We start from the raw sequence: 70,835 nt of genomic DNA, 5'->3' as shown, positions 1-70,835 counted from the left end.
AGAAATGATACCGAATGGCTATGTGTTTAGTGCGGCTGTGCTCAACGGGATTATCCGCCATGCGGATTGCACTCTCATTATCACATAGAAGAGGAACTTTGGTTAATTTGTAACCATAGTCCCTAAGGGTTTGCCTCATCCAAAGTAATTGCGGGCAACAATGACCTGCGGCAATATACTCGGCTTCGGCGGTAGAAAGAGCGACTGAATTTTGCTTCTTTGAAGCCCAAGACACCAGGGATCTTCCCAAGAACTGGCAAGTCCCCGATGTGCTCTTTCTATTAATCTTACACCCCGCCCAATTGGCATCCGAATAACCAATTAAATTAAATGTGGATCCCCGAGGGTACCAAAGCCCAAACTTAGGAGTATAAACTAAATATCTCAAGATTCGTTTTACGGCCGTAAGGTGAGCTTCCTTAGGGTCAGCTTGGAATCTTGCACACATGCATACGGAAAGCATAATATCCGGTCGAGATGCACATAAGTAAAGTAAAGAGCCTATCATCGACCGATATACCTTTTGATCTACGGATTTACCTCCCGTGTCGAGGTCGAAATGCCCATTGGTTCCCATGGGTGTCTTGATGGGCTTGGCATCCTTCATCCCAAACTTGTTTAGAATGTCTTGAATATACTTCGTTTGGCTAATGAAGGTGCCCTCTTGGAGTTGCTTCACTTGAAATCCTAAAAAATACTTCAACTCCCCCATCATAGATATCTCGAATTTTTGTGTCATGATCCTACTAAATTCTTCACATGTAGATTCGTTAGTAGACCCAAATATGATATCATCAACATAAATTTGGCATACAAACAAATCATTGTCAAGAGTTTTAGTGAATAGAGTAGGATCGGCTTTTCCGACTTTGAAACCATTAGTGATAAGGATATCTCTAAGGCATTCATACCATGCTCTTGGGGCTTGCTTGAGCCCATAAAGCGCCTTAGAGGGTTTATACACATGGTTAGGGTACTCACTATCTTCAAAGCCGGGAGGTTGCTCAACATAGACCTCTTCCTTGATTGGTCCATTGAGGAAGGCACTTTTCACGTCCATTTGATAAAGCTTAAAGCCATGGTAAGTAGCATAGGCAAGTAATATACGAATTGATTCAAGCCTAGCTACGGGTGCATAGGTTTCACCGAAATCCAAACCTTCGACTTGGGAGTATCCCTTGGCCACAAGTCGGGCTTTGTTCCTTGTCACCACACCATGCTCGTCTTGCTTGTTGCGGAAGACCCACTTGGTTCCTACAACATTTTGATTAGGACGTGGGACTAAATGCCATACCTCGTTCCTAGTGAAGTTGTTGAGCTCCTCTTGCATCGCCACCACCCAATCCGAATCTTGAAGTGCTTCCTCTACCCTGTGTGGCTCAATAGAGGAAACAAAAGAGTAATGCTCACAAAAATGTTCAACACGAGATCTAGTGGTTACCCCCTTATGAATTCGCCGAGGATGGTGTCGACGGGGTGATCTCGTTGGATTGCTTGGTGGACTCTTGGGTGTGGCGGTCTTGGTTCTTCATCCTCCTTGTCTTGATCATTTGCATCTCCCCCTTGATCATTGTCGTCATCTTGAGGTGGCTCATCTCTTTGATTTTCTCCTTCATCAACTTGAGCCTCATCCTCATTTTGAGTTGGTAGAGATGCTTGCGTGGAGGAGGATGGTTGATCTTGTGCATTAGGAGGCTCTTCGGTTTCCTTAGGACACACATCCCCAATGGACATGTTCCTTAGCGCGATGCACGAAGCCTCTTCATCACCTATCTCATCAAGATCAACTTGCTCTACTTGAGAGCCGTTAGTCTCATCAAACACAACGTCACAAGAAACTTCAACTTGTCCAGAAGACTTGTTAAAGACTCTATATGCCCTTGTGTTTGAGTCATATCCTAGTAAAAAGACTTCTACAGTCTTAGGAGCAAATTTAGATTTTCTACCTCTTTTAACAAGAATAAAGCATTTGCTACCAAAGACTCTAAAATATGAAATATTGGGCTTTTTACCGGTTAGGAGTTCGTATGATGTCTTCTTGAGGATTCGGTGTAGATACAACCGGCTGATGGCGTAGCAGGCGGTGTTGACCGTCTCGGCCCAAAACCGATCCGAAGTCTTGTACTCATCAAGCATGGTCCTTGCCATGTCCAAAAGAGTTCTATTCTTCCTCTCCACTACACCATTTTGTTGTGGGGTGTAGGGAGAAGAGAACTCATGCTTGATGCCCTCCTCCTCAAGGAAGCCTTCAATTTGAGAGTTCTTGAACTCCGTCCCGTTGTCGCTTCTAATTTTCTTGATCCTTAAGCCGAACTCATTTTGAGCTCGTCTCAAGAATCCCTTTAAGGTCTCTTGGGTATGAGATTTTTCCTGCAAAAAGAACACCCAAGTGAAGCGAGAATAATCATCTACAATAACTAGACAGTACTTACTCCCGTCGATGCTTATGTAAGCTATCAGGCCGAATAGGTCCATGTGTAGGAGCTCTAGTGGCCTGTCAGTCGTCATGATGTTCTTGTGTGGATGATGAGCACCAACTTGCTTTCCTGCCTGACATGCGCTACAAATCCTGTCTTTTTCAAAATGAACATTTGTTAGTCCCAAAATGTGTTCTCCCTTTAGAAGCTTATGAAGATTCTTCATTCCAACATGTGCTAGTCGGCGATGCCAGAGCCAGCCCATGTTAGTCTTAGCAATTAAGCAAGTGTCGAGTTCAGCTCTATCAAAGTCTACTAAGTATAGCTGACCCTCTAACACTCCCTTAAATGCTATTGAATCATCACTTCTTCTAAAGACAGTAACACCTACATCTGTGAAAAGACAGTTGTAGCCCATTTTGCATAATTGAGATTCGGAAAGCAAATTGTAATCTAAAGAATCTACAAGAAAAACATTGGAAATGGAATGGTCAGGTGATATAGCAATTTTACCCAATCCTTTGACCAAACCTTGGTTTCCATCCCCGAATGTGATAGCTCGTTGGGGATCTTGGTTTTTCTCGTAGGAGGAGAACATCTTCTTCTCCCCTGTCATGTGGTTTGTGCACCCGCTATCAATGATCCAACTTGAGCCCCCGGATGCATAAACCTACAAAACAATTTTAGTTCTTGACTTTAGGTACCCAAATGGTTTTGGGTCATTTGGCATTAGACACAAGAACTTTGGGTACCCAAACACAAGTCTTTGATCCCTTGTGTTTGCCCCCAACATACTTGGCAACTACCTTGCCGGATTTGTTAGTTAAAACATAAGATGCATCAAAAGTTTTAAATGAAATGTTATGATCATTTGATGCACTAGGAGTTTTCTTCTTAGGCAATTTAGCATGGGTTGATTGCCTAGAACTAGATGTCTCACCCTTATACATAAAAGCATAGTTAGGGCCAGAGTGAGACTTCTTAGAATGAATTCTCCTAATCTTGCTCTCGGGATAACCGGCAGGGTACAAAATGTAACCCTCGTTATCCTGAGGCATGGGAGCCTTACCCTTAACAAAATTAGTCAATCTTTTAGGAGGGGCATTGAGTTTGACATTGTCTCCCTTTTGGAAGCCAATGCCATCCTTTATGCTGGGGCGTCTCCCACTATAGAGCATGCTTCTAGCAAATTTAAACTTTTCATTTTCTAAGTCATGCTCATTAATCTTAGCATTAAGTTGAGCTATGTGATTATTTTGTTGTTTAATTAAAGCCATGTGATCATGAATAGCATCAACATTAATGTCTCTACATCTAGTACAAATGGAAGTATGTTCAACGGTAGATGTAGAGGGTTTGCAAGATTTTAATTCTACAACCTTAGCATGCAATATATCATTTTCACTTCTAAGGTTAGAAATAGTAACATTGCAAACATCAATATTTTTAGCCTTAGCAATCAATTGTTCATTTTCATTTCTAAGGCTAGCAAGAGAATCATTCAATTTTTCGATCTTAGCAAGCAAATCAACATTATCATTTCTAAGATTGGGAATTGAAACATCACAAGCATTTGAATCAACCTTAGCAATTAAACTAGCATTCTCATTTCTAAGGTTGTCAATAGTCTCATGGCAAGTGCTTAGCTCACTAGATAGTTTTTCACATTTTTCTACTTCTAGAGCGTAAGCATTTTTAACCTTAACATGCTTCTTATTTTCTTTAATAAGGAAGTCCTCTTGGGTGTCCAAAAGATCATCCTTCTCATGAATAGCACTAATCAATTCATTTAATTTTTCCTTTTGTTGCATGTTTAAGTTGGCAAAAAGAATGTGCAAGTTATCCTCCTCATTACTAGCATTATCCTCATCGCTAGAGGTTTCATATTTGGTGGAGGATCTTGATTTTACCTTCTTCCTTTTGCCGTCCTTTGCCATGAGGCACTTGTGGCCGACGTTGGGGAAGAGAAGACCCTTGGTGACGGCGATGTTTGCGGCGTCCTCGTCGGAGGAGGAGTCGGTGGAGCTCTCGTCGGAGTCCCACTCCCGGCAAACATGGGCATCGCCGCCCTTCTTCTTGTAGTACCTCTTCTTCTCCTTTCTTCTCCCTTTCTTGTCGTCGCCCCTGTCACTGTCACTAGAAATAGGACATTTTGCAATAAAATGACCGGGCTTACCACATTTGTAGCATACTTTCTTGGAGCGGGGTTTGTAATCCTTCCCCCTCCTTTGCTTGAGGATTTGATGGAAGCTCTTGATGATGAGCGTCATCTCCTCATTGTCGAGCTTTGAGGCGTCGATTGGTTGTCTACTTGATGTAGACTCCTCCTTCTTCTCCTTCGTCGCTTTGAATGCGACCGGTTGTGCTTCGGACGTGGAGGGGCCATCAAGCTCGTTGATCTTCTTTGAGCCTTTGATCATTAATTCAAAGCTCACAAAATTCCCGATTACTTCCTCTGGAGTCATTAGTGTATATCTAGGATTTACACGAATTAATTGAACTTGAGTAGGGTTAAGGAAAACAAGTGATCTTAGAATAGCCTTAACCATTTCGTGGTCATCCCATTTTTTGCTCCCGAGGTTGCACACTTGGTTTACCAAGGTTTTGAGCCGGTTGTACATGTCTTGTGGCTCCTCCCCTTGGCGAAGTCGGAAGCGACCGAGCTCCCCCTCGATCGTCTCCCGCTTGGTGATCTTGGTCACCTCATCTCCTTCGTGCGCGGTCTTTAGCGTGTCCCAAATTTCCTTAGCACTTTTCAACCCTTGCACCTTGTTATACTCCTCTCGACTTAGAGAGGCGAGGAGTATAGTTGTGGCTTGGGAGTTGAAGTGTTGGATTTGGGCCACTTCGTCCTCATCATAATCTTCATCCCCTATGGATGGTACCTGTACACCAAACTCAATAACATCCCATATAATTTTGTGGAGTGAGGTTAGGTGATATCGCATCAAATCACTCCACCTAGCATAATCTTCACCATCAAACGTTGGTGGTTTGCCTAATGGGACGAAAAGTAAAGGCGTATGTTTAGGAATGCGAGGATAGCGTAGGAGATCTTACTAAACTTCTTGCGCTCATGGCGCTTAGAAGTTACGGACGGCGTGTCGGAGTCGGAAGTAGATGGCGATGAGGTGTCGGTCTCGTAGTAGACCACCTTCCTCATCTTCTTCTTCTTATCACCGCTCCGACACGACTTGTGTGAAGGGGATTCCTTTTCCTTCCCCTTCCCTTTGTTGTAGGACTCTCCCGATGGAGCCTTCCCGTGGCTTGTAGCGGGCTTCTCGCCGGTCACCATCTCCTTCTTGGCGTGATCTCTTGACATCACTTCGAGCGGTTAGGCTCTAATGAAGCACCGGGCTTTGATGCCAATTGAAAGTCGCCTAGAGGGGGGTGAATAGAGCGAATCTGAAATTTAACAACTTAAGCACAACTACAAGTTGGGTTAGCATTAGAAATAGAAACGAGTCCGAGAGAGAGGGCGCAAAACAAATCGTGAGCGAATAAGAAGTGAGACACAAGGATTTGTTTTACCGATGTTCGGTTCTTGCAAACCTACTCCCCGTTGAGGTGGTCACAAAGACCGGGTCTCTTTCAACCCTTTCCCTCTCTCAAACGGTCCCTCGGACCGAGTGAGCTTCTCTTCTCAATCAATTAGGAACCAAACTTCCCGCAAGGACCACCACACAATTGGTGTCTCTTGCCTTGATTTACAATTGAGATGATCGCAAGAAAGAATGAGAAAAAGAAGCAATCCAAGCGCAAGAGCTCAAATGAACACAACAAATCTCTCTCACTAATCGCTAAAGCTTTGTGTGGAGTTGAGAGAGGATTTGATCTCTTTAGTGTGTCTTGTATTGAATGCTAGCTCTTGTAAGTAGTTGGAAGGTGGAAAACTTGGATGCCAATGAATGTGGGGTGGTTGGGGTATTTATAGCCCCAACCACCACAAAGTGACCGTTGGAAGGCTGCAGTCGCATGGCGCACCGGACAGTCCGGTGCGCCACCGGACACTGTCCGGTGCGCCAGCCACGTCAGCAGACCGTTGGGGTTCGACCATTGGAGCTCTGTCTTGTGGGCCCGCCTGGCTGTCCGGTGGTGCACCGGACAGGCCCTGTAGGCTATCCGGTGTGCCACCCGCGCGTGCTCTGCTCCTCTGCGCGTGCAGGCGCGCATTTAATGCGTTACAGTCGACCGTTGCGCGCGAAGTAGTCGTTGCTCCGCTGTCACACCGGACAGTCCGGTGTGCACCGGACACTGTCCGGTGACTCACCGGACAGTCTGGTGAATTATAGCGGAGCAGATTCCCGAAGCTGGCGAGTTCAGAGTCGCTCTCCCTTGGGGCACCGGACACTGTCCGGTGGTGCACCGGACAGTCCGGTGAATTATAGCGAAGCGCCTCTGAAAATTCCTGAAGGTGAAGAGTTTAGCTTGAAGTCCCCTGGTGCACCGGACAGTCCGGTGCGCCAGACCAGGGCACACTTCGGTTGTCCCTTGCTCTCTTTGTTTGAACCCTTTTCTTGGTCTTTTTATTGGCTTATTGTGAACCTTTGGCACCTATATAACTTATAGACTAGAGCAAACTAGTTAGTCCAATTATTTGTGTTGGACAATTCAACCACCAAAATCAATTAGGAAAAAGGTGTAAGTCTAATTCCCTTTCATTAACGTATCATACTTTCCACCTCTCATCTTATAGAATCTATAAGCCATGTGATCTCAAATAGTATCACCATGTTATTCTCAAAATTTCATGGATAAAAGTATGCATGCATAGAAAAGGCTTACAACTCTAAGATGCTGATGAATTTTGCATAGGTCAAAGGGTCGTAATCCAAGGAGTCGAGCACCAGCACCTTTCCAACCTTAGGATAAATAAGGAAGCATATCCAATGGTCCCTGTACGAATCAAATTTATGACTAATGTGTATTGAAATTATAAATTTTATTTATGCTAAATCAAACTTAGTTAAAAGTTGTACTGGGCCACTATGGTTTCCCAGTCTTCAAATTGAAGCATTGCATGTCCTTTGTAGGTGGCATATCGAGCTTCGAAATCTTTATTCATATCTTGTATATGATTCTCAACTTCTTCGCCAGTCTTTCCTTTTAATTCTTTATTATCGTTTCCGATTATGAAAGTGTGATTTTGCTCAGAATCTGTATTGGGTTGAGATACCTAAACCTTTTACCGGCACTAGCAACAGGATTGGTACCGTAAATGATCTCCTATTGATCATGTTGCATTCTGCAAGGCACACGTGTATGTTAGATATTGAAAATTTATACAGCTCACTAATAATAACGTATATATGTGGAAGTATGAGTGACACTTACAATGCAAACACTGTTATGAGTTGCACGTCAAGTCTTTGAAGGTTCATCATTAACCACATGTCATTGAATGCAATAAATGCTTATCGCTTAAACCATGAAAAACATTTTCTGGTACATGTACACTGATGGTGTTGATGCCAACTGAAGATGCCCATATGTACCGGCCATGTAACCTTTTAATACCAGCTGGGAGCTTCCTTAGTTTCTTAAAAGTGAGTAGAGGTCTGCCTGGCACATATTTTTAGGTACATCTTCATAATCTGCCTTAGTTGGCTTCTTTATCTTTATGATGGTTGCCTCAGCCTTTTTTGCTAACTCCTCGTGCTCCGTGCAATCTCTGACAAAAATCTCGTTGGGACATCAATAGTAGATTTACTCTTCTTGTTTTCTCATGTGGGGACACCAATTTTGGTATAGAAAATTTAGATTTCTTTGATGGTCGTGGATCCATTGATGGCTGTGGAGAAGGTGGATCCCTTGCTAGTGGTGTAGATAGTGGGTCACCAAGAGGATGAGGAGGAGAAGGTAGTGGAGCCCTAAATGGCGATGCTTGTGGTGGAGACAATGGGTCAGAAAGAGGATGAAGAGCAGCATGTGAAGTTTGAGGAGGTGATGATGGATGTACAATAGGAACGGCAAGTGATGACTCTTGCGTTAGGAGTTAGGTAGGGGACAACGACGATGGTGGAGGATCAACCAAATTGACATCCCTTCTAGGCCAAAGGATACAATTCTTAATTAGTAGCTTATCCAAGTGTCTCAATACCTTTGGGCCTAGTGATGTCTAGCATGTCGCCCTCGGATCCTTGGACGACCATCGTCACTTCTACCCTACAATACTCTTCTGGAATGTTGCTTCCATAGAACTTGCGTCTTGGGATCACAAGGCATGTGGCTACTTTATTTGTACGATGATTGTTAATATCATATCTTATAACTAGTGTGCATGTCATAGGCCTTGTGATATCATCAACTGGATAGCGGACCTTATTTCCCATTGACGTGAGAGAGCTAGGGACAGTCATACAATCGGTTGAAGATGACGATTGTTCTGCTAGAATTATTTGCATCTATGGAGTGGTTATCTGTTGAATAGAGATCGACTCGCCAATTGCTGCATCAATTCTGGAAGAGGATTCGATAGCATTTGAGACATCATATCTTTGAACTCTTTCTTAGCCTCCTCCTTAAAATAGTTTGCCATCTCTTCCTGGCATCGATCATGTTTCTTGTACAGACCTTCCCACTGAGGTCCAAATCCTTCGTTTCATCCTTCCTTAGACGAGATTCCTTGTACATGACCAGGATGCTCAGGGTTACCGACACCAGCCGTTAGGATGTATCTATCCCCTTGTGGCTTAAATGTTCCTTAGCTATGCTTAGCTGCCATTGCATATATGTTTTTTGCTGCTTCTTTGATAGTGCAAGTATCAAAGATTTCTACATAGAAATTGAACCTGAGACTTCACTTATAGAAGATTTCTACATAGAAATTGGTTGAGCTTCCTAAAGGTTAAAAACCTTTAAAGTGCAAGTGGATTTATAAGAAGAATGAAGGTATATCTGGAATTGAATCTGCAAGGTTTAAAGCTCGATTAGTTGTGAAAGGTTTTGAACAAAGGGAAGGTATTGCTTTCAATGAGGTGTCCTCTCTTGTTGTTTGTCACACTTATATTCGAGTTATGTTTTCTATTGTTTCTTTATTTGATTTGAAGTTAGAATAACTTGATGTTAAAACTGCATTTCTCCATGGAGATTTATATGACACAACCTCAGGGTTTTTATGCTCCTAGTAAAGAGCATTTAATTTGTCATTTGCAAAAATCTCTTTATGGTTTGAAACAAGCTCCTAGGCAGTGGTATAAGAGGTTTGACTCGTTCATGCTTGCACATGGTTATTCTCAAAGCAATTATAATCATTGTATTTATTTGAAACAGTTCCCTAATGGAACTTTTGTGTATCTATTGCTTTATGTTGATGATACATTGATTGCTTCTCATGACAAGTCACTGATTGTTGAATTGAAGGCTCAACTTAGTCATGAATTTGATATGAAAGATCTTGGACCAGTAAAGAAAATTCTTGTGATGGAAATTCAACGTGATCGTCGTGCTGGTACCCTTTTTCTATCTCAGAAAAGTTATATTGAGAAAGTTCCTGAAAAGTATAATCTCAGTAATTGCAAAATTGTTGCTACACCATTTGCTTCACATTTTAAATTGTCATCGATGCAATATCCTATTACTGAAAATGAGAAAGAACACATGTCTCACGTACTGTATTCTAATGTTGTCGGGAATCTCATGTATGCTATGATCTATACAAGACCCGATTTGGCTCATGCTGTTAGTGTGGTTAGCAGATTTATGCATAATCCTGGTAAAGAACATTGGGATGCAGTACAGTGGATTCTTCGCTACTTGAAAGGTACTTCTCATTTTGGATTATTGTTTGACAAGAATTCAATGAAGGAAATTGGTGTTATGTGATTTGTTGATTCTGACTTTGTTGGTGATCTTGATAAAAGACACCCTATATTTGGCTATGTATTTTCATTATGCAGTTCTACAGTGAGTTGGAGGGCTTCACTTCAGTCTGTCATTGCTCTTTCCACTACTGAAGCAGAATATGTCTCACCTAAGGAAGGGGTTAAGAAGCTATTTGGATGCAAGGTCTTATTTCTGAACTTGGTGTTCCTCAAGATATCATTAAGGTTTATTGTGATGGTCATAATGCTATTTGTCTGACTAAGAATGACATGTATCAATTCAAGACCAAGCACATTGATATCAAGTACCACTTCATTTGTGATATTGTTGCTGAAGGCAAGATTAAAGTGAACAAGATACATACAGATGAAAATCCTGCAGACATGTTTACAAAGTCATTATCTAATACCAAGTTTAAGCAATGTCTTGACTTGGTAGGTGTTCGTGGAGCTTAGCACCCTAGTGGTGTTTGGGGAAATAGTTTTATAGGTTTAGCATCAAGGGGAGATTTATTGGATAAGATAATATGACCCTATCTCTATCTCATTTGACTATATAAATAGGACCCCTTATACCTTGTACATCACACCACATAATATATCTGTTTTCCCGTGGTTTTTTCTCCTCCACATTGGGGGAGTTTTTTCCACGTTAAACTTTGTGTCTCCTTTTCCCCACCTACGATCCTAACACCTTGGTATGCTAAATCATGTCCTAAACGTCACTTAAAATGAAACCGAAGGGAGTACTCGTGTGAGAGCATGTATAACCCTTATGCTCTGTTTGGAAATAAAGTATTTGAAAACTAAAGTTTTGGAATACTACAGATTTGAAATACCAAAACATACCCATAGTTTTTTACCATAGTATTGAAAACTTTAGTATAGAGATAAGTTTGCAAACCTGTGAAAGTACTATAGCATAGCCAAAACTGCAGTTTTTAAAATAGAGTTTTTGAAGAGTCTACCAAACACTGTATTCTCCAAAAGCAGAGAAAAAAATAAGCAACATGGATAGTCCTTGGTAACCCTCGGTAGTGAGGTAACAAAGCAACAGGGATAGTCCCATAGCTTAGCAGAACCAAAAAAAATTGTATGTAGGTAGTCATCGTGTTGCTAAGAATGGATGGAAAACTAGTTAGGATGCAATCGATAGGATTGTCGGATCCATGCCGAGAACCCAACATGGATCTACCAGGAACATGTAGAAGCCAGACTTTTAGCGTTGGCCCACCACACAATAACACAACGTTGTATATGCTCGATAGGCCTTCAATGGAGCTTTGTTCCCTGACACGGATTCTAGATTTCGTATGGTCGTTTAGGTCATGGTGGTTCCCTTTTGGGAGGGGTTCTCCAGTTTAGTGCTTTTTTCATTTCACAATATTATTCGTTTTAGCTTTTTTGTGTGTCTATATTTAAATGGACTATATATATATATACTACATAAGACACTATTGTAGACGTCCACAAACTTTTTGGTGCACGGTTCTGCCGTCAAAGCGCCGCGGATCCCCCACCCTCCTCCCCCTCTGCTCCCCGCCATCAACGCGCACGCGCCCTCTGCTCTCCGCCATCAACGCGCACTGCATGCCTGCGCCGCAGATCCCCCACCCTCTCCTCGGCATCAACGCGCAAGCGGATGCCACGGATCCGCCTATCCGCCATAAACGCCGATCCATAGATCCACGCTCGCCCTGCCTCCTACGACACCAACCGATCCCTCAACCTCTCCTACGACACCTTCTCCAGCCCGCTCCCCGACGACATCGAGCGCCTGGCTTTCACAGCGGCGGGACATGGAGGATGAACGAGCACCGGGAGAGAGTCGGTTAGATCTAAATTTCCGTGGAGGTGAGCTTGGACGAGGTCAGGTATGTCGCCTCCTTCTCTTCCTCCACCGGCTTCTACACGCTCCAGGCTTGCGCTGGTGTTGCTAGCCATTCCTTGTGCTCGACCTCGCGTCTGCGTTGGACTCCGCCCCTCTGCCACCGTCTCCAGCGCCGACGTTGAAGAGACAACGAAGGCGTCCACACTAGCCCATGCCCCCGCCTGCCTCCGTCCCCGCGACACCCAGCCCCCGAACCTCGCCCGCTCCCCGCGTGATGGCCGCCCATCCCACCGTGCCCGCCCCCTACCCCCACCAACCGCCGGAGCCTACCTCGCCTAGCCGCTCAAGCGGGGAATCCACCCGTCGGCGCCGAGAGCGAGGAGCGTGGATCCAGGAGCGGGCAGGCCGAGTGGGCGGGAGGGGGCGAGGACCTGCACCTCTGCATCGACGACAGCCAGGCGAGGTGGCACGCGCCGCCCGAGCATGCTCACCCTGCAATTCCCGTGGGTCCCCGCTGCTCGCACGCCTGTCGGTGCGTGTGCTCAACCTCAGGGCCGTCAACAACGCCATGGTTGCCATGCTCGAGGTCATCCACCTCCACTCCGTCTTCCTCACCGACGCCTCGCTGCGCCGGATGGTTGCCGTCTGCCCCTGCCTCCGGAACCTTGACCTCCGCTACTGCTGTCGCCTGGCCGCGTCAACTTCACTAATGTCGGGGTGCGCAGCCTCACGAGCTTCACCGTCGTCGACTACATCCACACCACCGAGCTGTGGGTCCTGGTACCGGTCACGCCCTGCCTCTGCTCCTTCCGCTTCAGCGAGTGGCAGGCTATCACTTCACTCGATATCAATACGCTCGATCAGTAGATGTAGCGAACAATCTAATGAAGAAATAGTATACGATGATAAATCATGGGCTAGGGCGTGACCGGTACCAGAGGCATCTCTGTGAAATCGAGCGGAAGGTGGTGGTGCTGAATGACTCCTTGATGGCCAAATTTCGTGATAGTTTATGGGTAGTATGTGCACGGGCTTGAGCCTTTACTTTATCTGAGTGAAGTGCATGAGAAGGGAGTTCATGATCTGTGGAGAGCGCCGACGGATGAGATTTGCCTGCCACTAATGGTATCACTGTGCCAACTGAATTATTTGCGTTTGCCACGCCATGCTTGATGGCTTTGCCTGCTGATCTTAAGACTAAGGTATTGCATTTTTTACCTGGGGTTGATCTTGCAAAGGTTGAGTGCACGTGCAAGGAAATGAGGAATCTTGCATTAGATGATAGTATTTGGAAGAAGCTTGTATTCAAGTATGAAAATTATGGTAAGGGCTGTAGGGGGCGAGCAAGAGTGCGAAGGCCATATTTGGAGAAGCTTGGCAGGCCAATAAGAGATGGCAGAAGAGGCCTAATCCAACCTTTTGGTACAATGGCTGGGGAAACAATTCTTTTAGCCATCCACTTAGGCTGCCATTGATGGTGGGAACTTAGACAGACTTCCTTTTATTGGAAATCATGGTTCTGTAGGGCGTCACTTTAGAAATAAACGAAGGAATATCTTGCTAAATTGCATTCTTAATGGTCATCGGTCACCGCCACAACTTCCTTTGAAGCCATGCCAATGAGTTTGACTTGTATATTAAGAGTGGTCGGTAAGTAGTGCATAGACGGTTAGAGCGCCTTGTTCTTATCAAATATCAATTATCATCAACTCACACATTATGCATATGCCTTATCCTAATAAATCCCCCAGTACTCCTTTCTATTTACACAGAAGGCTTTTGTGACTGCTAGAGAGTGATAGACAAGGTCGATAATTGTATGGTTTAATTTCTTTCCATTTTTTATCCAAGATTTTTTACTTGGTAAATGATGGTGAACTTTCGGCTTAGTGCAATCGCAGGTTCAAACAGGCATATCTCTAAACACCTTGGGCTCTCTAGGCTATGAGATAGATCATGGATCGAGACGGAGAATAGCAGTGTGTCATTCTAAACTGGGTGATCAGCCGAAAAGATCCCATGGATAATCATTAACGATTATATGGTATGTAATTAGCAATTCAGCTTGTCTGCATTTATTTTTTTTTTCCAACGAAACTAATCACACTTTGGATTAGCTTGATCAAACGAGAGGTACTGTCATATCCAGCCAGGTTGTTTCTAATTTAACAGAGGGAGGGAACCAACAAAGGCACTCCATGTGGGAATGGTTGTGGCCAGGTTTGTTAATGGTGTTGCGGCTGCAAGCGTCGTGTGGCATCTGTCGCGACCAAGCATTACGAGACAGTCTCCTCCAGCGCTTTGCACTGCTCCTATCAAGGTCAGCATATACCCACGTCATAGTTATGTGCCCTTCGGTTTTACATTAACTAGCCCTGAAAGTGCTCCTTGTTACTACAGTATAGGCGTATAGTTTAGTCTCTACTGTGCTCTTTTTAGTCTCTCGGCTTGCTCTTGTATATAAACTATTTTGTGTCAGTTGCTCTCGAGGTACTTGTCATACAGCTAAAAAGCACCCACAAATCCACTCCTAGCACAATTGGTTTGGTTACATGAAATATCTGTTTCACAGATGTGTAGAGCATGGTGTAAATGATTCCTATGTTGGCTGCTACTTTCGTTTACACAAATTGATTATGTTGTTATCAATTTTGTGTAAATGATTATTTTGTGTAAATGATTATTAATGATTGTTTTGTGTAAATGATTCCTATGGTGTAAAACCATGGCTCAACCAGCTACTATCTGAAGCTACTGTTAGGTGGTAATGTGGTCAGCTACTATCTGAACCATGGTAAGCTGTAGGTTGGATGGTCTGACGATATCACTCACTAGCAAAACTGTGAGAAATAAATTAACTGGACTATATGTTCACTTGGAAATATAATCAGCTAATTGCAAAACAAAGTGAATATCAGTTAATTGCAAAACAAAGTGAACATATAATCGAGAGCATCCATCACTCTAGACTACTAATGTGTACTGAGTGGTGGCCATGCTTGTGCCCATGGCCAGGGATTCGAGTTCCCTGCTGTTCCTGCAACACCCTAACCATGTTCCCCACCTGGCCGATTCGAACATAGCACACACACATTCTTCGAAAGCACTCCCACATGTTTGCAGCGGTAGGACACAAGGAAAATCCAAGAGAATGAAACACATTTACAGTAGTCATGCTTCCATTTTAATGTTAGTATTACTTGGATATCCTTTTAATGTTTCTACATGGTTCTTTTTCATTGGATATATAAAAGGAATCATTTACATTCTCTTGGATTTGTGGGTTCTTTTTGTGGGTTTGTGGGTTCTTTTTACAAGAGAATGAAACACATTTACATAGGAATCATTTAGCGGGTATCAGATAGTTAGTATTACTTGGATATCCTTTTAATGTTTCTGCATGGTTCTTTTTTTGCATTTGTTTACTTGATCTCTTCTCTGGGATATAAGTAATGCCTTCTCGATTTCATTATATCAGTAACAATTTATCATACCATCTTGTTTGATAGGCCTTATCTAATGGTTGTTGATAGTACACATGGAACTTTCATCAATGTAAGGTTTCTAGCAATATGTGTGTTAATCTGTCAGATCTACTACTCATGTTTTGACTCTTCTGTTATGTGAATTTCATCGTTTTTGCAAGGAAATCGCATTGAGCCTCGACACTATTATGAGTTATTTTAAAAGGACACAATCCAGTTTGGCAACAGTAGGTATGATCTTAACCACCTGAAGTACTATACTGGTTAACTTTGCTACATCAAGTTTGTTATTAGAAAAGGAGCTCTTTAATTTTTGTGTATCTGTGTTGTCATTGTCTACAAATTCAAACAATCCACTCGCATTTATTGATTTTGGCTAGAAACAACATTCTAAAAGAAGATGAGCTTGCTGAAGGCATGTTTGGATCCAGGAGCTAAACAAACTAACTAAATTTTAGGTTCGCCTTAGGAGCTAAAAGTGACTAAAAGTATACCTTTTATAAAGGTAGAAGCTGTGTTTGTTCCTCACATAAAGTACATAGATAATAAAAAGTTGCCAGAATAAATAAATATTGTACCTTTCGGAGGTGGTGTGCTATTGCACTTCTCAATAAACTGAATAATTGATGTTGCCCTGCGCAACCGTTGAATATTTTGTATTTGTACGTCGTTGCAACGCACGGACACGTAACTATGACGACTTATGAAAGGGGCGTCCTATTATGTAAAATTGACACTCTTTTAGTTTGCAGGAAAAAGAGTAATCCATGCCTATTCTAGCATTTTGCTTCGACTGATTTTTGATTTGGTTAATAATTTACTTTATTCATGATGTGTATCAGGTTAGCGATGGATCAAGGTGCTCCACTTTAGATATGTGTGCACCAGCGCCTACGCTTCTCGCTTCTGACCATAGATCAGGTCTCCCTTAGTGTTCAGCCATCGCAACTTGTTCTATTCGGATTCACAGCTACTATTTATTCCATCTACTGAGGTTCTTGTCAAGTGCTTGTTTTTTATTGCACTTTGTGCATAGTCCGAGATCATATTCTCAAATTATTTTGTGCTCCCACCACCCTTGTCTTTCTAGCTCCTCAAGCACAGCTGGTCGTTCTAGAGTTTTACTTACTAATAATTTATCATTTTATTATGATGTATACTGATTAATAGTCTATCATTTTATTATGTTGCCTATCGACTAATATTTTATCATTTTATTATGATGTATACGGAGTAATAGTTGTATGTGCTAGAATTTTTGATCTTGATAACATTTAAATCTGATTACTCTTTATGACCATTGCTAATTTAGTAATTCTTTATGTCTGATAAAATGTCATTTGATGTCAAAACTTTGCTCATTTACAGTAGTCATGCTTCCATTTTTCGACTAAGAATAACATCGATCAACAATACTGCCAATTACTAATTGATTGTACTATTAGTAACACTGTTGTTCTATTCACATAAGCAGCTGAAACTCTAGAACGCTGTAATGTTTTATGCATCTTGCAAAAAAGGATATTAGTCATCTAGAGTTTTACTTACTAATATTTTATCATTTTATAATTTGGTGCAATTTCTGGTGTATTCCGAGAGACTAAATGCATTCTTGGGCAAAATTGAAAGAGGTTCTCCACCCAAAACTATTTTGATCCCTAAAGCCTCTTCATTTCAGTCATATGGTCTTATCCTCTCCTTTTGGTAAAAGCAAATTATTCTGGTAAGCATATCTCAACCTCAGGCAAACGAAATCCAACACCTGAGAATCCTGCCTGGCCAGGCAAGTTTGCCTGGGGACATAACCAGACATGCACTTTCTGTCTACACGACACACAATTATTTAATACATGTTGCATGTATTTTGAACCAGGTAAGGTGCTGTAACAGAAGATTCAAGGGGTAAGGTAAGGTGCTGTAACAGAAGATTCAAGGGGTAAGGTACTGTTATCTTACTATACTTTTCGTAACAATGTTTTGTGATAGTTTTTTATTTCCATGACAAAGCACGAGCATATACCTATATATATCTTTTAAGTTGATGACCCTCGTGATGCTGAAATTGATGAAGACCTCCGATGAAGAAAGAGACATGCTGCACATGCACGAGGTATGGGCGATTTATGTCAGTGTTCAACAATTTGGTTTTTTGTTTTCCTTATCTTTTTAGCACCTCCTAACACTGCAAAGCTAATGTTCTTCCGCGTCACAGGGTACTTGCAGATAGATGTCGGCTCTATGGATGAACACTCGACCAAGTCAGATGAGGAGTATGAGGGCCTAGCCATGCACGACGTGATGGCGACTGGTCCGATGATGAGCAGCAAGATGTGAGCAAAACCAAGAACTCACCTGCCCTGGAGAGCAACATTCATAGGAGTGAGGCAAAATGGCTGGTACCACCACAACATGGACCCGTTCCTAAAGATGTACAAGGAGGTGGTAGCCGGCACCATAATGTCTTGTGCGTCATTATGTCACCGGCCGGCAACATGCTGCGCTGGTACCAGCGGATGTTGTGTTTTTAGGCGTCTGCTTCTGTGCTTTGAGCTGTGCTATAGAGTGGTTGTGGATTTGTAGCGTGTACCTGTCCAAGCAACAAAATGCCCTGACCTGGTTGTAAAGAGAGTCCATGTTCATCTATATCATGTGGTAGTAGGAGTATTATCTTCCGCAATAATGTTCCCTACGGGAAAAAACAAAATCCATGTTGTAATTAAAGTCACCTCACGTGGCTAACATACATGTCCTTTGGTTGATCAATATAGTGACACGGACAAAAATTTGCACTAAGTTCTGAACGTGTCGTAAGGGCATCTCCCGCATAAACTTTTCTTGGTCCATGGTGCATCAACTATAAAGGTTAACTATAACATTCGATGATCCTTATGCCAATGTATCTTCTGTTGTACAGGTGTTATTCTGTAATCCTAACCGTGCCATCTCAATAGGAGGGTAGCGCGACATTCTAAAAGTTGATAAAAACACAAACAAAATGCAAGCGGTCAGTGACCAAAAGATCAAATCAAAAGGATAAATGGTTTTCAATATATAGCTTTAGGTCTTGGGATCTATTTACCTCATGTGGCAATAAGCTTGTCAACACGTGCCACAATATGCTTCCCATAGTTGTATCTTTTCAGTGCATTCAAGTAGACCTTGATACGAGAAAGAATCAATTCACGGTTTTGGTCATCACATATCTCCAAAACCTTCTGCACAACATAGTTTGCGAACTGGTTACATAGTATGCGAACTGGTCTTTCATCGTTGCCTAGAAGACATAAGTTTACATTACAAGTGTTGTTAGAATGCATCGAGTCTAATCTTGCAGCAGCATGCCATCATACTGCTGATTTTAAAAGAAAAAGGTGAGCTGAGAATCATTGTTGAAAACAAACATGTAACGGTTCGTTCTCATCAGTTGTGCCAACTACCAAGCATTTCATTGATAACATTGGATGCAAATTTTTGCTTGCTTATCTTCACTATCTTTTCTCGTATCAATATAACACACATTTATACATAATTTTTTATGGTATTATATGTTTCCGTTGCAACGCACGGGCACTCACCTAGTATATATATATAATGAATCCATTGACGACATAATAAAATAATATTTTAGGATAGAGTAAGTAGAAATTTTTAACTAAAGAGGTTGATTAAGCATGAAGTTTGAAATGGTGAGTGGCACCAATCTTTTCTATCTAATCACAAAATGCTATTGCTATACAAAAGTCAGATACAAACATGAGCATGCAGCTAAAATTTTGAATTAATGTTATATTTGAATGTGTTAGAGCTAACAGTTACTCGAACATGTAGTTAATTTTTTGAACTAAGCCCATTTTTGAATGCACTAGAGCTATAGTTAGCAATACATCCTAAATAGTCTAACTAATAATTCAATTATTAGCTATTTTTAGCAAATTAGCTAATAGTTAGCTAGATATTTGTTAGTTGGTTAATTTCACTAGTAATTTTTAGCCAATTAACTATTATCTATAGTGCATTTAAACACCCCACAAAGCAACATATAAAGACATTCTATCTCAAGTCTAAAAAAACACCTCTAGTTTGAGATACCACGGATAATTTCAGAGATTAACATAAGCATTACTGATGTTTTCAGACAAAATGGAACGCCGCGTATCGACAAAAAAACACGCTAGTTCTTCCATGTCATCTGTCGCCAGGCCTACCAACCACGACGTTGCTCGCTCCCACCACGTCCGCCTGCATCCCCAGCTGGGCGCCAAGCGGTCTGCTGCCTCTGGAACCCGCCACCATACGTCCCTCTTCCTGCATAAGAGTTTCCGTCATTCCTGCTGCCTCGACTTTGCGTTTGCGACGACTCAGCCCCATGGAAACTTCTCCCGTAGCCACGGCCGCCGCCGCCCAGCATCGTCTCGGCAGCGGTGGCTCTCCCTCTCCCACGTCCAAAGCTGCTGACCATCGGCTGCGGCTCCAGCACGCTTGGGTTGGTTTCAGGTAGTCGGCAACCCGGATAGGTGTGCCACAGCGGCCTCTTGGAAATCTCAGTTTCAGTTATAGTCTGCAGATCATGAAGGCATTGTTTCTTTTATATGGTGGCAAATAAATGCCTCTGAACGAACGAAATGTGCTGCCAAAGAGACGTCAGGATATACCTTTTCAGGTTTCTTGACATCATCAAGCAGTCTTGGAATGGTTTCCACCGCTTCCGGGTTCGAGAACAGGAATGATCTGAAACATATACAAAAGATTACATGAAATTGCAGTGGAAATCAACGGACGAGTTCTTTTCTGCCTGGTGGGCATGATAGGGTTGTGAGAAAACATACATTGTCTGGTCATTCCTAATGTCCGGTAGATCTCTCATCACCGATGAATGGAAGAAACCGGAGCTTGTATCTTTGTCGTCGACAGGTGACAACCACCCTCCAAGCTCACTATATATGTCGAACGAAATTTTGGATTCAGTCTTCTAAGTTGCTCAAAAATAAAAGAGATGCCTGCACTGCATCAACGTAGTGTCAAGGTTCAGACTTGGTCGTACCTGGTAGATGGATCTAACCAAAGCTTTTTCGATGAACAGTCAAATGCCTTCGAAAATGCTGAACCGTTTGGCACAGTAGTGTTTGAGTTCCTCATGAAGATCTTCTCTTGCCGAACTGCGTTCCTATTGATCTCATGCACCTATAAAACACAAAGGGTGTAAAATCACCCGCGCGTGCAACATATACTCTATAAAATAGAAAATTTGCAGAGAAGGTAGCTAGGCGATCTCTTTTACTGCAAGTTTGCCCTCCACCGTCTTGGTAGCCGAAACCAGCAGCTTTTCATCAATGAATGGCAACATTGCAATACCCTGAGAACAATTTATTTTGGAGATCACTTGCATGAGTGAAGAAGGCTTTCATTTTGTTTTTCTTTCAGAGCTAATAGGAGGAGCTTAAATGTAGCAACTGAAAGATGATGGCTTTGATGGCACAGCCCAGCTGCTAGACTTAAATTATGAATACATTATATATGCAATAATCACTTACTTGCCACAAGAAACGTTTCCCATGGGTATCAATCTGTAGATCTGAGAAAAATAAACGCTTGTTCAGTTCAGTAATATGTTATCCAGAATCGAGATTATGAGCCTTGAGTGACAAAAATACCTGACGGATAGAATTTTTGTACCAAAGACTCTTCATTTTCCATCAGTTCTCTGTAACACTTTGGCAGTGCACATGAGCTGCAAAAGAAAATACACTTAAAACATAAGTCCTATTAGTTGTGACGTGGTGTTCCCTGTGGATCGCGATCCAAATGTTTCTTCGTAATATGTTAGGCCCTAAAAATATTTTAGTTCAAAAAATAGACCTAGATTATAATATGGTGTAAAATTTAGAACGCATTGTCACCCCTACTTGTAGGCATGCTACGGGCGCTTGCGTCTTGCAATACTATTAGCATCACTCGAAGTCTTTGTGACTTGCCCGTTTGGATCCTTAGAATTGATTTCCATTCTAATAATAGTAATTTAGGCACAAAATAATTAAGTTAATATGGTTTCACGCGAAATATATTTGTATACTATGATTAGCAATATGTGGAAGATATTTATGTGCTACATTTTTACTATAGAGAAGTGAGTCGAAGAACATCTTATAAGTTGCAGAGTATAAACATAATTTGTTGAAACATAAAATCATTTTCTCATACTCTATCCCATGAATTTGAGATAGGATTATATCTAATCTTTGGAAAGTGGTGGAATGTCTATTTTATTAAGTAAATTCCAATTCCTTCAAAATAGATAGATCCAAACGGCCCGTAAATGAAATACTACCGGTCGAACCCACTTCCAAAAAAAAGATTGCAATGAAAAATGTGCATTATAAAAACAGAAAATATTTCACGTGCCTTTCTTTTGGAAGAACTGCCATGAGCTGATCGAATGGTTTTAGTGGCTTGTCGGTGGTGAAACATATCTTGAACTGAGATAGTCCTTTAAAATCAGATGCAAATGGAGCATGATAGTAGGGGTAGTACCTGCAGAAAACAAAATAAACTTACAGAATGAATTTTTTTTGCTAGTACATATATGTCCATAAGAATTAGCAGTCACATATAACTTATGCGGAATTATTATCAGGATTTTGAAGGGCAGTCCTAATGCTATGAGGAGAGCTGTCTCACTGAATCAACAGGTCACGGGTTAAAAGAAAGCACTCCACAATTATAGGGGAAAGCCTCTACAATGCAGGATAAAGGATTTTGTCGGTTTGTCCCTTCCTCAGACCCCATTGATGTGGAAGCCTCCAACACAACGTCCGTCCCTTTTGTTCATCATATATTTAAATTTCGTACCATAAAAGCATACAAATACAATGTATAAGAAGATACATGGACCAATGAAAGTTCAAATGCCAAATATGTATATCCTACCAACTCCATGATGGAACATCTGTAAAATAGTACTGCAACACCCAACAAAGTCCTTCCATATATCTTTGAACCTAAATTAATCCAATCATAAACAAAGTTAACACAATAACTGATAATGTTTGTTCAGAAGGTCCACTAGTACGACAATTTTATTTGCACAGAGAAACAGGAATCATAACCATATCATTCTTCAGTTTCCCAACTTCACTAAGTTTTTCCACGCCAAACTTTTCTCTGTAGTATCGAGATTTCCACCCCGCCAATCCCAATCTTATCTGCAAATGGCATGTCAAATTTGAAAAAATGTGAAATATTTACTCAAAAAGGTGCTACTGACCATGTCATGTTTGCAGGATCCACTTTTTATAAGGTCTTGCTTGTTACGAAGAGCATCCTTTAAGTTTCGCCTCAGCTCTAAGGTATTTGCTTTTACCTAAGCAAAAATTGAGTCAAAATCAAGGCAAGGAATAGTATAGATAGATTTTGCAAAAAAAAAAAAGTCCACGAGAAGTGATGAGGTATATCCAGATATCCAATGAAGGTAGAAATAAGTAAGCTTTTCCCTACATCTGACTCGTCTTGGCTGTAGGTGGAAATGCTACAGTTTGTAGAAAAAGACTTTGCTGTCAAGTTTAGACCATCAGTATTTTCTTCCTGAGTACAAGAAAGCTCGAGATTACAAAATGAATGTGGCGATATAATCAGAACAAAACTTTTAGTTGTATATATAGGCCTCACCATAGTGTCATAGTTTGTTTCTTTACATTCTTCTGCAGCTTGGCGCAAGAATTTGCGTTGTAAACTCTGCATGTAAACAACAAGATCCAATTGGCACTAGTGTACAATCTGACCAAAGGATCATAAGTTTTTATAACATACCTCTCGTAGGTCATATCTTTTAAGAAATATTTTCTCTTCACATAAGGACAGTTCATGAAAGAACTTCTCCAACCTTGAAACTTTGAGATATGCAGCGTGTTTGTCTTTTAACTGTTTTTTGGTAGCAACAGATGAAGATCACCAAAACATAACACAACAACTAATCCATGAAATTAACAGTTTGGTTCGGCATGTACCTTCTCAGTGCTCACAATATAGCCTCCCATCTTGTTAAATGTTTGTTTGTATGCTTCCAACAGCAGGTCTATTGCACCCTGCCACGTCCAAGATAAATCAAGGAGAAATATATATATGACATTTTTACGGGAAGAATGTGTAAAGGATGTGACAATAGCAATTCTAATCGTTTGCTGTTAATCTGTCAGAATCAGACGGCATATATGTGCACCTCATGTATCTCAACTGAAGGAATACGTGGAATGAAGTCATTTCCTGTCAGGAAGCAAATAAATATGAAATCGTCTATGAGCCTCTCAATATCTGTTTTGACAACAGGGTTTGGTATCTTCAAATCAAGCTCCAGGTACTCCCTCAGAACCCATATGTTCACAAACTGCAGGAATTGAAGGTGGTGTTACCAAAAAAGAAAAAGAAATGGAAAGATCCAGCTATATACTGTATCATCTAAGGAGCAAACCTGATAAGGTTTCTTGGGAGTTGTTTCTATTACTTGGGGGAACCATCCACGACATTTTCTTGAGGAATCTTCAGTTTTGAGCATTTCGTTGGATAGAGAGATGCATTTTTCTGGCTGACTTTGACGTGACCCATCCTGTTCAAGTTAACAAAAGTACTATTCTAAACTCAATATTTACAAATTTCTACAGCTATATTTAGCTTTGATACACCATTGCTTGCTAATTCCAATCAATTATATGGATGAAGCCAGGAGTTGACACCGAGGATGGATAATCAGACCTCACGCAGAATTGAAAAGTGAAGTTCGTGAGATGCCAAAGCGAGCATTATTAGGTCCGCATCCTGTAATGATACTCAGAGACATAAAAGGAGCTCAATAAAGAGAACAATTAGAAGATCATTGATGTAGAAAACATTCAAATATTCATTTTAATAGTCCACCGTACCAGTCCATACAAGCAGTGCATTGTGTTTGGATCATAGCTTGCCAGGCTCCGTTGTCCTCGGATGAAAGACATGACCTTATGTTCACCTTCTCCAGGTACATTTGAATCAGAGAGTATTACCTTGAGAAATCAAGGATCTTGAGGTTATCAAGTAATTGTCAAAACAAAGGGCGCATTTACACAACGAGGCAAACATCGTCTTAAAATTGTTAAGGGCTAAACAAGAGCTGTCAAAAGAACAAAATATTTACTCCAACCACTGCAAAAAAAAAAAGGGAAACTACATACAGAACAAGTAGTAAACCTTGATGCCTTTCCACCCGGGGTCGCTGTTGAGCCGGGAACGGACGTAGTACTCGAGGGCTTTGGAGAGCTTCTCCATGAACTCCGTCCCTGGCGTGATGATGTTGGGATCCGAAACCTCATGCGTCTCCCGTGGCCGCGCCCGCACCTCCCTCCCTTCAGCTCTGAACTTCTCCCTCAGAAGCTTCTCCTCCAGTTCCTGCAAATCATCGATCGTAACGTACATAAGGTTGCTGCGCTGCGAATCATCATCCGTAGCAGCAAACAGTGCATTTATTTACGGCGTCTTTAGCTTCCTTGGCGGCCTTGAAGCGTCGGGACCTCTGCTGGTTCATTTTGGCGCGGGGAGCTACACCATCTGCAGTTCAAACAAGGCGCGCGTGTTGCATTGCATTGTATACTCTGTCGATCAAACGCCGAAGAGAATGGGCCGGGAGGAAAAAGAACGGTTGAAATTAAACATGTGCTAGCTAGTATACAGTACCAACTGCCAAGTAGAGCAGCTTGGTAGGCCTGACGATGCGGAACAGGCGATCTATGTACTCGAACATGGCCGCGAACACCTCGTCGAACGTCGTCGGCGGGCACACCTGCATTGCGTATCCACGGCATTTACCAGTTCAGTTCGTCGAGGGATTCAGGTTGAGCAAGATGTGATGGGTGTGTGTAACATCTGCTGCGTTACAGAGAGTCAGAGACATATGCGTACCTCGTCCTCCGGGTGGAAGCAGGGGTGGATGATGGCGTTCATGTCCAGGTACAGGTTGTGGTAGACGCCATTAGGGCCGGCGGCTGGTTCGTCCCACGGTGACGACGGCGACGACGCGCCGGCGCCAGCGCCACCATCGTCTTCCTTGGCCGGGACGACGATGTTGGGGTACTTGCCCACGAGCCACTTGAAGAAGGAAGGCACCCCCATGGCATGCGACGGACAGGACTACAGGAGGCAAAACAACCACCAGCTGCAGCCTGCAGCGAGCTCTGGTCAGTGATCACTCGTTCTTGTTCCCACACTGCCACTGGTACTGGTACTAGTACTCTTTGGGCGCCGAGGGAGAGAAACTACTTATCACCAATCTTGACATTGGGAAGACGGAGGGGCGGACGGCTGGGTGCAGCGCATTGGGAGACGGAACGGCCGCGACGGCCATGACATGACATGATGCGTCGTCGACCTAGCTATGCGTCGTCGACCTAGCTATGCGTCGTCGTCTCGTCGACGTCTGCAAGCAGGCACGCCTAGGCAGGCTCCATGCGCGGCGCACGGCCAACGAGGCGGCTTGCAGGAGCTGCAGCTGCAGGCAGTGGAGATCGTGTCGTGTACTCGTGTGACGGCAAGCATAACACTTAGGCAGTGTTTGAAAATAAATTATTCCAAAACTACAGTTTTAAAATACCAAAACATACCTGCAGTTTTTTTCCCACGGTATTGAAAATTTTAATCTAGAGCTAAGTTTTCAAACTTGCGAAACTACTACAGCATATCCAAAACCGTTGTTTTGAAAACAGAGTTTTCGAAGAGTCTACCAAACCCTGTATTGAAAAAGATATCACAGTATGTCAAATACTACAGTATTCTTAAAAAAACAAAGAAAATACTCTACTTCTAAACATGCTCTTAATCTATGGATCGATTTTGCAAGTACAAAAGATAGCTAAAAACTATATAATACAATCATAATTCTTTGAACAATAAATACAGTTGAGAGTAGGTAGATAGAGAACCGTATAGAATGGATTCTTGGTGAAGAGTGTGTATCTTATATTTTCTTTTAAATAGCATCTTAAAGACATCTCGAGAGGCCCCATATTAGGTTTTATATGCCCTGAGACGCCGCAAGTGCAGTGACCTACAAAGCACGAGTAAAATTTATATATCTATGTAGGGCATGTTTGGATCTATAGGCTAAAACAAAAGGTTAGATTTTAGTCAGTTTAGAAGCTAAAGTATCAAACACTGGGTGTCTTTGAAAACAAAGTATTTCAAAACCATAATATTAGAATACTAAGGTTTTAAGATGTACTATCGGAACGGTCTACTTTACCGAGTGCCACAAGCACTCGGCAAAGCTCGAAAAACACTCGGCAAACTCTTTATCAGTGTGACTCTTCACAAAGAGGCCTCGATGAGCTATACATCGGCAACGGCTTCTTTGTCGAGTACTTTTTGTCGGACATTCAACAAAGTCTTTATCGAGTGTCATTTGGTGCTCGACAAAGAAAAGTTGTCGTGATGATGACAAGTGACAGAGACAGAGACTTTGTCGAGTGTAGTCACTGACACTCGACAAAAGCTCTCTCTTTGTCGAGTGCCTGCTGGCCTAGCACTCGGCAAAGAAGCTTTACCGATTCCTATGTGTGTCTTCTTTGTCGAGTGTTATGGTCATTGCACTCGGCAAGACACTCTTTGTCGAGTGCAATAGTCTGCAAAACTGAAAGTCGCCTAGAGGGGGGTGAATAGCCGGAATCTGAAATTTACAACTTTAAACACAACTACAAGCCGGGGTTAGCGTTAGAAATAAAACAGAGTCCGAAAGAGAGGGCAAAAACAAATCAACCAAGAAATAAAGCGAGTGACACGATGATTTGTTTTACCGAGGTTTGGTACTTGCAAACCTAGTCACCGTTGAGGTGGTCACAAAGACCGGGTCTCTTTCAACCCTTTCCCTCTCTCAAACGGTCACCTAGATCGAGTGAGCTTTCTCCTCAATCAAATGGGTCACTTAGACCCCTCACAAGGACCACCACAACTTGGTGTCTCTTGCTTTGATTACAAGTGTTTGAAGAACAAGAATGGGGAAGAAGAAAGCGATCCAAGAACTAGAGCTCAAAGAACACGAGCAAAAACTCTCTCTCTCTAGTCATTATTTGCTTGGAGTGGATTTGGGACTTGGAAAGGCTATGATTCTATTGAATTGTGTCTTGTATTGATTGCACTAGCTCTTGTATTGAATGTGAAGTCTAAAAAACATGGATGCTTGAAGTGGTGGTGGTTGGGGGTATTTATAGCCCCAACCACCAAACCAACCGCTGGGGTTGGGCTGCTGTCGATGGGCGCACCGGACAGTCCGGTGCGCCACCAGACACTGTTTGGTGCGCCAGCCACGTCACTCAATCGTTAGGGTTTTGACGGTTTCGAGCGTTGGAGCTCTGACAGCTTGGGCCACCGGACAGTCCGGTGCCGCACCGGACAGTCACTATTCACTGTCCGGTGCGCCTTCTGGCGCTGCTCTGACTCTACGCGAACTGTCCGTGCACTATTCACGTTGCAGGCGACCGTTGGAGTCGACCGTTGCGTTCTTAGCCGTTGCTCCGCTGGCACACCGGACAGTCCGGTGAATTATAGCGGAGCGGCTATCCAAAAACCCAAAGGTGAGGAGTTCAGCATGTACGGTCCCTAGGGCACCAGACAGTTCGGTGCGCCAGACCAGGGTTCTCTTCGGTTTCTTTTGCTCCTTTCTTTTGAACCCTAACTTAGATCTTTTTATTGGTTTGTGTTGAACCTTTGGCACCTGTAGAACATGTAATCTAGAGCAAACTAGTTAGTCCAATTATTTTTGTTGGGCATTTCAACCACCAAAATCATTTAGGAAAAGGTTTGACCCTATTTCCCTTTCAATCTCCCCCTTTTTGGTGATTGATGTCAACACAAACCAAAGCAAATATATAAGTGCAGAATTGAACTAGTTTGCATAAGGTAAGTGTAAAGGTTGCTTAGAATTAAACTAATTTTACTTATACTAGATATGCATGGATTTCTTTCTTTCTTTTTAATATTTTGGACCACGCTTGCACCACTTGTTTTGTTTTTGCAAAATCTTTTGGAAAATCTTTTCAAAGTACTTTTGCAAATAGTAAAAGGTATATGAATAATATTGCAAGAAGCATTTTCAAGATTTAAAATTTTCTCCCCCTGTTTCAAATACTTTTTCTTTGACTTAAACAAAACTCACCCTGAATGAAATTCTCCTCTTAGTGCTCAAGAGGGTTTTACCAATTGGAAGAAGATTAACTATTTTTAGATATCAATTTGAAAAATACTAACCAATTGAAAAAAATTCTTTTTAAAAACTTTGAATTTGGTGGTGGTACGATCCTTTTGCTTTGGGCTAATACTCTCTCCCCCTTTGGCATTAATCGCTAAAAACGGAGACATTTAAGAGCCATTTTTACTTTCTCCTCAATGGTATGAGTAATAAGAGTGAATATTATACCAAAGTGGAGAGCGGTGCGGAGTGACGACGAAGGGTAAATAATACCGATAGAGTGGAGTGGAAGCCTTGTCTTCGTCGACGACTCCATTTCCCTTTCAATCTACGACTTAGCATAGGAATATTCTTGAAAACACGTTAGTCGTAGACATAAAAGAGATACAATCAAATGTACATAAATGAGCTATGTGTGCAAAGTATCAATTAATCAAAGTTCCGAGAATCAAGAATGTTTAGCTCATTCCTAAGTTTGGTAAAGGTTTTCTCATTTAATGGTTTGGTAAAGATATCGGCTAATTGTTCTTTGGTGCTAATATAAGCAATCTCGATATCCCCCTTTGTTGGTGATCCCTCAAAAAGTGATACTGAATGGCTATGTGCTTAGTACGACTGTGTTCAACGGGATTATCCGCCATGCGGATTGCATTCTCATTATCACATAGGAGAGGGACTTTGCTCAATTTGTAGCCATAGTCCCTAAGGGTTTGCCTCATCGAAAGCAATTGCGCGGAACAATGGCCTGTGGCAATATACTCGGCTTCGGCGGTAGAAAGAGCTACTGAATTTTGTTTCTTTGAAGCCCAAGACACCAGGGATCTTCCCAAGAACTGACAAGTCTCTGATGTGCTCTTTCTATCAATTTTACACCCTGCCCAATCAACATCTGAATAACCTATTAAATCAAAGGTGGATCCCTTGGGGTACCAAAGACCGAACTTAGGTGTATGAACTAAATATCTCAAGATTCTTTTCATGGCCCTAAGGTGAACTTCCTTAGGATCGGCTTGGAATCTTGCACACATGCATACAGAAAGCATAATATTCGGTCGAGATGCACATAAATAGAGTAAAGATCCTATCATCGATCGATATACCTTTTGATCTACGGATTTACCTCCCGTGTCGAGGTCGAGATGCCCATTGGTTCCCATGGGTGTCTTGATGGGCTTGGCATCCTTCATTCCAAACTTGGTAAGTATATCTTGAATGTACTTGGTTTGGCTGATGAAGGTGCCCTCTTGGAGTTGCTTCGCTTGAAATCCTAGGAAATACTTCAACTCCCCCATCATAGACATCTCGAATTTTTGAATCATTATCCTACTAAACTTATCACAAGTAGATTTGTTAGTAGACCAAATATGATATCATCAACGTAAATTTGGCATACAAACAAATTATTTGCGATGGTTTTAGTAAAGAGTGTAGGATCGGCTTTGCCGACTTTGAAGCCATTAGTGATAAGAAAATCTTTTAGGCATTCATACCATGCTCTTGGGCTTGCTTGAGCCCATAAAGCGCCTTAGAGAGTTTGTAAACATGATTAGGGTACTCACTATCTTCAAAGCCGTGAGGTTGCTCAACATAGACCTCTTCCTTGATTGGTCCATTGAGGAAGGCACTCTTCACGTCCATTTGATAAAGCTTGAAGCCATGGTAAGTAGCATAGGCAAGTAATATGCGAATTGGTTCAAGCCTAGCTACGGGTGCATAGGTTTCACCGAAATCCAACCCTTCGACTTGTGAATATCCTTGGCTACAAGTCAGGCTTTGTTCCTTGTCATCACACCATGCTCATCTTGCTTGTTGCGAAAAACCCACTTGGTTCCTACAATATTTTGGTTAGGACGTGGAACAAGATGCCATACCTCATTTCTCGTGAAGTTGTTGAGTTCCTCTTGCATTGCCAACACCCAATTCGAGTCTCTTAGTGCATCCTCTACCCTGTACGGCTCAATAGAGAAAACAAAAGAGTAATGTTCACAAAAATGTGCGACACGAGATCGAGTGGTTACCCCCTTAAGAATATCGTCGAGGATGGAGTTCACTGGGTGATCTCTTTGTATCGCTTGGTGGACTCTTGGGTGTGGCGGTCTTTGACCCTGTATCTTCTTGATCATCTTCCTTGTCTTGATCAATTTCATCTCCCCCTTGACCATTGTCCTCCTCTTGAGGTGGTTCATCTTCTTGATCTACTTCTTCATTATCTTGAGCCCGATTCTCATCTTGGGTTGGCAGAGATGCTTGCATGGAAGATGACGGTTGATCTTGTGCTTGTGGAGGCTCTTTGGATTTCTTAGGAAACACATCCCCAATGGACATATTCCTTAGCGCGACGCACAGAGCCTCTTCATCATCTAGCTCATCAAGATCAACTTGTTCTACTTGAGAGCCATTATTCTCATCAAACACAATGTCACATGAAACTTCAACTAGTCCAGTGGACTTGTTAAAGACTCTATATGCCCTTGTGTTTGAGTCATAACCAAGTAAAAAGCCTTCTACAGCCTTAGGAGCAAATTTAGATTTTCTACCTCTTTTAACAAGAATAAAACATTTGCTACCAAAGACTCTAAAATATGAAACATTGGGCTTTTTACCGGTAAGGAGTTCGTATGATGTCTTCTTAAGGATTCGGTGGAGATATAACCGGTTGATGGAGTAGCAGGCGGTGTTAATCGCCTCAGCCCAAAACCGGTCCGGAGTCTTGTACTCGTCAAGCATGGTCCTTGCCATGTCCAGTAGAGTTCTATTCTTCCTCTCCACTACACCATTTTGTTGAGGTGTGTAGGGGGAAGAGAACTCATGCTTGATGCCCTCATCCTCAAGAAAGCCTTCATTTTGAGAGTTCTTGAACTCCGTCCCGTTGTCGCTTCTTATTTTCGTGATCCTTAATCCGAACTCATTTTGAGCCCGTCTCAAGAATCCTTTTAAGGTCTCTTGGGTCTGAAACTTTTTCTGCAAAAAGAACACCCAAGTGAAGCGAGAATAATCATCCACAATTACAAGACAATACTTACTCCCGCCGATGCTTATGTAAGCTATCGGCCCGAATAGATCCATGTGGAGTAGCTCAAGCGGCCTGTCGGTCGTCATGATGTTCTTGTGTGGATGGTGGGTACCAACTTGCTTCCCTGCTTGACATGCGCTACAAACCCTGTCTTTCTCAAAATGAACATTTGTTAGTCACAAAATGTGTTCTCCCTTTAGAAGCTTGTGAAGATTCTTCATCCCAACATGGGCTAGTCGGCGATGCCAGAGCCAACCCATATTAGTCTTAGCAATTAAGCAAGTATCGAGTTCAGCTCTATTAAAATCAACTAAGTGTAGCTGACCCTCTAATACTCCCTTAAATGCTACTGAATCATCACTTCTTCTAAAGACAATAACACCTATATCTGTAAAAAGACAGTTGTAACCCATTTTTCATAATTGAGAAACTGAAAGCAAGTTATAGTCTAAAGAATCTACAAGAAAAACGTTGGAAATAGAATGGTCAGCAGATATAGCAATTTTACCAAGTCCTTTGACCAAACCTTGATTTCCATCCCCGAATGTGATAGCTCTTTAAGGATCTTCATTTTTCTCGTAGGAGGAGAACATTCTTTTCTCTCCTGTCATGTGGTTTGTGCACCCGCTATCAATTATCCAACTTGAGCCTTCGGATGCATAAACCTACAAAACAAATTTAGGCCTTGTTCTTAGGTACCCACACGGTCTTGGGTCCTTCCACATTAGAAACAAGCACCTTGGGTATCCAAACACAAGTCTTGGAGCCCTTGTGTTTGCCCCCAACATATTTGGCAACTACTTTGCCTGATTTGTTAGTTAAAACATAAGGAGCATCAAAAGTCTTAAATGAAACATTTGGCTCATTTGATGCAATAGGAGTTTTCTTTTTAGGCAATTTAACATGGGTTGATTGCCTAGAGCTAGAAGCCTCATTTTTATACATAAAAGCATGATGTGAAATATTATGAGGTTTCCTAGCATGAATTCTCCTAATCTTATGCTCGGGATAACCAGCAGGATATAAAATATAGCCCTCGTTATCCTGAGCCATGGGAGCCTTACCCTTAACAAAATTAGACAATTTCTTGGAGGTATTAAGCTTGACAATGTCTCCCTGTTGGAAGCCAATGTCATTCTTAATGCCAGGGCGTCTCCCATTATAAAGCATGCTACAGGCAAATTTAAATTTTTCATTTTCTAGTTCATGCTCGACAATTTTAGCATCTAGTTTAGCTATATGATCATTTTGTTGTTTAATCATAGCAATGTGATCATGGATAGCATCAACATTAATGTCTCTACATCTAGTACAAATAGTAACATGATCAACACTAGATGTAGAGAGTTTACAAGCATTTAATTCATCAATCTTAGCATGTAACATTGCATTCTCATTTCTAAGATTAGAAATAGAAACATTGCAAACATTTAAATCTTTAGCCTTAGAAATTAGTTTATCATTCTCAATCTTAAGGCTAGAAATTGATTCATTCAATTTGTCAATCTTAGCAATTAAACTAGCATTATCATTTTTTAGATTGACAAGAGAATCATCACAAACATTTAACTTCTCAACCTTAGTAATTAATTTGGCGTTTTCAATTCTAAGGTTGGATATAGTGTCATGGCAAATGCTAAGCTCACTGGTTAATTTTTCACATTTCTCTAATTCCCGAGCATAAGCATTTTTCACCTTAACATGCTTTTTGTTTTCCTTAATAAGGAATTCCTCTTTGTTATCCAAGAGTTCATCCTTCTCATGAATAGCACCTATGAGTTCATTTAATTTTTCCTTTTGTTACATGTAAAGGTTGGCAAAAAGGGCAAGCAAATCATCCTCATCATCGCTAGAGCTACCCTCATCACTAGATGTTATATATTTAGTGGAGGCTCTAGATTTTACCTTCTTATTTTTGCCATCCTTTGCCATGAGGCACTTGTGGCCGACGTTGGGGAAGAGAAGGCCTTTGGTGACGGCGATGTTGGCGGCGTCCTCGTCGGAGGAGGAGTCGGTGGTGCTTTCGTCGTAACCCCATTCCCGACACACGTGGGCATCACCGCCCTTCTTTTTGTAGTACTTCTTCTTTTCCTTCCTCCTTCCCTTCATTTTGTCGCCCCTATCACTAGAAATAGGACATTTTGCTATAAAGCGACCGGGTTACCACACTTGTAGCACACCTTCTTGGAATGGGGTTTGTAGTCTCTCCCCTTCCTTTGTTTGAGGATTTGGCGAAAGCTCTTGATGATGAGTGCCATTTCCTCGTTGTCGAGCTTGGAGGCGTCGATGGGGAGCCTACTTGATGTAGACTCTTCTTTCTTCTACTCCGTCGCTTTGAATGCGATGGGTTGCACCTCGGATGTGGAGGTGCCGCCTTGCTCAACAATTTGTTTGGAGCCTTTGATCATCAACTCAAAGCTCACAAACTTTCCTATCACTTCCTTGGGAGACATTAGCTTATATCTAGGATCACCACATATTAATTAAACTTGAGTAGGATTATGAAATACGAGTGATCTAAGAATAACCTTGACCATTTCATGGTCATCCCATTTTGTGCTCCCGAGGTTGCACACTTGATTGACCAAGGTCTTGAGCCGATTGTACATTGCTTGTGGCTCCTCTCCTTGGTTGAGGATGAATCGACCGAGCTCCCCCTCGATCATTTCCCGCTTGGTGATCTTGGTCACCTCATCCCCTTCATGCGCGGTCTTTAGCACATCCCAAATCTCCTTGGCACTTTTTAGCCCTTGCACCTTGTTATACTCCTCTCGACTTAGAGAGGCGAGGAGTATAGTGGGGCTTGGGAGTCAAAATGCCGGATTTGGACGACCTCGTCCGAATCATATGTTTCATCCCCCATGGATGGTACCTGCACTCCAAATTCAACAGTGTCCCAAATGCTAGAGTGGAGTGAGGTTAGATGATGCCTCATTTTATCACTCCACATACAATAATCTTCACCGTCAAAAACCGGTGGCTTGTCTAATGGGACGAAAAGTAAAGGAGTGCGTTTGGAAATACGGGGATAGCGTAAGGGGATCTTACTAAACTTCTTGTGCTCATGGCGCTTAGAAGTGACGGACGGTGTGTCGGAGCCGGAGGTGGAGGGCGACGAAGAATCGGTCTCTTAGTAGACCACTTTCTTCATTTTCTTCTTCTTGTCGCCACTCTGATGCGACTTGACGCGGGGAGGTGATTCTTCCCTTCCTTTGGCGCCGGACTCCTTTGATGGAGCCTTCCCGTGGCTTGTGGCCGTTTCCATCTCCCTCTTGGCGGATCCTCCCGACATCACTTCGAGTTGTTAGACTCTAATGAAGTATCGGGCTCTGATACCAATTAAAAGTCGCCTAAAGGGGGAGTGAATAGGCAGAAACTGAAATTTACAACTTTAAACACAACTACAAGCCAGGGTTAGCGTTAGAAATTAAACCGAGTCCGAAAGAGATGGCGAAAACAAATCAACAAAGAAATAAAACGAGTGACACGGTGATTTGTTTTACCGAGGTTCGGTTCTTGCAAACCTTGTCCCCGTTGAGGTGGTCACAAAGACCAGGTCTCTTTCAACCCTTTTCCTCTCTCAAACGGTCACCTAGACCGAGTGAGCTTTCTCCTCAATCAAATGGGTCACTTAGACCCCTCACAAGGACCACCACAACTTGGTGTCAAATGCTTTGAGTACAAGTGTTTGAAGAACAAGAATGGGGAAGAAGAAAGCGATCCAAGAACAAGAGTTCAAAGAACACGAGCAAAAACTCTCTCTAGTCACTATTTGCTTGGAGTGGATTTGGGACTTGGAGAGGCTTTGATTCTATTGAATTGTGTCTTGTATTGATTGCACTAGCTCTTGTATTGAATGTGAAGTCTGAAAAACTTGGATGCTTGAAGTGGTGGTGGTTGGGGGTATTTATAGCCCCAACCACCAAACCAACTGTTGGGGTTAGGCTGCTGTCGATGGGCGCACCGGACAGTCCGGTGCGCCACCGGACACTGTTCGGTGCGCCAGCCACGTCACCCAACCGTTAGGGTTCTGACGGTTTCGACCGTTGGAGCTCTGACATCTTGGGCCACCGGACAGTCCGGTGCCGCACCAGACAGTCACTGTTCACTGTCCGGTGCGCCTTCTAGCGCTGCTCTGACTTTGCGCGAACTGTCCGCGCACTGTTCACGTCGCAGGCGACCGTTGGAGTCAACCGTTGCGCTTCTTAGCCGTTGCTCCGCTGCCACACCGGACAGTTCGGTGACCCACTGGACATTCCGGTGAATTATAGCAGAGCGGCTGTCCAGAAACCCGAAGGTGAGGAGTTCAGCCTGTACGGTCCCTGGGGCACCGGACACTGTCCGGTAGTGCACTGGACACTGTTCGGTGGCACACCGGACAGTCCGGTGCGCCAGACCAGGGTTCTCTTCGGTTTCTTTTGCTCCTTTCTTTTGAACCCTAAGTTAGATATTTTTTATTGGTTTGTGTTGAACCTTTAGCACCTGTAGAACATGTAATCTAGAGCAAACTAGTTAGTCCAATTATTTGTGTTGGACATTTCAACCACCAAAATCATTTAGGAAAAGGTTTGACCCTATTTCCCTTTCAAAAACCCAAACCCTAATGTGGTAGCGGTTGATGACAAAATAGAGGTTAGGGGCATGTAAAAATTCTTGGAGGTACCCCTAATGGGCTCCAACATGATACATGGGCCAACAGCCCAATAGAAGGTGTCACATCACCGAAATAGAATTTGAACGCTGACTTGTTTTGATTATTCCTTTTAACTCTAGATGAATTTTAAGTTGTTTCTAGTTAGGTTGAAAAGGTTATCTCCTTAGCTTTCCAACCATATAAATTTAGACCAAATTGGATTTCGGATGCATCCTGACGTCTGTTTTAGTGCAGACTGGTCCTGAATTTAGAGGTGGAGGCGAAGTTGAGTTGGACTTGGCTCCCTCTTGTCAATGACGTCATAGCTTATCCTCCTTGACATCTTGGCATTTACCATGTCCTTGCTGATCCTCTCCAAGATTCCTCATTGTAAGGAAAATGGACCCCGGGTCATTTGGCTAATTGAGTTTTGGTGTTTAATGATCAACACAATCAGTGAACTAATAAGTTTTCTAGTGTTTGTGTTTGTAGTTCACAGGATGCAAGATTAGCTTGGACTAAGGAATTGAGGAAAGCAACACCTCAAAAGAAGACATTAAAGAGATCCAAGAAAAGTCCAAGTGTGCTGCCTGCGGACTGTCTGGTGCCCACGCGTCGGACTGTCCGGTGCACCAGGGAACAGCAGCCCAAAGGCTAGTTCCAGGTGGCACCCGGAGAGAAGACCACCAGATTGTCCGGTGTGAGGACCGGACTGTCCGGTGTGGAAAGCCTGCGGTGCCAACGGTCACCTGCTCTGACAGGGCAACGACTAGGCGCACCGGACAGTCTACATTGCGCTGTCCGGTACACCACCGGACTGTCCGGTGCACCATCGGACTGTTCGGTGTGACACGGAAAGCAACAGCTTTTCTCCAACGGCTCTATTTGTGTTGGGGGCTATAAATACACCCCGACCAGCCATTTCCAAGTGTGGGAGCCCAAGAGACATACCAAGGCATATTGTAGACATTCCCAAGTGCTCTTACACCCAAGTGCTTAATAGAATCACTCGGTGATTAGCATAGGTGCTTTGCGAAGTGCTTAGGTTAGTTAGACCGCATTAGCACTTGCTCTAGGTGAATCCTAGTTAGTTGAGTGACTTTAGACAAACCACACAACCCCTCGGCTCTTGCGCGGGCTGTTGTAATTGTACCGAGTGGGGCGAGTGTCTTGCAAGACCGTGACAACTATGTTTGTGTCACGGCCGCCACCGTGTACCGGAGGGAACAAGGCCCACGACGTTTCGGCCGGAAGCTCGATAGTGGAGACGGCGGGGAGCGTCCGAGAGGAGCCGGAAGCGGAGCACCACTTGCACGTGGAGAAGGCCCACGACTCTCTATGGAGTTACTCGACAGAGGTGCTTGGCCCTCGCATAGGCTTCCCTTTGCATAGGGGCACCAACGAGGATTAGTCGAGACCTTGCGCGGTTCCGGATACCTCGGTAAAAATACCGGCATCATCCACAAGAGTTTGCTTCTCTACTTTGCTCTTTAAGTTTCCGCATTTATATTAAGCATTTAAGTTTCAATCTTGTAGTCATACTTATTTAGTGTAGATTGAAACTTAGCCATTGCGGTAGAGATAGCAACACTTAGACAAAACCTAGTTTGCACATTCTAGTTTGTCTATTTGCATAGGTTTTGCTCTAGGGATTTATTTGTGGCCTAGTTTAGTAAAAGTTTTAGAAGTCCTAATTCACCCCCCTCTTAGGCGTCACCCGTTTCCTACAAGTGGTATTAGAGCCTGGTTTGGCTCATTTGAAACGTTTTAGCTTCACCGTTAAAAGAGCCAACACTTTTTAGAGGAAGGGATGGATACCCATAGGCCACCACACTTCGACGGCACTAACTTCCCATATTATAGTGCTAGAATGGCTTATTACCTAGAGGTCGTTGATCTCGGTGTTTGGAGAGTCACTCGTGACGGGATGAAACCCCTCAAGAATCCCGAGAAACCCACCACGAGTGAGGAAAAAGAAATTCATTTAAATGCTAGAGCCAAAAATTGCTTGCATGGATATTTTTAATCAAGTATTTACATTGAAAACTGCTAATGAGATTTGGCTAAAATTGCATGAGCTCCATGACGACACATCCAATGTCCGTGAGCAAAAACATTGCCTAGTCTTAAATGAGTACAATTCTTTTGCTATGAAAGATGATGAGCTTGTTAGAGACATGTATTCTTGTTTGAATCTAATTATCAATGAGCTCAATTCTATTGGCATTAATAAGCTAGGTGATGCGGACATTGTGAGGAAGATTATCTCCCTGCTACCACAACGAAGATATGGGAGCATCATCACTATCCTTCACAACATGGAGGACTTGGGTAACATGACCCCGACCATTGTGATTGAAAAAATCGTGGCCTTTGAGATGTCGCGAAAAATGTGTCGGGGAGAGGAGCCAACCTCCTCAAGGCCATATGCTTTTGCATGTGATGAAAGGAAGGGCAAAAAGAAGGCCCCCACTCCAAGTTCCTCAAGTGAAGAAGAGGAAGAGGAAGAAAGTGATGATGATGAAGATAATCAACCATGCACATCATCCTCCGAGGACGAAGAAACAATCTGACGCGTCGAAAAGGTAATGGGGATGATCCGCAAGATTAATCTAATGGGTGTGCCCCTGCAGGTCGAAGATCTTCTCTTTAACATTGACAGGAAAAAGCAAAGAAAGAGAGGGTGCTTCGCATGCGGGGAGAAGGTCCACTTCAGGGACAACTGTCCAACTATGGCCGAACCCAAAAAGAAGAGGAGCAAAGGCAAGGCGCTAACAAATGTTAGAACTTGGGATAATTTTTCAAGTGAAGATGAACCTCCAAGAACGCGCAGCCACCGGTCTTCATCACGCTCATCACGGTCATCACACAAATGCCTTATGGCAAGAGGTAAAATGAGCATTCCATCCTCTAGTGATGATAATAGTAGTGATGATGATGGTGAGGGAAAGCCCTCCGTAGATGAACTTGCGGAAGCCGTTAAAATTTTTCAGGATGTTTGCACTAAGCAAAAAGCTCAACTTAAAACTTTGAAAAATAAGTTGATTAACTCACAAAATGATTACAAAGGATTGCTAGAAAAATTTGAAACTTTTGCAAACCTAAACTGTGAGTTGTCAACTAAAATTGAGCTATTAGAGTCAAGTGCTCCATCCACTGCTACTGATGATGGCCTTATTAAAAAGAATGAAAAACTTAAGGCTAAGTTAGCTAGCTCTCAAGAAGCTATTGAAAATTTGCTAGAAAAAATGGAAATTCTTAGCATTCACAATAATGAGCTAACTACTAAGCTAGAAAACATCATGAGCACCCCAGCAGCATCTTTAGTTGAAATACCTAAAATTATTAAGAAAGATGCTTCTACTTCTTGCTTTGATTTAATTGATGATTCTAACCTCTGCAACCAAGTTCTTGTTGAGAATATTGTTGTAGAAACATGCTCGAACGAGGTTGCAAAGGAAAAATGAACAATTAAGGCAAGAAGTGGCTCGCCTTGGCAAGGCTTTGTATGACAAGAAAGGCAAAGCCAAACAAAACCGACCTCCACAGGATAACACCACTGAGGGAGTGAACAAGCCTATGGAGGGAGAAACTGTGATTTGTAGGCTATGCCACAAGGAAGGCCACAAGTCTTTCAAATGCAAGGCGATGACCGGGGATAAACAAAGGCAAAAGCTCAAGCAAACACCATCAAGCAAAGTCTCCAACACCTACATCAAAAAGGTGGACAAAAAGGCTGCTACACCATATTTGATCAAGAAGAAAAAGAATGGAAAGGTGATAGCAATAAAGGTCAACAAGCAAGCCAACAAAGGAAAGGGAGCCAAACGCATTTGGGTGCCAAAGGAAATAATTTCAACCATGAAAAGCACCAAGAAGGAAGTGAGTGGACCGAAGGTCGTCGGGAAATTTGGAGACTTGGCAAGTTGGGATGTATATCATGGGATACATCATATTGGATCAAGTTTAATTGCCAAGTGGGTTAGTGAAAATTTTGGACCCAAATTTCCCACCCATGACTAAGGTAACTAGATTTATTGTATTTCTTGTTTTTAGATATGCGTATCTATTTACCTTGTATCTAGTTTTCCTTTCATGCCTAGTATTACATTTAGTATTTACTTTTGTTTAAAATTATGCATACTAGGTAAATCACATGGTAGGATTGCTTGCTTTCAATTCATATACTTAAGCAAACCTACATGGCTTAAAAACGTTTATTTAAGCACGACACATAGCTTCTATATCACTCCATAGTAAATAATACATCTTTTGATAACTGTGAATTCTTCAAGTAGTAAAACACTCATATTCTACAATCTGTATCATTTAACTTATATGTGCCAAAGTTCGGATTATAGATAATTTGCCCCTCTTGATATCAAATCAAAGTGCATGTCTCCTGCAAGTATTCAAAACTTGTATGCACACCTTCAGGGGGAGGTTACTCTATAATCTAATACTTTGAGACTAACATCTTTTTCAAGTCTATTTCATGTGATAGTCTCATTATAAGGAAAATGAGGTCCCCAAAGAAAGACAACAATCTTCCACTACAAAATCTCTAAGAACTCTCATATCTCTCAAGTTCGCCATAGAATTTCAATCGGTATCTTTTGAGACTACATCAAGTATCATTTACATGTCTTCTCCAATATTTGATTAGACTATATTTCATATCATATACTTCCATGTTGCTAAAAAAGCATAAGTGGTTGTCAGAACTTGCTCTCCTGGGCAAGATGATCCAACGAGGGAGTGAAGGTAATGCGGACAAGGTTTTAACTCAAGAAGGCAATTGCTCTGTTAATCTAGCCTCTCAAGGGTACTGTGCGGGGGTATTTATAGGTGCGTGAGTACCCAACGTCTTTGGTTAAGGACGCATGTGCCCTCAGGCGCCCAAGTTATCCCCAGAATATTCCCTTAAAGCAGGGTTACAGACTGTAATTACAGAGAAGCCTTTACAAATTAGGCCCGTAATGCGCAGCGGCCATGTGGGGCCTGTTACAATGGGCCGGATTGCACGTGGGCCTTCGTGTTGGACGAGACCGCGGGGTGGGGCGACCTCGCCATAGGCCTTCGTCCTTCGGCGTGTTGGACGAAGGGTGGAGTCTGCCAGTCGTCTTGTCTCCGTTGGTGCAGCGAGATTGGCGAAGGCATCGAGCGAAGGGTAGCGTCTTCGCCTTCGCCCCAACATTTGCTCTCCGAGGGACCAGTTCGACTAAGTCATCTGGTGCCGAAGACGTCGCTAGATGGTGGAGACGCTGCGCTCGCTCGAAGTGGTTCCGCGGGGGTTTTTAACATGACCGTTGATTGACGCCGCACTGTTGGATTGCGGGTTTCCCAAAGCGTTGCGCCCTGTGTATAAAAGGGGGTGGGGGCGGCGTAGGTTGAAATTTACCTTTCCGTGCGCCGCAAAAACCCTAACCTTCTTTTCAAACTGCTCGCTTGCTCGTCTTCCCTCCTTGCTCCTGTTCGTCGGAGATCTGGCCCGCGTGAAGCAGACCGCACGCCGCCGCCGATGGTACGTAGCCATGTCGTCTTCCTCCTCGTCTGCTGCGACCATGCCGACGGCCGAGGCATCGTCTGAAGATACCTCGGGCACTGTGGCGGTGGCAGAGTTACGACCGGGTGATACGGTGGAATTTGGTGTTTTGCGGAAATCGTCGGTCCGCGTGCAAGATATGCAACAGTTGGGATATTTCGGCGGCGGGGTTGGGCGCGTCCCGGGGGCAGAGGAGGTTTTCGAGCCCGAGGGTGAATTGGTTGTTTTTGAGGCATTTTTCATCGCCGACCTTCGTCTGCCAGCACATTGTTTTGTGTCGGAGGTTCTGCATAAGTTCGAAGTCCAGGTTCATCAGCTGACATCGAACGCCGTGGTGGCGTTGGCGAAGTATGTCTGGGCAACGACGTCGTATGGCGGTCAGCCTTCGGTGGAAGTCTTCGCCAAGCAATACTGTCTGCACTGGCAAAAGAGAAAAATTGGACATAAGATTGCACAATTCGGATCGTGCACTTTCACGCCGAAGTCCGGGAAGACTTCGATGGAAGTCGTGGAGCTGGTTCCCTGTGCCCGAAATAAGTGGGGCAACTGGTGGGATTACTGGTTCTATGTTTCGGAGGCCGAAGTCGAAGACCACCCAGGGCTCCCTGCAGCCATTATGTGCTCTCATTATTATGTGGCGTACCCGCCATTTGAAGTAGCAGAGGATGATGAGAATGAAGGAGCCCTTCGGATCGCTGCCCGTACGAGTAGTGGGCGCGATCTAGTTGAGGAATTCATAGGGTATGGGGTGTGGCCCTTGGCGCATGGATGGGCGTTGGGCGAAGTATGCCCTCGCGAGATGCCCTCCCTGGGTGGGCGGAAAGTGCGAAGTCCGCTTTTTGCTTTGGATGTGCGAGGGCGGGATCTTGCTGCGGTCGTGCGCGAAGCGGAGGATGGGGCGGTGCGAATTGTGGGGCGCTACGTGCCGAAGACGGAGGCCCTGCGGAGCTGGGATATACGCGGATCCAACGACCGCCTGAACAGGGTCTTCGAGTTGAATCGTTTACCGTATGGTGGTTATCCCGGGGAGGACGTTGTCGATCGCCGCAGGAAAAGACCAACGGCTGTGACCGAAGAGGAACCTGCGCAGGAGGCCGCCCCAGCCACTAAGAAAAGGAAGCTAGGTACTGCGGCGGGGGAACTGGGGGTCTCCGATAGTTTTGCTATGGAGTTGATGGGGACATGCGCGGCGCCCGGGGGAAGGATGTCTTCGCCCGAGCTCCGGGAGTCTTCGGCGCGGATGCTGGAGGTTACCGAGGGTTGATGGCCTAAGAACGTTCCTATCCCCCACGCGGCTGGCGAAGACTTCTTTACGTCTCGCATGGCTCGTGACTTGAGAGTGTTTCCTTACGGACGGAATATTGCTGCTGTTGTGTCGGCAGTGAGGAACAAGGACCGCTGTTGGGGACTTGTTCTCAAATGCTATGAATCAAGAACAAGGCAACATAAAGTGTTAAATGTTAATGTCCTTCGTCCAACGAAGCATTATTCCCTTGGAGTTTAATGGACCTTGGACGAAGGTTGATTACAGTACAATTACGAAGACTAAATCTTCGTAATTGTATTTTAATAGATTGTATAAAATAACATAAAATACAGAGTATCAAAGGTAAATGAATCATAATGAACCATATTATATTTACTCAGTATACTTAATCATTGAATACAATTATACCTCTGCCTTGGCAAAGACTGGTTCCCGAATGATGCGATTGCCAATACCGGAATCCGTGAACAGTAAAGGAATACTGTTCACTATTTATAGGCACAGGGCGCAGCCTGTGAGGGATTACAAGTATGCCCCTTATGAAAGTTTACAACATTGACTCAGACCTTTATGGACTAAAAGGTCATTCTATCTTTAAGTCGGTTTGTAATACCGAAGCTTCATGAGGAGGGACCTTCGGCCATCTTACACAAACAGCTTCAGCCGAAGGTCGCTTCTTCCTAAAAGACCTTCGGCGACGAAGCACAGGCCCAACAGTAGCCCCTTTCGCGGTGCTAGATCGTTTTTCGTAACGAGCTTGATCCGTGAAAAAAGTCTCTTAAGCTTCGGAGCGCCGAAGGTCTAAAAAACACCTTCCCTGAGCTCGTTGTCGAGAAACGATTCAATTTCTCAGCGTGTAGCGGCCCCACCTTTCAGAGTTACTGTTTGGTCTCTGCGGTCCACTGCGCAGCGAGTGCGAGCGGGTGTCCGCCTGGTGTAAAAATTCTGGCGCTTCGCCTTCTTACCTGCAGCACTATATAAACAGACGAGTAGGTGTGAAGTTACCACAGCATTCATTGCTATTTGCACTGTTTTGCTGCCAAAATTTTTAACCGTCGCCGAAGCTTGTCTGTCGGAATCGAACGAAGCTCCTGTTTGAAACCTGCTTCGGAGGAAGAAAGTATTAAAGTTCCTCAAGTTTATAATTAAATGGCCAGAGTGCGCTCTACCGCCAGGGTTGAACGTGAGGGGGACGAAACTGAAGCTTCGGAGACTGTTCCCATCTCCGAAGCTATGCAACGATCTGGGCTGGTGACTTCGGAAAAGATCCCTCATGATGATGCAGAACAAGCAGAACAAACAATCGCTGAAGCAGAAGAAGATATGGAGGAAACTGATTCTGAAGATGATTATCGCATTGCCATGCCAAGCAAGCCCAGCCACTTGGACTTCGGGAAATCTACTGTTTCGAAAGCTGATCTATCCAAGATGGTAAAATCGGGCTTTTTTACTGAAAATCAGAAGAAGCTATTGCGCTTCGGGGGAGAAGAGACTACCCCAAAGCCGGAGAAGGATGAAATTGTTATTTTCAAAAGCTTTCTAAAAGCTGGATTAAGGTTCCCCCTACATGGGATTATTGCAGAGGTACTGAAGAGGTTCGGTATTTATTTTCACCAGCTGACCCCTAACGCTATCGTTAGGCTTATTGTTTATATCTGGGCACTCCGAAGCCAAGCAGTGGAACCATTTGCGGACAGCTTTTGCCGGGTTCACGAGTTGCATTATCAAACAAAGGCTAGAAAAGATGGATTGCACGATAATTTTGGTTGCTATAACTTCGCCTATCGGAAAACTACAAAGTTTCCTGTAATTAGCTACCGAAGCAAGTGGGCAGCAGGCTAGAAATCAGAGTGGTTCTATGTCAAGATTAATGACGACAAGGAAAAGCTTGTGCAAAGCCCGCTGGAACTAATCTTCGGAGAAACCCGACCTCGCTGCGACATGACACCCGAAGGTCCAACACAACAAGCAATGAGTGAATTCAGAATTATTGCAGAGCATATCAGCACAAGGGACCTGGTTCAAGAGTTTTTAGCTTTCAAAGTTTTTCCCAGTTTGAAAGAATGGGAAATGCCGAAGCTACAGGGAGAAAAGAAAGAAGGTGAACTTGTACGTTTACCTTACTATTTCAAGTTTAAAAAGTACTTTAAAGCACCTTGTCAAGAGTGGCTAGATACAATTGAAGCAATGTGCAATGAAATTCTTGGCAATTATTCCAAAAAGGAAGATCAATTGATGACCGCAGCCTTCGGCACCCGTCCGAAGCGAAGGCTAAATCGAGTGTTGGACGCCTTGGGCTTTGATTATCCTGATTATGAAAATCTGAACAAAGGTGCTGGGGGCCAAAAAAGAAAAAGGATAACTGAGGCCATAAGTGAAGAAAAAGAACCATTAAAGAAGAAAATTCCGAAGAAGAGGAAAACTTCTTCTCCGAAGCACCAAATATCCGAAGCAGAAGAAACCCCCGCATCACCTTCTGCTGCTGTTGTTGAGGAAATTCTGAAGGTAATGACTGAAACCTTACCTGCGAAGCTAAGTCCACTGGACCCTCAACTGACAAAGTTTTTTCAGAAGGACAAGGAGCCCGAAAAATCGAAGAAAACAATCAAGGCAAAGAAACAAAGAATTATCACTGTGACAGAAGTAATTGACAAGACGCTGCCAAGAGCTTCGGTCCAGAAAACACCAGCGGCTGCAGAGAAGACAGATATTGAAATTGCACCTTCGGAGGCCGCAGCTGCCGAAGCTGCCTCAGCTGAAGATTTGAACCTGGAGAGCACAGTTGAACACATTGACCAAATACTGCTAGACATGGCTGCAGAAGAAGCTACTACCGCCGCCGAAGAGGCCGTAACCGCAGCTTCGGGAAAAGGAAAAGAAATTGCTGACGAAGCTTTAGAAAACGAAGCCTTCATGTTCCAGAATTTAGTTGGAGAACAACTATCAAAAGCTGAAATAGAAGAGCTTAGAGAGTATGCCAAATCCTGTGGATACAAACCTGGGGCACTCCTCTTCGGAGGCGTTGACGACGAAAAATTAGATTGCATTCGAGATCAAACTGGGGCCAAAATTATCGGTACTCTGTCAAAGAGTATCGGCTTCCCGAAGCTGGAAACAGACATCAGCCGCTACCGACGACAACATGTCGTTGGTAGTTTATTTTATTCCAACTTCAAGGTGATACTTGTCCCTTAACTCTATTGTTTCTAAGAATAAAAACATGTCTGACGAAGGTTATTTTCGTGCAGAGTATGCTGTTGAGCAAAGCCTTGCAAATGCAGCAAGATCTTGAAGATAAGAAGCACGAAGTTATAATTGAAAATTTGGAAAGCAGAATAAAGGAGCAATCGGATGTTATTGAGAAAAAGAACTTTGAGCTCCAGGCAGCCGAAGGTTCATTGGCGGAAGCTGAAGCAAAAATAACAGAACTGAACACGAAGCTTCTCCGCCAGTCTGAACAGTTCGAACGAGAAAAGCTAGAGCTTAATGCAAAACTTGAAGCCGAAGCTCAACAAAATTCAGATTTGAGAAAACTATTGACAAGCCTTCAAGAAAAATGTCTGGAATTTAGCAACAAATGCATTCAACACTTAAGAAAGATTTTTTACTCAGTTGGAGCCAGCAGTGAAAAATTCACCCCCTCAGCTGAAGATCTATCGAAAACCTTCGAACATATTGAGGGGGAGATTGACGAGCTCGACGAAGTCATAGCTGGGCATGGTGACTTTTGTGCCTGGGTGGCTTCTCGAGGCACTGCTGCAGCTTTCCTGAAGGCTGGCTGCGATCATGCAAAGATTGTCAATAGGCCAAATTTCACCTTATCACCATCAATCCTGGATGACATTCCTGATCTCGCCCGGAGTATCTCGAATAGATTTGTAAAAATGATATGGACAAAAGGTGGGCGGGAAAAGGCTGGAGACGAAGCTCGTAGCCATCTTGAACTAGTAAGAAACCATACCTTGTACTTACCTTTTCTTGCAAACTTGATTTTGACTTTCAACGACCTTATTCATGTAGAATGATGAAGCCGAAGCCGATGATCAAAAATGACGCCGAAGCCGAAGCTCCTTGGAGATTAGATAATAGACTGTAGACAGTACTTGAGAAACTTTTTGAGATAACTTTTGTAAATGTAACTAAAACTTGTCTTTAATGAATTCTACTCATACCTTGTTATATATCTTTATCCTTCCATTGATGTATAAGAAATGCTTTGATGTGGACGAAATTTTCTTTTGAGCCGAAGGCGAAAAAACACCTTCCCTTCTTTTCGTACGCAGCGAAGCATAGAAAATAACATTTTCCTTTTTTCCGAAGCTCTCCTTTTTGTACACGAAGCTCTCCTTTTTTCCTTCTTTTTTTTTCTCTTTTTTGCCGAAGCAACCATTTATGCCATGAAGATGATTATTCTACATATGCCTAGATGAATGTTTATGAATGCAAATGCTATGATGTAATGTGATGTGCAAATGAATGGCCAAACACGTATCCGAAGCCATATTCATAGCCATTATTCTCTTAAAAACAATTGCACCTCAGCTCTGCATTCCCTTAGGAACGACTTTGGAGCTTCTTCGCCTTTACTTTTGGCGGAATCAGCGTTGACTTTTCGCTGTAAGCTCTGCATTCCCTTAGGAAGGACTTTGGAGCTTCTTCGCCTTTACTTTTGGCGGAATCAGCGTTGACTTTTCGCTGTAAGCTCTGCATTCCCTTAGGAACGACTTTGGAGCTTCTTCGCCTTTACTTTTTGGCACTCGATGGTGCGTTCTCAGCTTTTACATTTACATTCCTTGGGGGATTTTGCTCTTATAGAACTAAAAAAGGAAATTACATGTGCTGGCCCCATTAAAAACCTTTCTCCCCCTTCGGAAAGGAAAAGGGTGCCATGAAAGAAAAATATGAAAAATTACATCGAGTTATACATAATATCGCCGAAGCTCATCCGCATTCCAAGACCTAGGAACGTCGTTGCCGTCCATATCCTTCAGTCTGTATGAACCGGGTCTTGACGAAGATGCTACTAAGAAAGGTCCATCCCATTTTAACTGCAACTTGCCCACTGTTTCTGGGTTGGCCACTCTCCGAAGCACCAAGTGTCCTGGCTCAATATTCTTTAACCGAACCTTTCTATCTCGCCATTTAATTGTTTCGGCTTGATATTTATTGATGTTCTCCACGGCTTGCAGCCTGATCCCTTCTAAAGCATCTTTTTCCACAGAATAAGCAGCTTCGGAACCTGATTCTGCCGAAGCTATTACCCTTATTGATCCGGTTTTAGCTTCCTCCGGAGTTATTGCTTCGTCACCGAATAATAACTTGAATGGAGTAAAGCCTGTAGACCTTGATGTTGTTGTATTGTGGCTCCACACCACTTTGGTTAACTGATCTGGCCATTTTCCCCTAGGTTGATTGAAGATTAACTTCATTATTCCTGTCATTATAATGCCATTGGCTCTTTCAACGAGTCCATTTGACTCCGGATGTCTGACTGATGCAAAATGGATCTTCGTACCAATTTGATCACAGAAATCCCTAAAAGCTTCGGAGTCAAACTGTGTTCCATTATCCACAGTAATAGCCTTTGGTACCCCGAACCGACAAACAATATTTTGCCAGAAAAACTTTTGGACGGTGGCCGAAGTTATTGTGGCTAAAGGCTTTGCCTCAATCCATTTAGAAAAATACTCCACCGCCACTACAACATATCTTAGGTTCCCTTGGGCCGATGGTAACGGACCTAACAAATCAAGACCCCACCTTTGCAATGGCCAAACGGGTTGTATGAGCTGTGTTGAGGACGAAGGTTGTTTTTGATCTCGTGCACATCTCTGACAACCTTCGCATTTTTGAACTAATTCCGCTGCATCCGAAGCTGCCTTCGGCCAATAAAATCCTTGGCGGAAAATTTTTCCAAGTAACGGCCTAGACCCAATGTGAGATCCACATAGGCCTGCATGTATTTCTTTCATCAACTCTATACCTTCAGTTCTGGATAAACACTTGAGTAGCGGAGCACAAACTCCATGCTTGTACAACTCCCCTTCTATCATAACATATGGACGAGCTCTTGCCTCTATCCTCCTGTTATAAGCTTCGTCATCTGAAAGGAATTTTCCCTGGAGATAAGAGATGATCTCAGTTCTCCAATCTTCGCTATACACAGGAGATATACTGAGGACTGCCCTTTCAAGAAGTTCCACCGAAGGTGCTTTTATTGTTTCGAAGAATACATCCGAAGGTAAAGGCAGCCCCTGTGCTGCTGACTTAGCTAACAAATCAGCATGCTCATTTTGTCCTCGAGGGATATTTTTGACAGAAAATCCTTCGAAGGAAGCTTCAACTCTTCGAACCATATCCAGATATTTTTCAAGCTTCGGATCCTTAGCCTTGCAACTCTTGTCAATATGACCCGAAACAACCTGGGAATCAGTTTTGAGTATAGCCCTTCTGATTCCCATTGCTTTTAGCTTCCGAAGACCTAGAAGCAAGGCTTCGTACTCGGCAATGTTATTTGTGCAACTAAAATCAAGCTTTGCCGCATAACAAGTTTTGACCTTGGAAGGTGAAACCAACACAGCAGCCGCTCCTGCTCCGAAGGTTCCCCAAGATCCATCACAAAACACTATCCATGCTTCGGCGTCTTTATTTGCTTCTTCCTCCTGAGCCTCTGGCGTCCAGTCAGCAATGAAGTCTGCTAACGCCTGGGACTGAATCGAAGATCTATGAACATATTCAATACAAAATTCATTGAGCTCTGCAGCCCATTTTCCAATCCTTCCAGTAGCTTCTCGGTTCCTCATAATATCCTTCAGAGGTTGTGAAGAAGGAACGATTATGTTGTAAGCTTGAAAATAGTGCCGAAGCTTCCTGGATGCCATCAAAACAGCATATAACACCTTCTCTAATTCTGTGTAGTTTTTCTTTGATATGCTGAGAACTTCAGATACAAAATATACTGGGACCTGTTTCCTGACTTGGCCATCAAGCTTCTCCTGGACAAGTGCTGCACTTACCGCTGAGTGCGAAGCTGCCACATATAATAATAAAGGAGCCCCTGGCACAGGTGGAGTTAATGCTGTTAGATCTATTAAATACTGCTTCAGGTCTTCGAAGGCCTTCTGCTGGATTGGTCCCCATTGAAAGACTTCGGCTGACTTCAGGACTTCGAAGAATGGTAAGTTTCTCTCTGCTGATCTGGATATGAATCTATTGAGAGATGCCAACCTTCCTGTCAATCTTTGAGCCCCCTTTTTTGTAGTTGGTGGCTCCATCCGAAGTATAGCTTCAATCTTACTTGGATTGGCTTCAATTCCCTTTGTTGAAACCAAGCATCCTAGAAATTTCCCCTTCTTTACTCCGAAGACGCATTTTTCTGGATTCAATTTTAAGCCAGCTTGTCTGAAACTGGCGAAGGTCTCCTGCAAATCAGCAATATGATTCTCCTGCTTCGTGCTTTTGACAATGATGTCATCAACATAAGTTAGCACATTTCTGCCTATCTGAGACTGGAGAACCTTCGCAGTCATTCTGCTGAAACTTCCTCCAGCGTTTTTGAGCCCCTCAGGCATCCGAAGATAACAATATGTGCCACTTGGAGTTATGAAGCTAGTCTTTGGCTCATCTTCCTTCTTCATCCAAATTTGATGATAGCCTGAATAACAGTCTAACAGACTCATGAGCTCTGAAGAAGCTGTTGCATCAACTAAAGAGTCTATCCTTGGCAATGGAAATTCATCCTTCGGACAAGCCTTGTTAAGATTTGTAAAATCAATACACATTCGCCACTTGCCATTAGCCTTTTTTACCATAACGGTATTAGCTAGCCATTCTGGGTACTTTACTTCTCTGATGACTCCTGCACTGAGGAGTCTTTTGACTTCGTTACGAGCACCTTCGGCCTTATCATCTGACATTTTCCGAAGCCTCTGTTTTCTGGCTCTGAAGGATGGATCAACATTAAGCGAATGTTCAATAACATCCCTATTTACTCCGCAGAGATCATTAGCTGACCATGCAAAAACATCTTTGTTGTTAAACAAAAACCTTATCAAAGTTTTCTCCTGCTCTTCAGATAATTGAGAGCCTAATAGCACCTTCTGCTCTGCTATGTCTTCACATAAGAGCATAGGCTTCGGCTAATCTGCTGAAGCTGCTTTCTCTCTTCTGAATTTGTACTGTTCACAAGCTTCAGCTCCATCTATGTTATGGATTGCTTTTGAGTCAGTCCAATTACCTTCGGCCTTTCTGGCAGCTTCCTGACTTCCATGTATAGCGATGGGTCCTTGATCCGAAGGTATCTTCATGCAAAGATAGGCAGGATGAAGAATTGCTTCGAAAGCATTGAGGGTGCCACGACCAATAATTGCATTATAAGGGTATTCCATATCAACAATGTCAAACACAACTTGCTCAGTTCTAGTGTTGTTGATCAACCCGAAGGTTACTGACATGGTGATCTTGCCCAATGCTACAATCTGTCTCCCTCCGAAGCCACAGAGAGGATGTGTAGCGTCATGAATCTTATCTTCTGGCTCTTGCATTTGTCTGAAGGCCTTAGCAAATATGATATCAGCTGCACTGCCTGTGTCAACCAAGACATTATGGACCAGAAATCCTTTGATAACACAAGAGATAACCATGGCATCATTGTGTGGGTAATCTTTGAGATGAAGATCCTCTTGGGAGAAGGTAATGGGAATGTGAGACCATCTTGACTTGATGAAGGGTCCTTGCACCCCAACATGCTGTACCCTTCTCTGCGCTTCCTTCTTTTGTTTCTTGTTAGCTGGTTCTGAGGACGAACCACCTGTGATCGGGAGCACCAGCTTCGGGTCCGAAGCAGCTCCAGCTCGATCATTGAACGAAGCCATCAGTTCGAGAAGTGGAAGTGAGTTCACCGGAGGTGGGCGCCAATGTTGGGGACTTGTTCTCAAATGCTATGAATCAAGAACAAGGCAACATAAAGTGTTAAATGTTAATGTCCTTCGTCCAACGAAGCATTATTCCCTTGGGGTTTAATGGACCTTGGACGAAGGTTGATTACAGTACAATTACGAAGACTAAATCTTCGTAATTGTATTTTAATAGATTGTATAAAATAACATAAAATACAGAGTATCAAAGGTAAATGAATCATAATGAACCATATTATATTTACTCAGTATACTTAATCATTGAATACAATTATACCTCTGCCTTGGCAAAGACTGGTTCCCGAATGATGCGATTGCCAATACCGGAATCCGTGAACAGTAAAGGAATACTATTCACTATTTATAGGCACAGGGCGCAGCCTGTGAGGGATTACAAGTATGCCCCTTATGAAATTTTACAACATTGACTCAGACCTTTATGGACTAAAAGGTCATTCTATCTTTAAGTCGGTTTGTAATACCGAAGCTTCATGAGGAGGGACCTTCGGCCATCTTACACAAACAGCTTCAGCCGAAGGTCGCTTCTTCCTAAAAGACCTTCGGCGACGAAGCACAGGCCCAACAACCGCCAAGATGCTGCGCAGAGCGCCAGGCGGTCGTCAGGATGGTCGATCCCGTGTGCGAGGCGAAGAGGGTGCGGGGAAGCGCGAAGGTTGTAGCTTCTGGCAGTGGCAAGCTGGTGCCGGCTGCGAAAACGGCTGCGCCCGGGGGCAGCAAATTGTCAACGGGTGAGAAGGCAACCAAGCCTCCCCCGGGCGGGCCTTTGCCCGCGAAACTGCCCCCGCCGGGGAAGCGTGTTGCTGACTTTGGCACGAATATTAGTGTTGACGATTACCTTGTTGGTAAGTATATATATATATATATATTTTGACCGGAGACGTGTTGCAGGGTCGGGCGAGGGACAACTGGTTGTCGTCCCGCCTTCGGTGGCTGCCACCTCGCCATCGGCGGTGGTAAAGGCGAAAGGGGCCACGTAGGACCCGTGGGCCGCCTTTTGCGCGAACGGCGAGATTCTGACGGCCGCTGCCGCTAGGGACGTGGCGGGCACCATGTCCCAGCGGCTGAAGGAAGTGTCTCAGCAGTTGTCGCAGCAGCTGACGCAGCAGTTGAAGCAAGTAAGTTGCGCTGGACTTCGATGTTTGCTGTGTCTTGGTTCATGCGTTTGTGTCTTATGGTCTGACTTGTGTTTTTGTCAGGCGGCCGACTTCGCCGACCGTGTTGAGTCAGGCGTCCTGACTGCGGACGTCACCGCCAAAGTCGAGAATCTCCGGGCGCAGCACGCGGATGCTGTCCGGGATAAGTCGGCTGCGGAGAGCAAGAGCCGCAGGCTGGTGGAGAAGGTGGTCACACTGGAGGCCGAGAAGACTGACCTCCGACGCAGGCTGGCGGAGGAGAGGAGGGAGGCTAACCAGACCGTCGATGAAGCGCAGGCTGCGCAAGCGGAGGCTAAGGTAGCGCTGGCGAAGGGTAGCCTCGCCAGCCAACACGCCGAAGAATGGGAGGCGAGGTTCAACGCCCTGCGTAGTCGCGTGGACAAGGTCGAGACCTTGGTGCGCTCAGAAGTCGTGCGGACGCACGCGCAGCTCGCGGAGGCATACCGCGATCTGGGTGCGCGGACTGAGGGTTTTGATGTGCCCGACCGCTTCCTTGAATGGTTGCAGGAGGAGCTGCTGGTGCTCCCGACTATTGTGCAGGGCTTCATGTCCTACGCCTCCCTCGTCACATGCGAGGGGGCGATGAATGCGCTGTCCCGCGAGGGGTGCAAACACTATGAGGTCTTCGACCAGTCAGATGAGAACTTTGAGCGCGAAATTTTTAAGGTCGAAGACCCTGTGGTAAAGGATTCTGCGGGGGCACTCTTCGATCGGATGTGGGGTCCTCATGGTCGGGAGGCGGTTAGGGAGTGGTCTGACCGGGCGAGAGAGCAGGTAAAGTTTGTCTTTTTGTTTCGTGTTGTTGAATGTGGGTACGTGTGGGTTTGCTGAGTGTGTGTGTTGTTGCTGCAGATGGCGCGTGCCGAGGATGTCGAAGACTTTGGAGACCTGAACGGCGCGCGGCCCGAGGCTAAGGTCAACCCGGTGCTGCCCGAGGCTGAGGTCGACCCAGCACTGCCCTCGGAAGCCGGTGAGGGCTCCTCCGCCGCACCTGTGCCTACTGCGTCCGGTGAAGGCTCCTTGCCGGCCCCTGCGCCGATGGTGGAGGACCCCCCGAAGGCTGTGGAGGAGCTGGCAGCAGAGGATCCCATGGCGGCGGCCGGGCCTTCGCAGGTGGCTTAGTGGGTGTGGGGGAGTTAGTAAATTTTGTCTGTGTTACTGAACCTTGGTTGCTGCGCAGGTTCAGGATTTTGGGCCTGCGCACGCAACCTCTACTGATACTGCTAATTTTGTGGCGGCTTCGACCGTGGCTGCTGGAAATGAATCGGATGATTCCGTGTCTAAGTGTTTTGAGTCTGATGATTCTGGGAGTTCGGTTGTGTGGACGGAAGAGTCTTCGGATGAGGACTTGGATTATTTTGCGGCCTTGGATGTGGTTGCGGCGGAGGCTTCTCCGTGTGTGACGGATGTTGAAGTTTTCCCGATCCGAGTGCTGGGCGTAGGCGGCAAAGGGCGGTGGCGAAGCGTAGAGTGAGTGAGGTGGAGGGTGGTCGTCTTCGTGTGGACAGGGCTAGCAAGCGAGAATTGTTGTCCTCGTCGGTTGGGGCGAGTGTAGGTGAGGGGGAATTGCGAAGTCTTTTTGAGGGTGAGGAGCTGAGAATAATGCTGTTTAACTATAGGGAGATGGGTATCATCCCGAAGGTTGAACCAATGTAAGGTGTGATGTCCTCGCTGTATGTATGTAACCGTGATTTGTATGATGAGGCTGTGTGCCTTCGCTGATCCGGCTGTGCCCGTAGGGGTCTTGTGCACTAGGTCTAGCGCGTTTATTATGTCGGTCCGGCTGCACCTGTAGTCGGTTTTTGCACGGATAGTCTCTTGAGGGAGACTTCAATTTTGAGCACTCGTTGTGCTAGTCCGGCTGCACCCTTAGGCGACTTTTGCACGGATAGTCTCTTGAGGGAGACTTCAGTTTTGTGCACTTGTTGTGCTAGTCCGGCTGCACCCTTAGGCGACTTTTGCACGGATAGTCTTTTGGGGTAGACTTCGATTTTGCGCACTTGTTGTGCTAGTCCGGCTGCACCCTTGGGTGACTTTTGCTCGGATTTATGAGGAAGACCTCGGTTTTGCGCACTTGTTGTGCTAGTCCGGCTGCACCCTAAGGCAACTTTTGCACGGAGTGTCGCACGCGAGGGTAGCCAGCGCTGCCCCTCGCGGTGACTTCGTTGTGGTCGAATGCCGAAGACCGTCGATGCGGTCTTTTTTCGACGTAATTTTTGCGAGGGATTTTTTGCGTGTATATTATATGGCTCCGCCTCATTAAAAACCTCACCCCCCGGGAGGAAAAGAGTGCGGGCCGAAATAGAGCTGTTTTGCGAATTACAAGGGCGAGCTGGCCCTGAGGAGTCAAACAAAAAATTTGCGGAGATTGTCAATGTTCCAAGAATGCTCTTCGCCGGATGGCGTTGCGAGCCTGTACGCGCTGGGGGACGCCTTCGTCCTGACAATGAAAGGGCCCTCCCACTTTGGCTCTAGCTTGCCCCGGGCCTCTGTCTGAGCTGTCCGGACGAGTACGAGGTCTCCTTCGCTGAATTCCCTCGGGATGGCTGTGTGGTCGCGCCATGCTTTTGTTTGAGCTTGGTATTTGTTTAGAGCCTGTAGGGCGAAGACGCGGTCTCCGTCGATGAGGTCCTTCGAAGTAGGCTCGTCTACGTCGGGGATGGCTGACGTGACTATCCGTGGTGACCCATGTTTTATTTCTTGCGGGGTCATGGCCTCCGATCCATATAGAAGGCGGAAAGGGATGAACCCAGTCGCCCTGCACTCAGTCGTGTTCAGCGCCCAGACCGCTTCAGGCAATAGGTCGGCCCACTTGCCTTTCTTGTCGTCGAGGAGCATTTTCTTGATGGCTGTGAAAATTTTACCATTGGCGCGCTCCACGACTCCGTTGGATTGCAGGTGGTACACTGAGGCGAAGGCAAGCTTGGTGCCAATGGAGAAGTAGAAATCCTTGAAATCTTGGCTGTCAAATTGCTTGCCATTGTCAACTGTGAGCTCGGACGGGACTCCGAAGTGGCAAACAACGTTTTGCCAGAAGAATTTCTGGGCAGTCTTTGATGTTATCGTGGATACAGCCCTCGCCTCGATCCATTTGGTAAAATACTCGACGGCGACGAAGGTGAACTTGAGGTTCCCCTGGGCCGTGGGAAGGGCCCCGACAATGTCCAGGCCCCAGCGCTGAAGAGGCCACGTGTGGGCGATTAGCTTTGTGAATTGCAAAGGGCTTCCCGAGTGTGGAGAAAACTTCTGGCAGGCTTCGCGGGACCTTGTGACCCGATTAGCGGCGCAGATCATGGTGGGCCAGTAGAAACCTTGACGGTGGGCGCCAAATGTCTGAACTTGCTCTCCTAGGCAAGATGATCCAATGAGGGAGTGAAGGTAATGCAGACAAGGTTTTAACTCAAGAAGGCAATTGCTCTGTTAATCTAGCCTCTCAAGGGCACTGTGCGGGGGTATTTATAGGTGCCTGAGTACCCAGCGTCTTTGGTTAAGGACGCATGTGCCCTCAGGCGCCCAAGTTATCCCCGGAATATTCCCTTAAAGCAGGGTTACAGACTGTAATTACAGAGAAGCCTTTACAAATTAGGCCCGTAATGCGCAGCGGCCATGCGGGGCCTGTTACAATGGGCCGGATTGCACGTGGGCCTTCGTGTTGGACGAGACCGCGGGGTGGGGCGACCTCGCCATAGGCCTTTGTCCTTCGGCGTGTTGGACGAAGGGTGGAGTATGCCAGTCGTCTTATCTCCGTTGGTGCAGCGAGATTGGCGAAGGCATCGATCGAAGGGTAGCATCTTTGCCTTCGCCCCAACAGTGGTTAACTCATATTCTGTTACCTATGCATAAGGGAAGTTAGTCTTTTTGATAGTCGCCTAGAGGGGGGGTGAATAGGGCGAAACTGAAATTTACAAATATAAACACAACTACAAGTCGGGGTTAGCGTTAGTAATAAGAAACGAGTCCGCAAGAGAGGGCGCAAAACAAATCGCAAGCAAATGATGAAGTGTGACACACGGATTTGTTTTACCGAGGTTCGGTTCTTGCAAACCTACTCCCCGTTGAGGAGGCCACAAAGGCCGGGTCTCTTTCAACCCTTCCCTCTCTCAAACGGTCCCTCGGACCGAGTGAGCTTTTCTTCTCAAAACAAAGCCGGGAACAAAACTTCCCCGCAAGGGCCACCACACGATTGGTGCCTCTTGCCTTGATTACAATGGAGTTGTGATCTCAAGAATAAGTGAGAAAGAAAAGAAGCGATCCAAGCGCAAGAGCTCAAATGAACACGGCAAATCACTCTCACTAGTCACTAGGGCTTTGTGTGGAATTGGAGAGGATTTGATCTCTTTAGTGTGTCTAGAATTGAATGCTAGAGCTCTTGTAGTAGTTGAGAAGTGGAAAACTTGGATGCAATGAATGGTGGGGTGGTTGGGGTATTTATAGCCCCAACCACCAAACTTGACCGTTGGCTGGAGGCGTCTGCTCGATGGCGCACCGGACAGTCCGGTGCACACCGGACAGTCCGGTGCCCCTGCCACGTCATCACTGCCGTTGGATTCTAGCCGTTGGAGCTTCTGACTTGTGGGCCCGCCTGGGTGTCCGGTGCACACCGGACATGTACTGTTTGATGTCCGGTGCACCGGTATGGGCGTGCCAGACGTCTGCGCGCGCTGCGCGCGCAATAAATGCACCGCAGGGAGCCGTTGGCGCCGCAGGGAGCCGTTGCTCCGCTGGCACACCGGACAGTCCGGTGTACACCGGACAGTCCGGTGAATTTTAGCGGAGCGGCTGCCGCGCGAACCCGAGGCTGGCGAGTTCCGGAGACCGCGCTTCCTTGGAGCACCGGACATGTCCGGTGCACACCGGACAGTCCGGTGAATTATAGCGCGCCGGCTTCCGAGAATTCCCGAGAGTGAAGAGTTGGAGTCTGAGTCCCCTGGTGCACCGGACAGGTACTGTGCACTGTCCGGTGGCACACCGGACAGTCCGGTGCGCCAGACCAGGGGTGCCCTCGGTTGCCCCTTTGCTCCTTTATTGAATCCAACACTTGGTCTTTTTATTGGCTGAGTGTGAACCTTTTATACCTGTATAATCTATACACTTGGGCAAACTAGTTAGTCCAATTATTTGTGTTGGGCAATTCAACCACCAAAATTATTTAGGAACTAGGTGTAAGCCTAATTCCCTTTCAATCTCCCCCTTTTTGGTGATTGATGCCAACACAAACCAAAGCAAATAGAGAAGTGCATAATTGAACTAGTTTGCATAATGTAAGTGTAAAGGTTGCTTGAAATTGAGCCAATAACTACTTACAAGATATGCATGGAATGTTTCTTTCTTATATAACATTTTGGACCACGTTCGCACCACGAGTTTTGTTTTTGCAAATTCTTTTTGTAAATCCATTTCAAAGATCTTTTGCAAATAGTCAAAGGTAAATGAATAAGAGTTTGTAAAGCATTTTCAAGATTTGAAATTTTCTCCCCTTGTTTCAAATGCTTTTCTTTTGACTTAACAAAACTCCCCCTAAGAGAGATCCACCTCTTAGTGTTCAAGAGGGTTTTGATATACCATTTTTGAAATACTACTTTCTCCCCCTTTTGAACACAATAGGATACCAAATGATAAATACTTTTGGAAAGCACTAAGTTTTTGAATTTGGTGGTGGTGGTGCGGTCCTTTTGCTTTGGGCTCATTTCTCCCCCTTTTTGGCATGAATCGCCAAAAACGGAATCATTAGAGCCCTCCTAGAGATTTTCTTCCTCTTTGGTCATAAACGAATGAGTTAAGATTATACCAAAGATGAAGTACGGTCCTTTTGCTTTTGAGCTTTTACTCTCTCCCCCAAGGATGAAGTCCTTTTCTTTAATGCTCATTTCTCCCCAAGGAATAGAGAGTTGCTCGGAGTGATGGCGAAGCATGAGTTACGGAGTGGAAGCCTTTGTCTTCGCCGAAGACTCCAATTCCCTTTCAATATACCTATGACTTGGTTTGAAATAGACTTGAAAACACATTAGTCATAGCATATAAAAGAGATATGATCAAAGGTATTCAAATGAGCTATGTGTGCAAGCTAGCAAAAGAAATTTCTAGAATCAAGAATATTGAGCTCATGCCTAAGTCTGGTAAAAGATTGTTCATCAAGTGGCTTGGTAAAGATATCGGCTAATTGATCTTTAGTATTAATGTAAGAAATCTCGATATCCCCCTTTTGTTGGTGATCCCTAAGAAAATGATACCGAATGGCTATGTGCTTAGTGCGGCTATGCTCGACGGGATTGTCGGCCATTTTGATTGTACTCTCATTATCACATAGCAAAGGGACTTTGGTTAATTTGTAACCGTAGTCCCGCAGGGTTTGCCTCATCCAAAGCAATTGCGCGCAACAATGACCTGCGGCAATGTACTCGGCTTCGGCGGTGGAAAGAGCGACCGAATTTTGCTTCTTTGAAGCCCAAGACACCAAGGATCTTCCCAAGAACTGGCAAGTCCCCGATGTGCTCTTCCTATTGATTTTACACCCCGCCCAATCGGCATCCGAATAACCAATCAAATCTAACGTGGATCCCCGAGGATACCAAAGCCCAAACTTAGGAGTATAAGCCAAATATCTCAAGATTCGTTTTACGGCCGTAAGGTGGGATTCCTTAGGGTCGGATTGGAATCTTGCACACATGCAAACGGAAAGCATAATGTCCGGTCGAGATGCACATAAATAAAGCAATGAACCAATCATCGACCGGTATACCTTTTGATCCACGGACTTACCTCCCGTGTCGAGGTCGAGATGCCCATTTGTTCCCATGGGTGTCTTGATGGGCTTGGCATCCTTCATCCCAAACTTGGTTAGGATGTCTTGAGTGTACTTCGTTTGGCTAATGAAGGTGCCCTCTTGGAGTTGCTTGACTTGGAATCCTAGAAAATACTTCAACTCCCCCATCATTGACATCTCGAATTTCTGTGTCATGATCCTACTAAACTCTTCACATGTAGACTCGTTAGTAGACCCAAATATAGTATCATCAACATAAATTTGGCATACAAACAAGTCATTTTCAAGAGTTTTAGTAAAGAGTGTAGGATCGGCCTTGCCGACTTTGAAGCCATTAGCAATAAGGAAATCTCTTAGGCATTCATACCATGCTCTTGGGGCTTGCTTGAGCCCATAAAGCGCCTTAGAGAGCCTATAAACATGGTTAGGATACTCACTGTCTTCAAAGCCGGGAGGTTGCTCAACATAGACCTCTTCCTTGATCGGTCCATTGAGGAAGGCACTTTTCACGTCCATTTGATAAAGCTTAAAGCCATGGTAAGTAGCATAGGCTAATAATATGCGAATTGACTCAAGCCTAGCTACGGGTGCATAGGTTTCACCGAAATCCAAACCTTCGACTTGTGAATACCCTTTGGCCACGAGTCGAGCTTTGTTCCTTGTCACCACACCATGCTCATCTTGCTTGTTGCGGAAGACCCATTTGGTTCCTACAACATTTTGGTTAGGACGTGGAACTAAATGCCATACCTCATTCCTCGTGAAATTGTTGAGCTCCTCTTGCATCGCCACCACCCAATCCGAATCTTGAAGTGCTTCCTCTACCCTGTGTGGCTCAATGGAGGAAACAAAAGAGTAATGTTCACAAAAATGAGCAACACGAGATCTAGTGGTTACCCCCTTATGAATGTCGCCGAGGATGGTGTCGACGGGGTGATCTCGTTGTATTGCTTGGTGGACTCTTGGGTGTGGCGGTCTTGGTTCTTCCTCATCCTCCTTTCCTTGATCAATTGCATCTCCCCCTTGATCATTGCCATCATCTTGAGGTGGCTCATCTTCTTGATTTTGCCCTTCATCAACTTGAGCTTCATCCTCATTTTGAGTTGGTGGAGATGCTTGCATGGAGGAGGAAGGTTGATCTTGTGCATTTGGAGGCTCTTTGGATTCCTTAGGACACACATCCCCAATGGACATGTTCCTTAGCGCGATGCATGGAGCCTCTTCATTACCTATCTCATCAAGATCAACTTGCTCTACTTGAGAGCCGTTAGTTTCGTCAAACACAACGTCACATGAGACTTCAACTAGTCCAGTGGACTTGTTAAAGACCCTATATGCCCTTGTGTTTGAGTCATAACCAAGAAAAAAACCTTCTACAGTTTTAGGAGCAAATTTAGATTTTCTACCTCTTTTAACAAGAATAAAGCATTTGCTACCAAAAACTCTAAAATATGAAATGTTGGGCTTTTTACCGGTTAGGAGTTCATAGGATGTCTTCTTGAGGATTCGGTGAAGATATAATCGGTTGATGGCGTAGCAGGCGGTGTTGACCGCTTCGGCCCAAAACCGGTCCGGTGTCTTGTACTCATCAAGCATGGTTCTTGCCATGTCCAAAAGAGTTCGATTCTTCCTCTCCACTACACCATTTTGTTGTGGTGTGTAGGGAGAAGAGAACTCATGCTTGATGCCCTCCTCCTCAAGGAAGCTTTCAATTTGAGAGTTCTTGAACTCCGTCCCATTGTCGCTTCTAATTTTCTTGATCCTTAAGCCGAACTCATTTTGAGCCCGTCTCAAGAATCCCTTTAAGGTCTCTTGGGTTTGAGATTTTTCCTGCAAAAAGAATACCCAAGTGAAGCGAGAATAATCATCCACTATTACAAGACAATACTTACTCCCGCCGATGCTTATGTAAGCAATCGGACCGAATAGATCCATGTGGAGTAGCTCAAGCGGCCTGTCGGTCGTCATGATGTTCTTGTGTGGATGATGGACTCCAACTTGCTTTCCCGCCTGGCATGCGCTACAAATCCTGTCTTTCTCAAAATGAACATTTGTTAATCCTAAAATGTGCTCTCCCTTTAGAAGCTTATGAAGATTCTTCATCCCAACATGGGCTAGTCGGCGATGCCAGAGCCAACCCATGTTAGTCTTAGCAATTAAGCAAGTGTCGAGTTCAGCTCTATCAAAATCTACCAAGTATAGCTGACCCTCTAACACTCCCTTAAATGCTATTGAATCATCACTTCTTCTAAAGACAGTGACACCTACATCAGTGAATAGACAGTTGTAACCCATTTGACATAATTGGGAAACAGAAAGCAAGTTGTAATCTAAGGAATCAACAAGAAAAACATTGGAAATAGAATGGTCAGGAGATATAGCAATTTTACCAAGTCCTTTGACCAAACCTTGATTTCCATCCCCGAATGTGATAGCTCGTTGGGGATCTTTGTTTTTCTCATATGAGGAGAACATCCTTTTCTCCCCGGTCATGTGGTTTGTGCACCCGCTGTCGAGTATCCAACTTGAGCCCCCGGATGCATAAACCTACAAAACAATTTTAGTTCTTGACTTTAGGTACCCAAACGGTTTTGGGTCCTTTGGCATTAGAAACAAGAACTTTGGGTACCCAAACACAAGTCTTGGAGCCCTTGTGTTTGCCCCCAACAAATTTGGCAACTACCTTGCCGGATTTGCTAGTAAGCACATAAGATGCATCAAAAGTTTTAAATGAAATGGCATGATCATTTGATGCATTAGGAATTTTCTTCTTAGGCAACTTAGCATGGGTTGGTTGCCTAGAACTAGATGTCTCACCCTTATACATAAAAGCATGATTAAGGCCAGAGTGAGACTTCCTAGAATGAATTTTCCTAATTTTGTCCTCGGGATAACCGGTAGGGTATAAAATGTAACCCTCGTTATCCTGAGGCATGGGAGCCTTGCCCTTAACAAAGTTAGATAAGTTCTTTGGAGGGGCATTAAGTTTGACATTGTCTCCCCTTTGGAAGCCAATGCCATCCTTGATGCCAGGGCGTCTCCCATTATAAAGCATACTACGAGCAAATTTAAATTTCTCATTTTCTAAGTTGTGCTCGGCAATTTTAGCATCTAGTTTAGCTATATGATCATTTTGTTGCTTAATTAAAATCATGTGATCATGAATAGCATCAATATCAACATTTCTACATCTAGTACAAATAGTGACATGTTCAATGGTAGATGTAGATGGTTTGCATGAATTGAGTTCAACAATCTTAGCACGAAGTATATCATTCTTATCTCTAAGATCGGCAATTGTAACTTTGGAAACATCAAAATCTTTAGCCTTAGCAATTAAATTTTCATTCTCTAATCTAAGGCTAGCAAGAGATACATTCAATTCATCAATCTTAGCAAGCAAGTCAACATTATCATCTCTAAGATTGGGAATTGAAACATTACAAACATGTGAATCAACCTTAGCATTTAAAATAGCATTTTCATTTCTAAGGTTGTCAATCATCTCACGACAAGTGCTTAGCTCACTAGATAATTTTTCACATTTCTCAATTTCAAGAGCATAAGCCTTTTTAACCTTAACATGTTTTTTGTTTTCTTTAATTAGACAATCCTCTTGGGAATCCAAAAGGTCATCCTTTTCATGAATAGCACTAACTAATTCATTCAATTTTTCTTTTTGAGCTATGTTAAGGTTGGCAAAAAGGGAACGCAAATTATCCTCCTCATCACTAGCATTATCATCACTAGAGGATTCATATTTAGTGGAGGAGTTAGATTTAACCTTTTTCCGTTTGCCGTCCTTTGCCATGAGGCACTTGTGGCCGACGTTGGGGAAGAGGAGTCCCTTGGTGATGGCGATGTTGGCGGCGTCCTCGTCGTCGGAGGAGTCGCTTGAGCTTTCGTCGGAATCCCATTCCCGACAAACATGGGCATCGCCGCCCTTCTTCTTGTAGTACCTTTTCTTCTCTTTTCTTCTCCCCTTCTTGTCGTCGCCTCGGTCACTGTCACTAGATATAGGACATTTAGCAATGAAATGACCGGGCTTACCACACTTGTAGCAAACCTTCTTGGAGCGGGACTTGTAATCCTTCCCCCTCCTTTGCTTGAGGATTTGGCGGAAGCTCTTGATGACGAGCGCCATTTCCTCATTGTCGAGTTTGGAGGCGTCTATTGGTTGTCGACTTGGTGTAGACTCCTCCTTCTTCTCTTCTGTTGCCTTGAATGCAACGGGTTGGGCTTTGGATGGGTCGCCAAGCTCGTTGATTTTCCTCGAGCCTTCTATCATGCACTCAAAACTTACAAAATGCCCGATAACTTCCTCGGGGGTCATTTTAGTATATCTAGGATTGCCACGAATCAATTGAACTTGAGTGGGATTAAGAAAAATGAGAGATCTTAAAATAACATTTACCACTTCGTGGTCGTCCCACTTCTTGCTCCCGAGGTTGCGCACTTGGTTCACCAAAGTCTTGAGCCGGTTGTACATGTGTTGTGGCTCCTCCCCTTTGTGAAGCCGGAACCGACCGAGCTCCCCCTCGATCGTTTCCCGCTTGGTGATCTTGGTGAGCTCATCTCCCTCGTGCGCAGTTTTGAGCACATCCCAAATCTCCTTGGCGCTCTTCAACCCTTGCACTTTGTTATACTCTTCTCTACTTAAAGAGGCGAGGAGTATCGTTGTTGCTTGAGAGTTGAAGTGCTCGATTTGGGCCACCTCATCCTCATCATAGTTCTCATCCCCTACGGATGGTACCTGCGCACCAAACTCAACAACATCCCATATGCTTTTGTGGAGCGAGGTTAGATGAAATCGCATTAAATCGCTCCACCTAGCGTAGTCTTCACCATCAAAAGTTGGTGGTTTGCCTAATGGGACGGAAAGTAAAGGTGTATGTTTGGAAATGCGAGGGTAGCGTAGGGGGATCTTACTATACTTCTTGCGCTCTTGGCGCTTAGAAGTGACGGAGGGCGCATCGGAGTCGGAGGTAGAAGTTGATGAAGTGTCGGTCTCGTAGTAGACCACCTTCCTCATCCTCTTATGCTTGTCGCCTTTCCGATGCGGCTTGTGGGAAGAAGATTTTTCCTTCTTCTCTTTGTGGTGAGAAGAAGATTTCTTCTCCTTCCCTTTGTTGGAGGAGCTCTTCTTCTTCTCCCTCCGTTTGGTGCGGGACTCTTCCGATGAAGTGCTCCCGTGGCTTGTAGTGGGCTTTTCGCCGGTCTCCATTTCCTTCTTGGCGTGATCTCCCGACATCACTTCGAGCGGTTAGGCTCTAATGAAGCACCGGGCTCTGATACCAATTGATAGTCGCCTAGAGGGGGGGGTGAATAGGGCGAAACTGAAATTTACAAATATAAACACAACTACAAGCCGGGGTTAGCGTTAGTAATAAGAAACGAGTCCGCAAGAGAGGGCGCAAAACAAATCGCAAGCAAATGATGAAGTGTGACACACGGATTTGTTTTACCGAGGTTCGGTTCTTGCAAACCTACTCCCCGTTGAGGAGGCCACAAAGGCCGGGTCTCTTTCAACCCTTCCCTCTCTCAAACGGTCCCTCGGACCGAGTGAGCTTTTCTTCTCAAAACAAAGCCGGGAACAAAACTTCCCCGCAAGGGCCACCACACGATTGGTGCCTCTTGCCTTGATTACAATGGAGTTGTGATCTCAAGAATAAGTGAGAAAGAAAAGAAGCGATCCAAGCGCAAGAGCTCAAATGAACACGGCAAATCACTCTCACTAGTCACTAGGGCTTTGTGTGGAATTGGAGAGGATTTGATCTCTTTAGTGTGTCTAGAATTGAATGCTAGAGCTCTTGTAGTAGTTGAGAAGTGGAAAACTTGGATGCAATGAATGGTGGGGTGGTTGGGGTATTTATAGCCCCAACCACCAAACTTGACCGTTGGCTGGAGGCGTCTGCTCGATGGCGCACCGGACAGTCCGGTGCACACCGGACAGTCCGGTGCCCCTGCCACGTCATCACTGCCGTTGGATTCTAGCCGTTGGAGCTTCTGACTTGTGGGCCCGCCTGGGTGTCCGGTGCACACCGGACATGTACTGTTTGATGTCCGGTGCACCGGTATGGGCGTGCCAGACGTCTGCGCGCGCTGCGCGCGCAATAAATGCACCGCAGGGAGCCGTTGGCGCCGCAGGGAGCCGTTGCTCCGCTGGCACACCGGACAGTCCGGTGTACACCGGACAGTCCGGTGAATTTTAGCGGAGCGGCTGCCGCGCGAACCCGAGGCTGGCGAGTTCCGGAGACCGCGCTTCCTTGGAGCACCGGACATGTCCGGTGCACACCGGACAGTCCGGTGAATTATAGCGCGCCGGCTTCCGAGAATTCCCGAGAGTGAAGAGTTGGAGTCTGAGTCCCCTGGTGCACCGGACAGGTACTGTGCACTGTCCGGTGGCACACCGGACAGTCCGGTGCGCCAGACCAGGGGTGCCCTCGGTTGCCCCTTTGCTCCTTTATTGAATCCAACACTTGGTCTTTTTATTGGCTGAGTGTGAACCTTTTATACCTGTATAATCTATACACTTGGGCAAACTAGTTAGTCCAATTATTTGTGTTGGGCAATTCAACCACCAAAATTATTTAGGAACTAGGTGTAAGCCTAATTCCCTTTCACTTTTTAAATCATGTCTTGCTCCTCTATTTTTTTCTCATGCTTTTTCCTAAGTAGATGATCTCTGTCAGGGGGAGTTTTTCCTCATCTCTAAAGAGGGAGAAAATTCTTTCTAAAAGAGAACACTCATTTAGGGGGAGTAATCTTCTAAGGACAATTTTTACTTCCTACATGCTTTAAATGTCTTCCTTTTCGGTGGTTGATGCCAAAGGGGGAGAAGTTTAGGGTCCAAAGCAATAAAAACTATATCAAACACCAAACACCACCAATTTAAAATTTTATATCTACAAATGGTTTTTCAAGTGGTTTTGGTTATTTGGTCCAAAAATAGGAAGTAAGTGAATTATGGAGTTAGGGGGAGGCTTAAGTCCATAATATCACATTGTGGGGACAAACATGCATCCTAGCAAGTAGATTGCATATCATCATTCAAATAGTTGTATTATTTGCTTACTTTGGTTGTGTTGTCATCAATCACCAAAAAGGGGGAGATTGTAAGGAAAATGGACCCTGGGTCATTTGGCTAATTGAGTTTTGGTGTTTGATGATCAACACAATCAGTGAACTAATAAGTTTTCTAGTGTTTGTGTTTGTAGTTCACAGGATGCAAGATTAACTTGGACTAAGGAATTGAGGAAAGCGACACCTCAAAAGAAGACATTAAATAGATCCAAGAAAAGTCCAAGTGTGCTGCCTGCGGACTGTTCGGTGCCCACACGTCGGACTGTCCGGTGCACCAGGGAACAGCAGCCCAACGGCTAGTTCCAGGTGGCACCTAGAGAGAAAACCACCGTACTGTCCGGTATGAGGACCGGACTGTCTGGTGTGGAAAGCCTGCGGTGCCAACAGTCACCTGCTCTGACAGGGCAACGACTAGGCGCACCGGACAGGCTACAGTGCGCCGTCCGGTGCACCACCGCACTGTCCGGTGCACCACCGGACTGTCCGGTGTGACACAGAAAGCAGTAGCTTTTCTCCAACGGCTCTATTTGTGTTGGGGGCTATAAATACACCCCCAACCGACCATTTCCAAGTGTGGAAGCTTAAGAGACATACCAAGGCATATTGTAGACATTCCAAAGTGCTCTTACACCCAAGTGCTTAATAGAATCACTCGATGATTAGCATAGGTGCTTTGTGAAGTGCTTAGGTTAGTTAGACCGCATTAGCGCTTGCTCTAGGTGAATCCTAGTTAGTTGAGTGAGTTTAGACAAACCACACAACCCCTCGACTCTTGCATGGGCTGTTGTAATTGTACCGAGTGGGGCGAGTGTCTTGCGAGACCATGAAAACTGTGTTTGTGTCACGGCCGCCACCGTGTACCGCAGGGAACGAGGCTCATGGCGTTTCAGCCGGAAGCTCGATAGCGGAGACGATGGGGAGCGTCCGAGAGGAGCCAGAAGCGGAGCACCACTTGCACATGGAGAAGGCCCGCGGCTCTCTACGGAGTTACTCGACCGAGGTGCTTGGCCCTCGCGTGGGCTTCCCTTTGCGTAGGGGCACCAACGAGTATTAGTCGGGACCTTGCGCGGTTCCGGACACCTCGGTAAAAATACCGGCGTCATCCACGAGAGTTTGCTTCTCTACTTTGTTCTTTAAGTTTCCGCATTTATATTAAGCATTTAAGTTTCAATCTTGTAGTCATACATATTTAGTGTAGATTGAAACTTAGCCATTATGGTAAAGATAGCAACACTTAGATAAAACCTAGTTTGCACATTCTAGTTTGTCTATTTGCATAGGTTTTGCTCTAGGGATTTATTTGTGGCCTAGTTTAGTAAAAGTTTTAGAAGTCCTAATTCACCCCCCTCTTAGGCGTCACCCGTTTCCTACACTCATCATCAAAACATCTAAGGCACCAAGTGTAAGCTCTAAAATATAATTGACCAGGTTAGAACGAACCTATAGATTCAGCTACCGTGCATGTGTCGTGTTATCGGTCCATGCGTTGTATGTATGGGAGTGAGTCCTCATCGTAGAGGATTTAAAACAACCAAGTCTATTGACTTAGACAAGCCAGACAGTCTCAATAAATGTTTATCTAAGTTAGGAACACCCTCATACGTAGTCAAATTCATTTGGAAAAAGCTATGTATAAAATTGGCTAACTTGGTTTGTGCAAAGGCACACCGGATCGGTTCGGTGAGACACAGAACCGAGTGCGTAGAGGTATTGGAACTCGTCTTATGGAGCTTGGCACGCAGACCTGATCCGGTGTGGCATCGAACCAAAGTTCCAGAAAGGTTGTTTTTTGACTGATTGGAGGCTGGCGCACGGACCCGGTCTGGTGGCACACCGGACCATCTAACAAGCTCAATGGCTACCTCAACTTCTAATGGTCTTGCTGATGTGGTGGAGGTCTAGTGAATATGGGCCCAATCTGGTGCGCCTAACAAAACTGCAAACTGTTAGAATGGTCACCTGCTGGAACAGTCTAACAGTGGTCTAGTGCACCACCCAACCAGTATTGTAGGAGATCCGATGTGACGCAAAAATATACAAATTTCTCCACTCATCTCCAACAGCTATGTGGGGCGTTTGGGGCTATAAATACACCCCAACCAGCACATTGAAGACATAAGAGCTACACCAAACACCCATATATATATTCATTGCAACATCTCCCAAGTATTCAAAGCCTCATAAGCATTGCATTTGATCGATTTGAGTTAGAGAGACTTAGTGCCTTGTGTTCCTAAGTGTTACAAGTTGTTGTGCTCTTGTTTTGGGTTTTCATTCTCTCTCACCCTCATTCTCACACTTGTAAAGCTACCAAGAGACATCTAAGTGTGGTGATCCTTGCGAGGTCTAAGTGACCCTCGAGATTGAGAATAACACTCAACTGGTATAAGTGACCGTTAGAGAGGGAAAGGGTTGAAAGAGACCAGTCCTCAGTACACTCCTTAACAAGGAGTAGGAGTAGGTTCTTCGGAACTAAACCTCAGGAAATAATTTGCCCACGTTCTTTATGTTTGATCCTCGATCATGATTTGTTTGTTCATCTCCCTTCTTTCTAGTTCTCTTGCTTACGCTTGATTCCATATCAACTAAGTTGCTCCCAAAGTAATCCGCAATCATTTGAGAAACTTATGCAAGAAGAACTCTCTCATGCTCACTCTGATTGTTCTTATTCTCGTTCTAACGCCTAATCGGGGTTGAAGTTTGTGTTTAAAGTTATAAATTTCAGATTTTGCTTATTCACCGCCACCCTAGATGACTTTCAAGAATGCCCATTCACTACAAGAGAAAAGCATATCAACGACTAGAAAATGACGACCACCTCTAATATGTGGTTGTGAGGAGTCTCGGCGGCACAATGCAAGCTCTGTCCAACCCAGCCAACGACCAAAAACATGTCACCGTTAGCGAGCTGACCTCTGTGGTCGTTAAACATAGAATCCAACTTTGCCTTCACGATGAACACAATGATTGGCGTGAATACCTACCTCTCCCGCGTGTAAACAGAAAGGAATTGACACGATCTACAACAACCCTGCCTGAATCGAAGCTCACTCGATCTCCTTCAAGATTTCCTCTCGTTCCTTATCAATAGATCAATCTACGCAGCAGGGGCGGCCACAACGTCTTCCTCCTCCCCTCAATAATTCCAAGCCAGCCACCACGTCTTCCTCCTCCCCTCTATAATTCTTAGGTCAAAGGGAGCAGGGGCGGCTGTGACACCCCAGTGTCACTTAAGGTTTCTTCTCAAAGCTAACTCGAAACCATTATCACATGTGAACCAAATTGAGCAAAGGACATAAAAAATTAGGAACAAAGGTTTAATTAAGTCTTTTTTGTCTTAAGAATTGTGCCTTAATCATGTCATGCACCTCAAGGTGAGAAGAATTCACAAACCCTAAATAACCCTAAGTAGGCCATTTAAGTGCAAAAAGGGAAAAACTTGTAAAAAGATTTTGAAAAACACAAAATCATGATGAGAACCAAATAACAAAGTTAAAGTGCACTAAATAAACTCCAACATATAGTAAGAAAGTTTGATCAGTGGAGCTTTGCAAAATTCTCAAAAAGACCCCTCAAGCTAAACTTCAAAAAGGAAATTCAGAAAATTCAGAACTGAATTTTTAGCCCTTTGTAAAGTTCAACTGTGTTCTTTATTTTCCAAAACTCATATTTACAAAACCCAAATAT

At 44.4% G+C, this 70,835-nt stretch overlaps 1 protein-coding gene and 1 pseudogene across 1 annotated transcript; one reads left to right on the top strand and one right to left on the bottom strand.

Moving 5' to 3' along the window:
• The first annotated feature begins 17,602 nt into the window (after window positions 1-17,602).
• LOC103655813 (P-loop NTPase domain-containing protein LPA1-like) lies at window positions 17,603-18,484 on the top strand (annotated as a pseudogene).
• A 1,110-nt stretch (window positions 18,485-19,594) lies between these two features.
• Window positions 19,595-25,944, bottom strand: LOC103654383 (5'-3' exoribonuclease 2). Its single transcript, XM_008681227.4, has 23 exons — window positions 25,478-25,944; window positions 25,253-25,358; window positions 25,050-25,126; window positions 24,770-24,967; window positions 24,466-24,585; window positions 24,299-24,361; window positions 24,018-24,152; window positions 23,769-23,933; window positions 23,557-23,634; window positions 23,360-23,470; window positions 23,219-23,284; window positions 23,048-23,134; window positions 22,818-22,913; window positions 22,660-22,755; window positions 22,481-22,551; window positions 21,956-22,084; window positions 21,208-21,284; window positions 21,088-21,128; window positions 20,835-20,909; window positions 20,598-20,737; window positions 20,383-20,490; window positions 20,209-20,284; window positions 19,595-20,114 (listed from the first exon to the last, which is right to left on the bottom strand). The coding sequence occupies exons 1-23, from the start codon at window positions 25,685-25,687 to the stop codon at window positions 19,758-19,760; spliced, it is 2,682 nt and encodes an 893-aa protein (XP_008679449.1). The 5' UTR covers window positions 25,688-25,944; the 3' UTR covers window positions 19,595-19,757.
• Between the last annotated feature and the right edge of the window lie 44,891 nt (window positions 25,945-70,835).

Source organism: Zea mays, chromosome 4 (genome assembly GCF_902167145.1).
Source record: "Zea mays cultivar B73 chromosome 4, Zm-B73-REFERENCE-NAM-5.0, whole genome shotgun sequence".
Lineage (NCBI taxonomy): Eukaryota > Viridiplantae > Streptophyta > Magnoliopsida > Poales > Poaceae > Zea > Zea mays.
The sequence above is the reverse complement of the archived record's forward strand: the minus strand, read 5'-3'. Positions and strand labels throughout refer to the sequence as shown.

Coding starts and splice junctions, on each gene's coding strand:
- LOC103654383 (XM_008681227.4), bottom strand. CDS start 25,687: ATGGGGGTGCCTTCCTTCTTCAAGTGGCTCGTGGGCAAGTACCCCAAC. Junction 23,934..24,017: donor CTCCCAAGAAACCTTATCAG/GTTTGCTCCTTA, acceptor CAATTCCTGCAG/TTTGTGAACATATGGGTTCT. Junction 22,756..22,817: donor GATCCTGCAAACATGACATG/GTCAGTAGCACC, acceptor TGCCATTTGCAG/ATAAGATTGGGATTGGCGGG.